Source organism: Megalops cyprinoides, chromosome 19 (genome assembly GCF_013368585.1).
Source record: "Megalops cyprinoides isolate fMegCyp1 chromosome 19, fMegCyp1.pri, whole genome shotgun sequence".
NCBI classification, from domain to species: Eukaryota; Metazoa; Chordata; class Actinopteri; order Elopiformes; family Megalopidae; genus Megalops; species Megalops cyprinoides.
In genome coordinates this window covers 16903756-16975844 of record NC_050601.1, presented here as the reverse complement: position 1 = coordinate 16975844, position 72089 = coordinate 16903756, and the positions used below count along the sequence as shown (strand labels likewise).

The following is a 72089-nucleotide window of genomic DNA, read 5'->3' as shown; positions in this document are numbered from 1 at the left end:
AAACTGTTCCTGGCATCACACACTAAGTATTGACGTTATTACGTCATCATTTGGTTGTTTGCAGTATATTAATGAAAAAATGGGAGACCATCTGTAGAAATGTCTCTTTGAGATTCCTGTAGATGACAGCATTCAAAAGCAGCTGATGGGCATCACAGTGAGGTGGCTAAAGTGCCTTGATATCATAAAATAGCAATTTCATAAATATTAAAAAGGACTATCATCTCTCCCTCTGGTTGTTTCTGTGAAAGCATGCTTATTGATTACCTTCTCCAGTTAGATGATTCTTGAGATGCTGCAGTGTAACTAGCTTACCTGCAGGCTAACCTGTTGAAGTGGTTATCAATGATTCTCTGCTTTGAAACCAGTTTCACAGCATCATAGATTTTCATCTTTCACTGAGCTGAGTCACCATTATTGATGGGTCAGTGGCCTGTTTATTGTCATGCATCTTGATTGTTGTGCCCCACTTGGCCAAACACTTTATAAAGACACTGGGCATGATGACGGGACATCTAAGCAAACACACCACGTACATCAATGTTCCCTGAATCCTGTCTGGGAAACTAAGCGTATGCAAAGGATTAGAGTGTCGCAGCTTTTATTGGCTGCCTTCCTCTCATCAGCTCCTGTTTTCACTCCTGAGATGTGAATGCTGTTCCTCTGGGACGGGATGGAGACCCACACGAAAGCGGTAGGATGACAACAAAGTGCAATGAAGCTGCTCTCAGGGCAAGCTGAGAGGTCTGGGGCTCAGTTTCCCACAGTACAAGCTAAACACTGGCTTTGCTCCTTTACATCATGTTACATATTACTTTAGCAGATGTTTGTAGTCATGCCAGCTCGGGGCACTAATGCAGTCTAGTGATTCAGGCACTGTGATCCACAAGATTGCAGGTTCGAATACAAGCTGGGCCGCCCTTGAGCTAAGCCTATAACCTGAATTGCTTTGGGAAATGGATTAGAGCCATTCTGGTGCTGCCTTAAATGCACTGTTATCGGTAATGTTTCCAGTGTAAGCTTTGTGACTTGTTCTGGATAAGGGTGTCTACCAAGCAAATAAAATACACAATAATACTTCGAACTGACTACATACTACACCTCACTCTCTAACCCCTTTCCATAACTGGATCATTGCATTCGCATAGGTGGATCATTACATTCCAAAAGAAGAAAGAGGTCCTTTTCGTACGTGATGTCTTCAAAAGAAGCTACCTAATGAAAAGCTGCAATGATCTAGAAATTGAAACTGATTATGGCTAAGACCAGCAGATGCAGTAACGGCCAGTCCACTGGGTTTGGAAGCTTCCTGGGTAACATAGCCATCTTCCTCTATGGCTGTATCTCTTATGAACCCACCTGCTTAGGCAACCATATATGTTGCACCAGGCATGACAAAACCAACACTGGCTAGGAAACCACATTTAGCACCGGGTTTAGACAGTTACACACCTGTGGCCCAACTGGGTGGGGTGGGGGGGTGCAGATATGACTACACAGATGCTTGGTTGATTTATCATGAGGTTCCTGGCATAGGGGAGTGTTTGAGCGCGCCGGGAAAGCGGAGGGCAGGGTGACAGTGCGCGTGCACGCAGACGCGGTGGCTGCGCAGCTGCTGCAAGCAATCACGACCGGGGCGTCGGGTTACAGCCGCGCGATGACTCCGCTCATTCCTGCTCCCCCCGCCGTACCCTCAGTCTCTCTCTCTCCCTCACATCGCGCCGATAAACAGGCCCTGCATTCCAACTCGGCTTACCAACTCCCACTCCACTTTCTATTTTACACAGGCACGGCTTCGGCTGTGCTTCCGCCTAGCCCCCCCCCAAACCCCCCCCCCCCCCCCCAACTCCCCTCCACCACCTGACTCTCCCCATCCCTCCCGCTCCCCCCCCTCCTCATCTCTCCAACATGTCACCTCCAGTTTATCTTTCACTGTTCCTGCCAGAGATGGACGTCTGCCGCTATCTTCCCACAACTATTAGGCTTCACCGTGCCATTCTAGTTGCCCATTCAGCAGACCCCCCCCCACCCGACCCCTTCCAGAAGGTGCACTCCTCTTCTTTCGAGACATGTCTAAAACGCAAACCCGTTTTCAATTCTGCAGAGCCAAGCCATAGTCGCCTACCCAATGTGCAGGCTTTTGGGGGGCCTGAGGTGGGTGTTACCTCACTGTATGATTTAGGGTTGAGTGAATCGTCCACTTTGCTGACTTGTTAACATACGTGTCTGTCGTTATGTTGTAAAGATGGAGCCTCGCTGTGCGGTTTGGATGTCAGAGCAGCCGACACAGGTGAGGAACATGTAGACGGGTGGCAGAAATATGAGTAAATGAAACTGGTTATCAGGGAGCCCAGACTAAAAGGTACAACACACACACAGTGCCGCAAACGGCATCAACTAATCCAGCATGATGCACCCAAAGCCCTGTTCAATAGCCTGTATTTCACCCTCGTTAAATTATGAAACATGCAACCGTCATGGAATTTTGTGGTCAACTTTTGATGAGCGGCCACTTTCTGGGCACCTACCGAAATCATCCTGGAGGATCACTGATGCAACTTTTCAAGGGCATTGCAGGGAGAGATTTCAGTGTCCACAGTTCATAAATCCATCGAGTCCATGTCTACAATTAAACCGAACTCAGCTGCAAAGAGCATTACTGATGCAATAGGAAACATTACTGCACAGATGTCGTTGCAGGATCAGTTCTTCATTGCATAGTTTGAATAAAAAAAATAGAGTGGCAGGCAGTTGGCTTAACTAAACTGGCAAACATTTTGGGGCAGTTTCTGATGATGTAGAGGTTTCCATTAGGACCAAGGATGGTCACATCACCTCCCCTGCTCATTGCTCATTTTAAAACTCATTGTAAGGCAGGAGGTGTACAATAATACAAGACCCATTACTCTTCATGACAAAATCTCTAATTACAAGTTCACAAGTCCCACATATCAAGAGAAGTAGGACCTTTATAGATTTTTTCCTATAGGATTTGATAACTTTACTATAGAATAGCAAATGTAATGTAGTAATGAGCACTGCTCAACATACATAATGTATATGTTTTTATTTGCATGAGTGGACTACGTTGCCTAGTTCTGTTTTGTGTTAACATAAACATATATGTTCTCTTATGAGATGATGTTGGAGAATTACCATTACCCCTGAAGGGCAGACAAAAGTATCATGAGGCATCATTTTTGTCACAGGTTTAAATTTTTGCTCCTCCTTTTTTAAAATTTTGTTTGTGTGTCTCATTATCACTGAACAAGCTGAAGGTCTGATCCATGGAAACAATACAAAAAAGGCCCTAAAACGTTAGCCAAGAAGGCCGAAGCCAGAGTAAAAGCTGGGAATTACAGTCACCTCACAGCATAAAGGGCCTGGGTTATCCCACGTCACCGGCTTCCAACGGGACAAGACTCAGGTCAGAGTCAGGAGGGGAGAGGTGCCGCCAAGATCGCTGCAGAGACAGCGCTGGATGTGCGTGCGGACGCGGGTGAACAGACCGCTCTGACACGGGATGTGTCGAGGGAGGATATAGAGACCCCAGTGTTACACTAACCAGCCACGGAATGTGAGTGCCGCAGTATTCCTGTCCGGAAACTGAGTTACACAGCTTTAGGCTTCTGGCAGCGGTGTAGAGAGACAACACGCAGACTTAGTACACTGGAAATACTTTAGGGAGGAGACCTTCAAGATGGCAGTGGCATAGTACTCGGCAATCTGAACGTAGCACTTGTAGAAATTTGCGGAAAGAAAGCTCTAAGATTCCATTTCAGAAGCAAAGGCTCAGAACACACATGAAAAATTTCCTGATGAAGTCAATCAAAAGTACCTAATGAAAATTTAAATTTCAATTTTAAATTGTTGCCTCTGTAAAACATGGCTTAGTATATATATTAATTTAAAGGGTGAAGGTGCAGAGAATGCGATGGGAAATAAATCCTGAAGTTTAAATCCTGCTGTCTTTTTTGCAGTATCTGGTATAGAAGTAGGAGACATTTCGCAGACCGAAAGGTCCTTAATTATAGTCCAAATACGGCGCGCCTGCTTATAAGAATCACATCTGTCCAGGATAATTTGGTTCTTGTACGTGGTTGATTCCTACAGGTGGAGTTCCGAATGAAGAGATAAAATGGACATTTAAGGTGTAAACATTTTCTCTTAAGTGAGAAATGTCCGAAATTCTAATATATTTCAAAAATTTCTAAATTCTTCAAACATCGAAAAAAAACGTATTTTAGATGTCTGTTATTTTTACACAATCTTTTATTTAATAAAACAAAATAATGATAATAACATTACCTGAAATTTTTGAATAACACCATGTGGTTGATTCCTGATCTTATAATAGCGAGCACTGCACATGTGGAGAATTTTACTACCAACAGTTAAGGAACGATTTATCAACAGTTGTTTTTTCAGTATGAAAAATGAATAATGAATGTATTGCACATATTGATGTAGTTTTGATTCATATATATTCAAATTAATCAAGTGTGATTCTCTCTGTTGTCTCTGATACAGGTCAGCACACTCAGTCTCTGCTATTAAATATTGACAAATAATATTTAAAACCCCTGACTTCATATTAGTGTAAGAAAACACTGAGACAGACCTTACAGTGTTCTACAAAAGCAATGGATTATGGGCTTATCATAGGTTCATTCATTGCTCTGATATGGGTGTGATGTAGTATGTCAAGACTGTGGTAATCTGCAGAAAGAAAAATGGTTCCTTCAGCTCTTCAGTGTAACACTGGAATGCCCTGTCCAGTTGTTTTCTCAGTAGGGTCATATCTCATATCTCTCCACATGCTGTTCAACACCCTGTCACTCATCATTCAACCCCACCAACCACCCCCCCCCCCCCTTAAAAAATGCTCCTTTTGCCCCTCCTGCTGACCCACTGTACATCACAGCTTTTTAGGAAGCAGCCATCAACTCACCGCCAAATTGTTCAAACTCTGTGCCCCTAATTCATGCAAGGCTGGGCATACTGCAGCCCAGCACCATTGGTGGATGACAAAAGCAGTAAAATTGTGCCCATGGGTAGCAGGATTGTAAATGAGATCTCAGTGATATTCACGTGGGATTGCAGGTAAGCAGATGATTCAGATGCAACAACATGCAAAACCAAAGACAAAGGCTTGGAGAACACACTGCTAAAAGCAATTTTCTCAATCCCAGTCAACAATAAGGCAAGGTTGCAATTTGGGGCTTTGTAGATCTCGGTGTCCTTCAAATGTATCTCTGCACCTTGAGAACAACTGGAGCTTAAGTGTGGAACACTTCCAAGCAAGAGCACAAGTGACATCAACACCGTTCGGCTAGAGTAATGAAGCAGGGGGATGGCATCTTACATGAAAAACAATCCAGTCTGACTCCTCCTATTGACTACAAACTGAATCCACATACAGGTATAGACTCAAAAATCACCATGTTTGTTTGTCAGAGGGAGATTAATTAGCTCCCTGCTGCACTCTGCAAATGGTGACAGACCGACATACAGCTAATATGCAACAACCATGGCCACAGAACGCCAAGCTAGGAGGGGTACGGTACTCATCATTTATAAAAATGAAAAATTATTTTAAAAAAAATGAATACAGATCTACTGACTTAATGTCAGGATCAGGCAAATACCACCAATGTGTGGAATGTCACAAAGTTAGCACACACAGGAAAAAGCCACCCTTCCAAAACCTGTGCGACCTTTTTTTTGCCAGCAACACAGCACAGCGATTTGGCTGTGCAAGGGGAAATTTCTCTTGGTCAAAACAGGGTGAGAAATTGCACAACGTCCATGGCCAGAGTCTTCTCTGGCCCATGCAACAAGGCCTCAACATAATGACGATCATTTTTCGACAGTCCCTTTCATCTGCAGCATTCTGCGCCACTGCCGCCAGTGGCGAAGCACCAGGGCTGCAGACAGGGGCGGAGAGCCAATCAGATCGCACCCAGGAGGGGTACTGCTGACATGGGCTAACACAAGGCAGGGGCTCCAACCTGATCTGCGTGTCTAATGAGAGCCCACGGGGAGCAGCACGCCTGACACGGACCCCTGCCCCTCTGATTTGCATTGGCTTTGGCGGAGCTTTGTGCAAGGCGTAATGGTACACAGCATCCCTGAGGTTCCACATGGAGCTCTGGGCTATAAATAACGCCACCCTCAGAGGGTCAGGTGAGAGTGGGGCCAAGCTAGGCAACAGGTGCAGACCGTCAGCCCTTCTCCTCTCACAGGTACACGGCTGGTGGAGACCCTCTGCTCTTCTTCCGCACAGGTATACAGCTGGTACAGACCCTCCACCCTGCTCTTTCACAGGTACACAGCAGGTGCAGGGTCCCCTTGCTCTTTTTTCACAGGTAATCATAGGCAGGTGGGCTTCTCCATCCTGTCAACTCCAGCCAACTCTAGGCCACTCAATAATTACGAACTGCACACCGTCAATTCCTCACTCTTTCTCACTCTCTCTCACATAAACAGAATCAAAAGCTGACATTTCCATATACACAAAAACACACTCCCTTTGGGAATTGAAGTGTAAATGTAACCATTGGGAATTAACAGGTTGTATCATTAGGTTGAATTTTCCAGAGGAAAATCCTTACACTGTCCTAGTCAAGTCTAATAATACTGCAAACCTCCATATTCAGTAATAACACCACCCGCTAACTATAAAGTAAATATTGCTGAGTCTGAGAGAAGCATGCTTTGACTGCTGAGGAAATACCTCAACATTGTTCCTCCACAAAGAAAGTGTAATTCTGAATTTTGAAGATTTCTGTTTTCTCTTCTTCCACTTTAATAAATTTAAACACACCAACAGTCAAGACTTTCTGGACAAACAGTCCTAACTTGAAATACAATACAATTAATTGTATTGTAATCATTAACTCTGATTTAATAAATAATTGGATTAGAAAATGCTGACCTGAATACAAAATATTTCAGCATATAATTCAATGTAAATTAAATTGAAAAATATCAATAAATCTACAACAAAACTGTAACTGGATTTTAAGTGGGGAGCACATGTTATACATGTCATTGTGGCACTATACTACTCATGATGTCAGTGTCTTTTGCATGCAAAGGAGCTGAACGAGCATTTCCTCACTGCTTAACATCATGGTATTCATGCTGCTTTACCATTCAATACGGGTCATGTCCCCCTGTGCGTGTCTACTTTCATTTTGACACCAAGAAGTGAGTCGACATTTGATCAAATGGAAGCTCTGGTTTCTATCTAAAACGATCTGAACAGAGGCGCAAAAGGAGTTCAGTTTATATTTCTACTGCTCTCTTTCTGAATAGTGATCTCAGAAACACCAAAATGGAAAACATTCATACCCATTGGTATGATCATCACATTTACTATTACTTACACGGCCAAAGTGTGTATTGAACAAACCATTCACCACTCAAAACCATTCAAAACGTCTCATAAAAGACAAAGAATAATCAACATCATGTAGCCAAGAGCTTGTTCGGTATGCTTGCGAAATGCCTGCCCCTCAGTTTACAAGATTACAAATTTAAATGCGGCTATCACATGTGTTGCAAGAGACTGACACATTTACCAGCATTTACCAGCAGTGCACTGGCTGGTCTGACACCTGTCTACACACATGCTTATACAGATGCATATTGCCATTCCCATCATCTTTCATCACAATGTCTATGCTGCGACAAATATATACAGCACACGAAGGGTGCCTGGTCCAGAATGGAGGGTCTCTCTGTTGGCATTGCCCTATAAATCTGAAATGAGATGGGTTTTGAAGACAACCCAACATACCATATCAATGAGTAGACAAGCTTATTCATCCATTGCTATAACTGTAGAACTTAAAAACGAATGTGTGTACACAGCATAAGCCTTTTCAAAGCACAATGATTGCCACTGTTGGAGCACATTTCAAGAGATAAAAAGAGACTCAAGACACTCAATACAGTGATAAGTAAAATATTGATCATATTGGTTACAACTGATTGAGGTTTTTGGAGTAAAGATGTTCCTATTAGGTAGCTGACACTGTTGTCACGTCTACCACAGTGTAAACATTGTAGCAAAATTACGTGAAGTTCAAACCCCTCAAGAGCAGACGTTCGTGGCTTCAAATATTCGAGCACACTCTCCCCCACACTGACGGCCGTTCATGCTATACGACCATCGCACCGCAAACAGGCAACGGAGCACTCGATGTCTTTTTACCTTGAACAGTTAAAAAAGTTATTTCCACAGTAACGGGGTTAAAGCCCGGCGGGTAGTCTTCCTTCAAGCTTTTCCTAAGACGTTCCCCCCTTCTCCAAGCCAGTCCACGCTGCAGGGCAGCTGTTGCTGACGCAGGGGTGTCTTGAATGAAACCTGAGAGCTGCTTCAGGTAGGATCATCACTTGGTCGAAACTTCTGACAGCCTTGTTCCTCGCACCGTGGGACGAGGAAAAGTCTGCAAATGAAACCTGTGAAAAGTCCCAATGAGAACTTCGGATCCGTATGGCACAAAAATAGATAAGGTGTTTATGGATTATGTGGCTTACTGACACATAGATGTTATGAAAATTGCTTAATACTAACGTGGATTTTTAAAGGCACGATAGAGTGATTGAGTGATCATCCAAGGGATTTAATCCTAACAAGACTATCAAATCGACTTAATTTTGACTTTTGAGTTTTAATTTTTATGCCTAAAGAATATGTAAACCGGTGCACAATGCAAAAATGCATTTTCGTTTTGTTGGCTGTGTCCCTTTCTCCAAAGGTGCACACTGCTTGTAGTTTGCCACATTTTTTTATTTGGGAAAAAAGGGTTTGTAGAACACTATTGTCCGCTATTCTTCCTAATTCCATGGATTTAAATGAATGACACGTTCATCCAAATAAGTACAGTTCGCGCTCTGTCTGAGGGCCGATCATTAGTTTAAATTTTTTGGACAGTTGAGCACACCATGCAATTGCATTTACTGTTTGCACAACACCACGTATTCTCTGCACAACTGTTAATTCCAGTTGTCTTTACGGGTCTGAGTGCACTTATCCTGCATGGTTTAAAGCCGCGTGCTAGGCGTCTGTGCGGTAAAGAGGTCCTCTGTCTGCATTTGTTGCGGTCGCGAATGTGAATTGTTTGCATGTGTAACTGACGCTGGTAAATACCACTCGGACATAAACGAAAATAACTGTTGTGAGGTGTGTGATCTGATGTAAGGGCAAATTGTCATTTCGGATCTCTTGGGAGCAATTCCCTGTATATATTAAATAATTACACACGCAAATAAACGACCCCATTCACAGCAATTCATTGTAGACATCATTGTAGGTTTATTTATACATTTATAAAACTAGTCTATATATATATATATATATATATATATATATATATATATATATATATATATATATATATATATATATATATATATTATTATTTTTTTTTTTTTACAAAATACTTACGTGCAGTTTGTGTTACTCCGAATGAAAATGTATTCAGCTGTTTGTAGAACTAATTCCGTCTTGTTTGGATTCAGTATATTTATGTAACATTTTCAAAAGCATGATATACTGTATGTTGCTCTAAAAGGTAATTAGTAAATAGAAAAGTAAAATGAAACATATGAATGAAATTTTATATATATATATATATATATATATATATATATATAAACTCCAGAATGCATAAATCAATAGGGCTTACTAATTCATATCTATTATATGTATTACTGTTCATTTTCAACCATTCTTTCCACGATAAGAGAAATGACTCAAGGAAACAATGAAATAAAAGAAAGTGCTTTTCTTTAAATCAGTCTGACAATCAAGGTAAAATCTAAGACATGAGTACTCATAACTTGAAATTACATCATAGTAACAATGACTAATATAATTCTACTGTAATAGTACTATTAAAGGGATATTTGGTTAAAAAAAATTAAAATAGTAATAATGATAATTAATATCATTATTGCTGCTGTTGTTATTATTGTACTTTATTACTGCTACCTGTATTGCTAATAATAATAATGTAGTGTTGTAAGCAGGAAAAAAGTATTTGCTGTTTTGGTGTCACCAAGGTTGTGGCAGGCAGAGCTATATCACTTGGTGATGACCAACCGCTTCCTTCATCTGTTTGAGGAAGTGGGAGTTACTACGCATCTGGATGGCATAGAAATGTAGAGGCAATTTTGTGGAAGAGCAATTTTCATAGTCTGTCCCAGGTTTTGCAAGCCAAAATTCTCTGCTCCCTTACATCATGAACGGACCGAGAACGTAGCCTCCTCCTGATGTAGGTAAAGCTGCTCAGCAGTAATACAATCCCAGCCCCGATAGCTCCCTCTGATAATGCTGCAATATTCTAACATAATGAGCACATACTTTCTTGAAAGTGATGAGCGGTCATGCAGGGTCAGTTGCTGACTCCCTCCCTCTCTTTTAGAGCCCAGAGCCAGTAGCTGAGGACAGAGGGTAGCATGCTCAAGAAGGAAGGCCATCCATGAGCAACATGAGGATGTGGCAGAAGCAACTGTCAAACAACTGGACAAGCCACTTACGTATCTTTTCAAGTAGATAACATACAATATTAGAGCTTTTACGCAACAACGTGATGAAACATATTTGAACATGGAATAAACCACATTCTGGGACAACAAAACCCATAAATACAGTCTGAAATACACACTTATTGTCACCGTAGTTTAAATTGGTGTCAGACATTTGAAATGTGCAGTAAGGTTATGCAGAAGAAAGTGCCTCATCTATTACGAAGACATCCATCAGATGATTGTCTACAAATATCCCACTAGCGCAATCTACTGGTGATACTGAGAAATGAAAGTGGTCTGAACTGGAAGTTTTCATTCCAGTGCATGTACTGTTTATCTTTGATTCGGCCAACATTTATTCTTATATGGAAATTGTATGTGATGAATGCATTAAAATTACGGGCAGCATGCTGAAACTCAACTGTGTTTGCAGGTTGTTCACTTATCTGTTTTTGGAGTCATGCCATTTTTTTTCTCATTATGGAATTTAAGAGAGAAAAGCTTAGCATAAATTTTGTTTCCCTTCCTGGTCTGTCCAAATTGCCTGTCAAGATAACCCAAAATTCTCAAAAGCTAAAAGCCATTTATTTTACACACAGAACTATAGTTATTATTCTGTTTTGAAAGATTTTTCTGTCAGCTGTAATTTTAACGATTGCCTTGTACTTTGCATTCATGTAAATAATATTTAAGACATTACAGTTGTTCAAGTTGGTATTCAAACACTATGGATCCCCTCTTAATTGCCACTCTCAATGTCACAAAATAATAATAATTCATATTATGTTATGGTTCAGTTCATTTTTCAAATGCTTTGTAAATGAAAAACTACATGATGAAAATGTATCATATCATACACACATTTGGAAGCTAAATGTGTCAATAAATTACAGAAAACATATAATAGAAAATGTATAGTTAGGAGGCTGGGACATGCATACTGACAGAGGCAGGACTATTGGTAAGAATTTATGTATCTTGTATTTGGCTAGCAAGAAAGATCTGACAAATGTGCATAACAATTGCCATCCTTTACCTCCATGTTTATGAGGCAGTGTAATAGTCCAACATTCCTACAATGAAAAAACATGACATTAAGAAGCAAGTTCTTCAGTTTTCACTATACACTGTTGTTGTAATATTGGTATGTGGGCAGTGTACAGCAGTGTGTCTGCTAGCCTCCAATCCTCTGACCACTGCCAGTATACTGACAGAGCTGCCAGGATTATTTGTTGTAAGGTGAACACGGAGCAGGCCCATCGTGGCAGACAGGCAGAGTGTGGGCCACCAGGAGACAAAGAGCAGATTCTGAAGACAGCAAAGGTTTGGATGGTCATGGGCAAGTAACTGAGTCTTGCAACATTGTTGCATTGTTTCAATGAGTGTTCTTGTTTCAGTTTATGTCCTTCTGGGATCAGTATAATTCCATGTTAGCTCAAACAAGGTGAACAGGGAAATCACCAGCACTCGGGTTGAGAGCTGGAAGGGTCCCAGGACGAGCCCATAGCAGGTCCTGGGCATGGGGCCCTGGAGCTCAGAGAAGGGTGCAGACACCATGGATTGCGCTCCAAACAGCGCAATCAGCAGCAGGGTGGATTTCGTCTGCCTCCTACACAGGGCAAAGGACACTGACACTTAATAAACAAACACACCAAGGACACAGAGGAGGTCTGCAGCAGACACACACTGTGTCCAGAAAACTGCTCGAAACTACAGCCCGCTCAGTTCAGTTAGTGGCATTTAGAGACAGTAGTCTGCTATGATGACTCAGGTGACATGTTTCTGTGACATGACTGGTATTTATTTTATTTATTTGTTTAAATAACATGTGCATTTCATCTATAAAAATACAGTTATTGTCAGTTTTTGATCAAATATGAAATGCAAAATATAAGGAAGAAATGTAGAAATATATGACAAAATGTACAGCTTTCAGTTCAAAATAAATGGTTCCCAGTTTCATACATACATTTATTTGGAATACATTTTAAAATATGTACTATTTCACAAGATATTCTATAATATTACACAAATGTGTGTTTGAAAATCGTATATGACAGTGTAAGTCATATGATCAAATGATTAAAGATATGTAGTAAAATATATCTAATTTTGATTTTGTATTGTAAAACTTACAGCATTATACATTCCTTGCTTTTGCACCCCTTCACATCTGGCACTTTTGTCTCCTGAGTGGTAATCCTGATAATGCTCAAGGTGCCCCAGGGCATCTCACAACATTACAAAGTCCTACTTCCTAAGCCTAATGTGTTACCTCACACCCTAGGCTTGACCCCTCAATTGAAGAAACATTCTCCTGACTTTCAGTAACAAACAGGGTTGAAACTCAACACTGCTATGGGGAGTATGGTAATGCCTTGAAAACAGACTATGACTTTTGAAAACTATGAGTGTGCGGTCAGTGTACCTGCCACATTATACGAGCTGGCTGTTGAGGGGTCATTGGAGTCATGTTTGACATACCGTACAGTTTTTTAAAATGTAATATGTGTCACCACCTCAGGGTATTCAGTAGCTGAGATTATTACTGCTAGTATTACTGAACTGAATTACAGCTGCAGGTGCTCACAGAAGCAACTACCATAGTTCAGAAATGCCCGAAACACTGCCATTTTTGTGGTTAGGCAATGTACGATTCAAAACGGTTAGGCAATGAACGATTCAGTATGTTGTTCAAAACTTAGGAAAGTCCAATATGTCTGAAACCCTTGCTGAGTTAAAACAAAAGTAAGTTAGTCTGTAGGGTATGATTTACATGAAAATCCAGAAGAGGGCCTTTTTTGCTGGCAAATGCTATAGCAGCTGCAAAATCTCCTTATATATACTTTTAGGCATTGCTAAACACATGGCATCTGCCTTTCTGTTAGATTTACTATCACACACTTGTGGTGCTTGGGACTCTGTTGCTGGGTTCTTTTTTTTGATAGTTACATCATCTTTCAAAAGAAAAGCAGACTGCCAGTGACTTCAGGCAGGAGAATTTGGAAGGAAGTGCCAACAGAGCAGAGTCAGTGCTGGAGAATGGAGTGGGATTAGCCATGGACATGGTTAGCATTACGTCACCAGTCTGCTAATAAAGAGGCTTAAATGGATGATAAGCCTCAACATTCACACCCCTTGAGTTTGTATACTAATAATACATTCACTGAAAACATTTTCCTGTGTCCAAAGGCCATTACATAAAAAGGGAATTTTGTTCTGGCATTCTGAAAAAGACCAAAGCATACATGAGATTTATTTTTCAGATGTTTATGACTGGACTTGAAACTTTAGTTGACAACTTTAGTTGATGTTTTGTCTGTGTTGTAAAGTTGCAAACCTTTCACAAGTACAATGATGAGTTATCATTAAGAGACACTTTTTATGTAGTTATCAATTTTATTTATTTATTTATTTATTCTTACCATGGTCGTGGTCTAGAGAGCCATTCCTCTCTTCAGCTGGCATAATACTACCTCTCATATACACTGCTTCCCCCTAGAGGAGTATAACAGGAAATACAGGTGATGGAGGGTCCCCGTTAAAAAAAATGACCAAGATTTCTGCAAAATATCATTGACAGAAGGGGCATACATTTGCAGTATATCGTTCAACCATCTTAACTTTTAAACAGTTTTTTATTTTTTTTATTTTGTTCTTTCAATGTTATTTCCAATGTTATCTTTCCACATTTATTATATGTTTTTTAATTAGGACTTTTATTACTTGTTATGTTTGCTCTAATATTTCTACCCCTTTCTCTGTTTTTTTTTTAAGTTTGAACTTTGTTCTATATAGTACATATAGTTTTAGTGATTCTGGCTCTGAACTAAATTCAGCATTGACCTGGTTTCTATGGCTGGTATTTATCTGCTATTTGCACTTTTTTATTGATCAGATATTGTGGGTTACAGGCACAGGGTGAAATTGACAGCACATTATTTAAGACTGAACCAAGATGAGCTATGAAAGACAAGGCAAGGCAAGGCAAAGACAACAGAGGAGCAGCTAGACAGGTTTTAAGGAGTGGAGTTTGGAGAAAATACAGGAAGTTGATTAACCTTTTCGCAATGGAAAAAAAACAGGATGTTGCTGTCCCATCACTCTCTCTGTATCTTCTGCAAGAGCAAATCATTATATTTCAAGTACAGATACCAATACTTATAGAGACACTGTTTCTTCAGGACAAGGAGTGAAGCCCACCAGTGGACAAATATAGTTCTCTGTTCAGACAACAGCATCCCTCTTCAGAAAAATGTTTTGTCCCACACTTTGCATCAGAGAAAAGGGGCGTTGTAGCTCTATATATATACATGGCTGTTCTCCAGGAGAGAGGCGGGACTTAGTAGGGGGTTGGGTTAGAATGCTGACACAGTCTTCTCTCTCTTATGCTGTAGCCAGGGAAAACAGCAGAGTTACTCAGTTCAGGTTCCACTCACACTAAATCAATTGCTTTGGTTATGAGAGAAAAAAAGTCAGTTTATCCTTTTAATTTAAAAAGAAATTAGTACTGTTGATCTGTACACTAGAGTATTAAGGATAGGTATAATTCCATAACAGACTGGTCCCAAGCTGGAAACATCATGGAAACCATTCACTGATAAAAGCTCAAAACAAAAATTTTGAACATTTAGCTGTGCTTTACAAGGGTTTGAAGGTGATCGTCAGAATTACCCTATGCACCTTAACACCTGAATGGACATTTTAGCATCTTTTGTACAAAAATCATTTCATAAGGACAAAGAGTTGAAACAGTGAGGAAAGGACAGTATTGAAATCACTGGAAATTATTTCCATATTAATACCAAAGTCAAAAACACGCTGGATCTCCTCATTAGAAGCAAATGGGTGAAAATGTAACGTACCCCCAAGCTGTGCATCCTGGAGGGGAAACATTTATGAAACGATTTTGCATTTCAAGTGGGTGAGCCTCCATTCACCATGTTTCTCCTCCTTCAGCAGATGTACAGTGCTGACAGCATCCCCGGCACAGTATCCCCAAAAGGGATCATTTTTCACTGATGAAGCCTAGCCAGGAGCCCTGAACAGCGTTTGAATAATCACGTGCATCAGGGAGAGGGGCTGTGGACTATTTCCATTCCTCACTTTACGAATCTAACAAACTGGAAACAAATCCTCACAGAAGCAACTTTGCAGTAATCTAACCTCATTGGATAAAGAGAGGGGGAAGTGGGATGTACCTCAATGGGAATTTCACATATTTAACTTGCCTTTTGTTCCAGCTCAGGTTTAATTTAATAAACCAGATGAGAAGAGTTCCATGTACAGTTTTGAGGATTCTGAAAATGTCAAGTCAAGGTAATTCAAACTGAGAAATATTATCATTTCAGGAGACTTGAGTGTGCTTCACTTTAACAGGCTTGAGGGCCATGCCAAGTTTTGAGTTGAGGCTAAGTGTCAGTGAATGTCCAACAGAGGGCAGTGTAGACCTCTGTGTATTCATCACGCTACCATTTCCTTTCACCCACATCACAAACTAAACTGAGTCCAAAACATCTGGGAAAACTGATTCTGTTTTGTGTTGGTCAATCACGATGCTTACTGGTATGAAGTTAGATGAAGATTAAGACAGAAGATTACATTCTAACATTGTGTGTTAAATGGCTACACATTTCAGAAATTGCCAGAAGACTTTTTGTTTGAACATTGCCCAGTTTAAGCCCTCCTTTGTCTTTAATCAAGTGACTGGCAGCTATGTGATTTAATTATGAGTTACTTAGTTTATCTATCTTAAATGTCTGTTGTACATTTACTTGAGGCATTTCAAGAAGAAAATGCCTACAAATACACTTCAGTTAATATGAAAGGGTATTTTTATGTACTAAAGTTGATCAGATATACTTTTTGAAAGTATATTTAATGGTAGAAAATGTTCATCTTTACAGGAGACCCTAACCAGACAACTTGCTGTGCATTGTATCTCCACAAAATGCTTTCAGTGTACAGAAATTATTCACACAAGCTTAGTAGCTATTCTCAGTCGGTGGAAACATTCGTAAAAATATATCTGCCATTAACAATGTTCATATCAAAATGAAGCCACACAAACTGGAGAAGCACTACAATGTCATATATGCCAACAATGCAAACCATCCCAATGTTTATTTAATCCTTTCATGCTATCAGTTAGAAGTAAACCATAGACAAGATTATTTGTTAGATAGCTGGTTGGAAACTTAATCAATTATTAGCCAGTTCATCCATTTTGATGTTGAGTTCATGTTGTGACCATCATTGCAGGAGGACTGGCAGAGCATGCTTGTAATGAGTCAGACCTCAGTGTCATTATAGTTATTTTTACAGGAAACCCCCAAAAGGGCCATACTCTCTATACTGCAAGCACTACAAAACAAGCACTTTGCTCAAGAATATAAGTGTCCCACAACAGATTCAAACCTGGCACCCTCCTCCTTTTGTGCTTGTCTTAGCTCACGTTTGGCACCGACACAATAGCCTGTGTCCGTATGGAATGGGGAAGGAGGATCTGTGCCAAGGACAGGCTGATAAATCAGGGGAAAAGTGAACAGAAGAAGGCAGCGCGTATCACAGGATTTTAACCCTGCGGAATCCTGATGACATGGGAACAGGATACAGCCTTGCCCCGAGTAGCTCAGGAACTCCAACGAGGGGAATGCGGTCCTCACATTGCTGAAATGAAAGTGTTTACCGTCCCGACAACAAATGCGTAAAGCCACAGAGATTTATTAGCCAAGGGAATTACTAAAGGAACCAATAGGATTAGGCAGAGTGGCCCTGCTTAGAGCAGCAGGCACCTGTGCATGGAAAGAAAAGTTGGGAACTGTGTATTGGTTGCACATGGAGGGGGTACGCATTTGCTGTAGGTGCATGAGAAACCTAGACTGTACACTGGGGGGCATGCTGTGTCCTGGGAAATGGAGAGAGCATGAATCAACATGGTGTCACTCGAGTGAGATCAGACACTCTGGCTCTTGTGCAGCTCTGTTTTCAGGGACGAGTATCTCTCAGGTAAAACGATGGGAACTAGAGCATCAGCAGAGCGTAAACAGAGTCCTGAAGTTGCTGGAAGAAGCTCCCCTGGGCCTGTATCGCTCAGGTGGGACTAATCAAAGCCCGCTAGATTTCCATATGAAATGACAGAACCTGAGGCGAAAATAAGGCCGTTTGAGACTTGCAGCAGGAGCACAGTCAAAAAAATCATGAGACTCTGGTATTACAGATAGCAGTTTGACAGTCTGACAAAGAAAAAGCACAGTAAGCACTGTATTTCACAGCCAGTACACAGGGGTGGATTCTGCCTCTGCTTATCCATCTTAATTTTCCTGGCACATTACATCATCGCCCTCTGGTACCCTTAATCACCCTCTCTCATGATCAGCCAATATCCATGTCTGTTTACTGTAACCAGTTAGAAGCTGAAGAAAAACTGTAGAAAGGCTCTGTTTATTTTCTGCCCATGAAAAAAGGTCTAAGATTATATTGCCCACCCAAAATTTTAACAATTTTTAACAAACTCTTAACCAACAATTTAGTGAAGAAATTTTATTGTGAATTGTAGGTTTCATTCTGATCCAGGACAACAATTTGGTTTTATATTTATGTATATGTAATTTATGTTATGTATATGTAATATAATGTAATATATTTCCATGTGAACAACCAACAGGAGTGTTGCTTTTTCAGCCAATGGAAGACCTAAAAAGAACATGGACAGTTGAGACTTGGAAGTGATGTATAAAGTTTTAATGGCTGAGATTGTTTTATATGCTTCATATGGCAACATAAGAAAAAAAAGGCAAAATACTTGAAATAAGAAAAACTGAGTGGCATTACTTTGAAATAATGTTTTTCTACTTTGTGTGACATAATGAGGGTGAAAGTGTTTAATGTTACTTGGCTTCTTTTCCATTACAGTAAAATCTGTTTTTTGCTGTCTTTTAGTGAGACTCTTTGCACATATGCGTAACCTTTTGTATGCTGAAATCAATAAATGAATGGCCAGAACCATCTGCAACTGAAGTCAAATGCCTTCCTCACACATGGGGAAATCGTAAGGGTCTTTAAGTAAAGCTCAGATTCCATCAAAGCAGCTACCTTCTGCATATTGAGCTATTACACAGCTCATTAAATCTGAAAGGTGCATTGTGCCTTATGGAACTGCTAAAAGAACATAAGCCAGATAGTCGCCCCACATCAGTAACTTGCTTTGATGTGGCTTGCTGAAAATTGCTCTGAAGTGCTAAAAGTTTCCATAAGTTCTTTTAGGTTGCTGGAGGACTTCAGCTGTGAGAAACGTCTGGAATGTCCTGTAAGGCTGCTGGAAGGTTGTGGCAGGTGCGTGCCGGATATTCTGGAAGTTGGTAGAGGCTCCTGGAAGGAGCTAGAACGTTTTCCCCCAGCAGGGAGCGAAACCACAATCAAATCAACAGGCGTGCAGGGGCCAGGCCAACAGCTGGCCCTCACCCTCTGATTAAACTGTTTTCACAGGCCCTTTAAATGGCGAGCAGCCTCTCCCCAGGGTGTTGAAGTGTGGAAGTGCCGGAGGCCAGGGTTAAAAAAGACTTGAAACGATGGCAGTTGCGCACTGTCTCTTAACGCTTGCCTACACTCTCACCCAGGCGGCGGACAAACAGGCAACAGCTTCACTCCCCTCTGTCTGTCTGTGAATGGTAGACAGGGGCATAAGAATATGTATAAAGTTACAAGAAGCATCTATACTATGCTATTCATTACTGAACACCCAATTACACCCCATTACGAGTTCCACAAATTCATTGGATAAAAGAGGAGGGCACTCTGTCCTTGAATGCCTTCTTTTTCGCCAGAGGCTTCTTCCTATCTCTGCCCCTTAGAGTCTGGCTGCTGAGGGTCTTGCTGTCATTTTCTGTCATTCAGGTGCATCCCATGCCACCTGTCAGCCCTGCTGCAACCATGGCCCCAAAGAGTGTATTTTCCACTCAGGTCCCGGGGGAAGTGATAGGCTAAGTAAGGACAGAGTAGGTCCAGATACTGTTTCTTGAAAGGAACGAGGAGTAGGAGGTTCTCCAGATGGCCCTATAAAAAGACCAAGTGCCCCCCTTCTCCTCCTCAGCATCCCCTTGTGTATTGTCTGGACTTCCCAATCAGAGCAATACCTTTTCTGTCAGCCACTGCCTCTCAGTTTATCATTCGCGCCCTCTACCAATATGGGAAGAATAAAGACATTAGGCCCCTCCGCCTTCCCCCAAGGGGGAGAGGGAGGGCGGTAAAAGAGGATGAGACGAACAGGCACTCGTCACAATAGGGGCCCTTAAGGAGAGGACACTTGGGGTTCATCTTTCTCTCCTTTTATAGTAAGTGGAGCCCACTCCTTAGTGCCTACTCCCCCCACCCCCTTTTTCTCTCTGGAGTAGGAGATGGGGGCCAGGGTATATAACTCCAGAAGAGGGGCATTGGCCCTCTGTCACCTTGATCCCCCTCACTCTCCGTCGCTCCTGAAGGCACACGCTTTACCCCCCTTGCTTGCCAATGGCCCCCAAAAAGCCTGAACCCAAGAAGGAGGCACCCAAGCCGGCCCCAGCCCCCGCCCCGGAGCCCGAGGCACCGAAGGAGCCTGAATTTGACCCCAAAAGCGTCACCGTGAGTGATTTCTATGTCAGCTTTCTCTAGGCTGCATGCTCTTACAGTGTGAGTCCACCTGCTTGCATCTGCCATACTCAGTTCAGAAATTTTCTTTCTTCTGTGGTATTCTTCATGCTTGGAAAGTATTTGGTTTTATTACATGTACATTCTCGACCTTCACTATTTGTGGTTTTAATATATGGCCCTTATAATTTTGTGTTATGCTTGCATGGTGATATGAACCATGTTTTGGGAAGGAAAAATCATAATAAAGTTGAGAGTAGAGGGCTGTTGCGCTTAACTTCCTCAGATCCACCCTGAGATGAACAAGCCGAGTCCAAATGACACCCCACTGTTTTTTAGACCTGCATGAATGACACTGTTCTCCTCACATGAGGATACTGTGTTGGCCCCTTATCAGGGGCTATAACATTAGTTTCGAGGTACTTAATGTCAAGTTCGGATCATCCTTACAATTATGTGCCTGTGCACTATCCACAGAACAGTACACGTTGGGGACAGTCATGCTCTAAGGTTAAGAAAAAGTTTAAACACCTTGAGATTCCAGAAGGATGCTCTTTGTCATTTTAAAGTTTTTTTTTTCAGCTGGCCACATTTTATGAATGGGTGCTGTCACTCTCACTGTGGGGTCGCAATAGCCAAGTATTTCTTCTAAATTAACGATGGTGGTAATGAACTGGTGCCATAAAACCCAGCGGGTCTCCACTGAGTTAAGATGGCAGTAAACGTGATTCCTCTGACTGTGGAAGTGTAAGACTTGAACAGTGCAAGGAATCTGGAAACTGCAAGCTGGCAGGAGGGTGGGCATTCCATTGGCAAGCTGAATTCTGCTGATTCTGATTTTGCTGATGAAGTGACCGGCACTCCCATCTGCCTCACATTCACTCCCTGCCTCTCCAGCAGGTCCCCAGCTGTGGCTTTACATTCCTATTGTCCTTAAATTAGCTTCACTTTTCCCGTCAGGGACGGCAGAGGGTGATACGGTTTCACTCTCTTTACGCACGAACACAGGGGACTCTTATTCTTAGGCTCTTAAATTGGGGAAGGGCCGGGACTGGACTGTTGCCCTGCTCTGCCCTTGATAACTCACCTTACAGTTACACCTTGCCCCTTGCTCTGCCATCTTGGCAGAAACACTGGCATCTTCCCTGAAACACTGCCGCAAAGCTAAGCTATTGCGGAGGAGTCGACATCCACTATCCCTAATGATTTTCATCTTTTGATTTCTTAAAAAGGTGGTGATTAATTATAATGCCTTGGAAGGCTGTGTGGTAGTCCTAGTTCCCATTTTATAGGTCTAGATTTGCTAAGGATGAAATGAATGCAAATGACTTTGGAGTTTCATGTGTCCTGTGTTAGTGTTTCTTTCTCAGATGAGTAAGATATAAGGGAAGAATATAGAATTTTGTTTTTGACATGTGCCAAAGTATGCAGCACTGCAAATGTAATAAGTATTGATCTGTTCATATGTGTAATTAAATTTAGTATATTGCTTATTTTAAAATAAGCACATATTGCTAGAATTGTAAAATATTGGGTGCATTTTAGATATATATATATATATATATATACCATATGACACATTTTGAAATATCAGACTAATGAATAATTTATCCTTTCATGTGGCATTGCATAAGGCATACCACTGCACTTGTCTCCACATTATTTTAACACATTATCAGCATTAGGAAAATTACTTTCATTAACATGGATGTTCATGATTGGTTGACACCTTACAACTTCCATAAATTAACATCAATTCCTTAAAATAAAAACAGTGAAACACTATCCACTTTCAACTGTTGAACATGAATTTCCCCTACATTTCCCCTATATTTTATTCATTCCTACTATAGCATGTACAGGTGGAATTGATAAAATATAGATCAGGAACATCATGACAAAGTAAGAAAAATATAACCTGTGGCTGGATAAACGCATGTCATGGTGTCTGTATTTTTTCCACCACTAATTCTGAAATTAAAAAAAAAATGTAAGAAAAAATTGGCTATATCAAAAAAAAAAATTGACCTGAACGTACATTTACAACAGTTTTGTCTTAAGGATTTGTTTAATCTATCAGGATCTTCCTTCAACCACTGACTGTAACACCCCTGGAAAAATCCCTGATTGGTCAGCATCTTGTCCTCTGTGTACTTCCCTTTCTACATGAGGTCATAGTCCACCACCATGTTTCCCCACAGCAGTTTTAGAGAGTGCCTTGATGCTTTATGAACTTTGCCTATTTTTTCCATTACAAAAGAGTTACACACAGTTATAGGAAGATTTTGAGTGCCCCCTATGTAGCTGTGCTCATCCTCATATAACCCTTAACTTTGACTCAATTCAATGCTAGTGTTGTTTATATAACAAACACAGCTGGCTGAGTTCAGAGATAGTCTGAATGAATGGAAAAATTATGTTTCCATAATTAAATTCCATAAAGCACTTGCATTTATTTCTTATCTGAAAGTGTGAGGTGAATGTTCATTGAATCCAAGGGATAGTATTTTTTTCCTTTACTCAAATCTCTTACTAATACAGTATTGTGAGAGTTTTATTACCTAACTTGTTTTCTGTCCATGTGTGTTTTTAAAAAAATGCAGAACAGCTGTCATAACTAAGTATTCCATTTTGTTTACAGATTGAATTCAACGCAGACCAGATTGAAGGTAATTCAATGACAAGACAATCACCGACCTCACCATGTCACAACTGTCTCCATTTCATTTTTAGATTAACTTTGTCTGATAATATTGCTCTTCGCAGTAATAAAGTGTGTCCTGGTGTAACTTCATCAACTGCATCAATTTCAACAATTTCAAAATCAAGCATTCTGATTAAATGGAATGTACTGTTTCTTGGTGGTCCCACCAAAGCAGCCATCTTATTTACTGCTGCAGACCACCATACTCACCTGTGCGTGTGTCCTTTGTCCATTCAGAGTTCAAGGAGGCCTTCATGCTGTTTGACAGGACACCCACTGCTGAGATGAAAATCTCCTACGCTCAGTGTGGGGATGTCATGCGGGCCCTGGGCCAGAACCCCACCAATGCAGAGGTCATGAAAGTTCTGGGGAAACCCAAACCTGAGGGTCAGTACCGAATGACATGGTACCCCTTAAAACTTCCTCGCTTCCTTTTGAGCTCTAAAGAGGGTGGGCACCAGTACAGAGCACAGAGCCCTTCTGAATCATTTTGCCTACAGACTCACAATGAGTCACAGCTGCTTATGTGTTTCAATCACAGCTAATGTATGTGGTGAAATGAACCCTCGTATGACCCCAGTTTGTCTTCAATAGGCATGCTTGCATGTTGAAGTCACGGTACTGTTCTCTTGCTCCCTGAACCGGTGCAGAGATGAACACTAAGCTGATGGACTTCGAGACCTTCCTGCCCATGTTTCAGCACATTTCCAAGTCCAAGGACCAGGGTACCACGGAGGACTTTGTGGAGGGGCTTCGCGTCTTTGACAAGGAGGGCAATGGCACGGTCATGGGGGCTGAGCTGCGCCACGTACTCGTCACATTGGGTGAGTTAATCTTTCTACCACACCCCTTTCAACCATGAACAATGAAAACCCAATCTCTGGCCTGGACAAAAGGGCTTTCTCTTCAGAAACTAGAGAAAAATCAAACAGGATATATGTTAATGTGCAGTTTGGTGCTGGGGGTATCAACATTATAATTTGGTTATTTCCTTGATCGGTGATGCCACATGTGATGGCAACGCACTCCCTTCAGTTTCCGAGTATTACCCGTGAATCACACCTGTAACACACCTGCCTGTTCTGCCTGCAGGTGAGAAGATGTTGGAGAAGGAGGTGGATCAGCTGCTGACGGGACAGGAAGATGGCAACGGCTGCATCAACTACGAGGGTGAGAGAGCAGAACGCAGCCCCTTTACCTGTCAGTGTTCAGCTCAGCACACATTCTGCAGACGGGCTCAAACACCTCAGCGTTTACCCTCTCCTCTCTCTGTTTCTCTTCCAGCTTTTGTCAAACACATCATGTCCGGCTGAACAAACAGGTGAGTGTCTTTTGTCCCAGGAATAAAAATGTGGGATCTGTATTTGTGAACAAAGTCATAAAAAGCTGAAACGTCTGTCTCTCTCTTCCAGGATCCTGGATGGCCCTGAGTTTATGGCTCCGATTTGCCCTGTAACTCCTAAGTTTACATCACCCCTTTATCAAGGCCCAGCCGGAAGCAACAACATCCACGTTCCTCTGTCCCTCTGTCCCGCGACACTCCGTAGCGCTCGACGTTCCATCTGTGTTTCTCACAACTTCCTTCCTTCTTCCTTCTGCCATCTGACAATGTATTTTTTAATTTATTGGCTTTTCATTTTGAGAAAATGAAATAAAGTCAGTATTTACATTTTAAAGCAGGTGCTTTGGCCTTCTGTTTATGAAACACTGAAGTCCACAAGTTTATTTAATCTTTTTCAAAACTAGAGTGGAAGTGAAACTTTTAGACCTGAACTGGTGTGTTAGAGGCAATAGAGCTCATTAAATGATTTTGTCAAAAGGATATACACTGTTGAATTCATGAGAACACGAATGTCTTTTCTTCTAACTTCAAATACACACAAGATTCTCGAGAGAGGGGCTTTAGATGGGCCTTAGATGTCACAAGTGAAGTGCAGTTATACCCCAGTGCTGTCATAGGGGTGTGTCAGGCCTGTATTTTTGGTTCAGCTTAATGTAATGAGTTTCACCCTTGTGAACAATGGTGAGAAAAATTGCCACGCTGTGACCCTCTATTAGCGTGCCAGAGGATTATAGATTAAATAGCGGCTTTACTGTAGTGGTGATAAATCCGCAGTAATGTAATGGATAAGGCCTGATCTGTTTAAAGTAATGTTATGGATCAGGTCCACTGCATAAACTGGGATGACGGATCATTAGACCTTCAGAGTGAGGACAGATACAATCACAGAGACACACACTCAGGGCCAAAATACACAATTCTCACTATGACAGCAAACCTCTTCTGCCCTGTGGACCCTACAGCTTCTTACATTGCAAACTTGAAAGTAAAGCTTTTAGTCCAGTGAAACCCAGCTGTGTCATGTACTGTTGTGTCACAGTTTTGTCTGATGCAAACCAAAATCTTCCAGCACGTCACCTGACCGAATAGTACACCAAAATCTGTTTTCTGCACTGAAGACCACGGATTGGTATCCATCATTGAGACTTCAAGTCACTTTTCAGCCATGTAAGATGAGAAGTGGATGTTCTTCATATTTTTAAGGGTAATTTTTTTTCATTTCTTCCATCTGTTGTTTTTCTTCCTGTTTTCTGAGTCCCAGTGACCTTATTGCTAACACAGTTCCAGCCAAATATTTAAGACCACAGCCTTGTGCTCAGTGTTTGCACCACACACAGCATATAGCAGCCCCTGGCACCCAAATAAAGCCCTTGTCTTCCCCTCATCACAACTAAGGAGGTTTCTCACTGTAGGCTGACCTCAAGACCAAAGTCTCATAACCAGCCATTTTGTGAACTCTGCCAGCTGTGGGAGACAAAAGATTCTGTCCCCACTCTCTTCTCTTGAAGGGGCTCTCTCTTAACCTCTAGCTATTACTAATTTCAGATTAAAGCTCTGGGCATGCATACAGGTTAATAAACAGCAAGGGTGGTGATTCAAAAATGTGGCAGTGTGCATCTGTCATTATTGACACTTGGAATTTTTTTTCCAAGACAGGACTTGGGACCCTTTCGAAATACAAACTTGTTTCTTGACCTTTTACATAGAAATGGTCACTGTAACACATAAAGCAATGGCAGTGCCCCACTGGACTAAACAGTGATTTAGAAATTCTGTGCAACATTACATATGCTGTAATCTTTTTAGAAGCATTGAAAGATCTCTGCAAATGTATGTTACCCTAGTTCAATGAGATAAGATTGTTTCCATATCTTTATGAGAGAAATTTATGAGAAATCATTTTACTCCTGAAAAACAGTTCATTTTCACTCACGATAATCCTCAGAATGCAGGGTTTTTCAGAACTGCCCTGTAGGGACTAAGTACCACAGCCTCACCCAGTGGTTGACAGCAGCAAATTTATAATTTAATGCATCATCTTGTGTAATCTCCTCCCACCCAGAGAAGCTGTGACCGCTATGAATCTAAAATGGACATTTTCAATGGGCTTTGCCATATCTTTGCCTATATGAAGTCAGTGAGCTTCAACTTTGATGATGTAAGAGGTAACAAATAGTGAAACAAGGCTGCCATCTTATGGCCATCAACCAGATGAACAGTGCCTGTGTTAAACAGTTTATTGGCCTCAGGTGAAAAACAACATCAACACACTCTGTGTAAGCAGAAAGCAGATTAATACATTAATACATTTTGTCACCTTATTACAGCAATAACTGTATCTGTCTGTGGAACTTGTCAGTGCACCTCTGTGCAAACTAAGCAAAACGGGTGATAAAAACTCCAAATACAAAAATTCACATTCTTTTAGCTAATTTATTATTTATTATCTAATTTATTAATATATAATTAAGCATATATATTTTTCCACTAAATACATTCCACTAAATACACAGGCCATGCAACAAATCTTGACCTTCCTCGTTTTCCGATAGTCCAGACTGAGCCTATCATGAGGACTTCAGTTCTGCAAGATCATAAAGCCTCTGGCACTAGTACTTATCGAAGCAATTTGTTCCATGCATTAATAATGGAACAACATTCCATGCATTACTTTGCAAAGGCACTACTTTGCAGCGCTGCCATGCAATTCACTCTGAACTAATTTCCGCTAATTTCAGATTTTACAGTTCATTATTGCAAATGCGCTCTTTGGCCGACATTGAGCCTGCTGGACATCCCCTGTTCTGCATGGGTATAACATGGCTGGGATGGAGATTGGCACCAGTGTACACAAGAACTGGGTCTGCTACCGCTGTATTAAACAAACTAACGACAAGCAGAGAGGATAACTGCATGTAGGAGCGGTCTGATATAAGCAAGGCAGGTGCTATATACAGGCATTGTGGTAGATAAGTCCAAGATAAGAGAATGAGGACTGCATGGGGAAAGCTTACACTCACTTAATTAATCTGTTAGTTTGATTATCCAGAGAACGTCAGTAACACTTGTGTAATTTAAATCATTAACAATATGAGCTCAAGCATGGATTTATTTGCTTCAGTTTAATTGCTTCAGCATAATTAATTGTTACTTACAATATATTATATGATCAAGTGAAAAAAACACCTTCCCACTCTGCAGCCTGTCAAGTGCATCCCCTCAAATGTATGATGTACAGTCTGACTGTCACAATGTACACTCAAAATATAGAGAACAATTCCCATTGAAACAATGCTGAAAACACTAAAAATGATTGTGCAATTTTACAATGCAGTACTGAAAACTGCAATTTCGACAGCGCATATGCCCAATGCGCAATCCTTATGATGGCCTCTCTTATTGAAGTAACAAACAAATAAAGAAAGTGTGTTAAGAGCAGATGGGAAACCTTCCATCTTCTTGGACTGGCACATTTCTCTGAACAGTGCACTATAGTGGGTACCTTTCACATATACTGTACGTTACTCTTAACTGTTTTGGGTTTTATGATAAATAATACAAATCTTACAATAAACAACAATAGGAATAAGAGAAGAAGAAAAAGAACCAGAAGTTGTCAGAACTGAATCCAAAACCAGGGCTTGGAAGAAGTACAGGCTTTGTGTCAGGAGAAAATACGGAGGGGTGCAATTGCAATCCACGTGAGTGCACAAAAAGTAAATACTATGTACACATAGGGATATAAGGGGACAACTGGGGGTACACTGAGGTCTGTTTGGGGGTGCAACGCACCCCCATAACACTGGGCCTGAAGAGGTAAAGCCTTTTTTCAAGTAATAAGTAATAGATTTATTGTATTTGACTACTGTGTGTTGAACACCATGGAGCTGAGAACGGCAACACTTGTGTTCAACTATTTTTCCATCCCTTCATATCAAACACTTTCAGTCTAAGCCCTGAACTACTGCAGTGAAAAAATGTTCAATGTTCAGCTCATCCAGCAAATCCGACTGCCCCCTACCGCTTACTCCCAGAGGTCCAGCCAATCAACTTATTAATGAAGCAATTAGAAGAATCAGGGCCCTCAAAAAAAGGAAGGTGACTGGTTCTGTGGGGTGTATTAAGATTCTGTTTTATTCAAAATACCGGAAAATCAGTGTTTCTTCTGTGTATAACAGGCATGTTTTTTTACATTTACATTTATGATTTTTGCCATTTAAAAATAATCACTGTCACCTCGGTTTTATAGATCTTTAAAGAAAATACAATAAATAAAATGCCTAAACGGGTAAGATAAGAAATAGAACCATTAGTTTTTGTGCTCCCATTTCATTAACTTTACCGTAAAATTAATGCCTTTTTTCAGCAAGGAAAGTGTACAAAGAAGGTGTATTAATTCACTCATTCATTTTCTGTAGCCTACATTTTGCATATCCTGTACTCTCTTTTAACGCGTTGCTTTTATTTAATAATATTAAATAAATATGTATACTAACATCTACATGTTTTCATGTCACATCGTAGTACCGTGGATCAAGTCCATCACACTTTCACTTTTTCCGTATTCTCTAGCGCCCTCATCCTACAGAGGACACCAAACGAACTGCACAGCTCTGTCGGTTGTTCAGTGAGTGAATGCAGCTGGAGAGACAATAACACTGTCTGCCACACAGGTAAATTAAACCAATTTCCTTATCATTAGCGAAATCTAAATCCGGATTAATTCCGTTCGACTATATCCTCACTTCCACCGCATTGCTTGGGGCAGCGACATGCCAAATATTTAGCCTCAGTGTTATTGCTTGAACATAAAATCGGCATTCATGCTTGTCATGATCCACAGCAAGCTTCAGTATTTTTTCCGTTGAGTGGGAGAGGCTGGGCCTGCGTCGCTAGCTTGCTAGCTTTCTGCATGACAGTTAAACTCGCACCGAGGGAAAAGACTTAAAGATCTTATCGAAATGGCTGGGGAAGGAATAAACATATTAGATCTGCGTAGCTAGCAAACAGTTATGTGTGTTACTTTTAATGCATTGCAAGTATTCGCTGTATTCCTGCTAGCTACCAAATGGGAGGGTAGTAATTTTTCAGACATGTCAGGTTTGAAAAGCCTGACATATTGAAACATGCCATTATGATTTTAATACATTTGGCGACTACTTGTGCATGTGGTGTCGCCACGTTGTTTAAATTCAAAAAGCTTTATTGCCTTACAGCGTGGAGCTGTTAAGATCTTGCCCAGTGACCGAACTGTGTCATTGGAGTTATGTATTTTGCATGGCAGGATTGACTCTTTGTCATAGAAGTACATTTATATGTACATACATTTGCATAATGCTACGAACATGCAATCTGCGTGAGGTGCTTCGAACACGTACAGTGTTGTTTGAAGATTAGAAACAAGACATTCCGCCACCATTTGCTTGTCTTTGTTGGGGCGACACTGGTAGAAGCCGAAACGCGTTTCCTTAACGTGATAACTATTTAACCAACATTGGCGGACCTTTCTCGGGTTTCGTATTGTGACTGCTTTTGGTTCTTTAGTTCAGACAGGAAGTGCATTCAACTTGCCTTTGTCCCTTTGTGTTTGGGTTCAGCCGCATGGCCGTGTTGCCTCTGGTTCAACATGGGTGTTAAAAATGAGTATTCTCTCCGAATTGCTTTCCGCGGAGAATGGTGCTGATGTGGACTACAGCTCCTCCTTGTAGCGTGTTAGCTACACCTTAGCTGCAGCCGCATGTGCGTTACTGAGACGACTCCCTTCTTTTTCGCTTTCATTCAAACGAGTTTTGTGGGTGTGTGTTGGTTATGTGCGACACATTTTTAAATAATTTGCGTTGCGTGTAATCCGAACTTGTATCACAAAGGGGGATTTTAATGATTCGGTTAATATGCCACAAACCGAAAAATACCTTTTATTTCTCACGAGACGTCTGTGCATTCCTCATTGGGGGCTAACAGATATTGCTTTGGGGCTGTTGCCATGATACACTAATCATATGCTTCACTGTTAGCTACATTGTTTAAGCATATCGTTGTGAGGGCTGCAACATGAAAGGGAAGAAAAAAGCATGTATCTTAGGTTGTAACTTGTGCGGAGGCATTGCGTAAAAAATCTCAGTAGCCCATCACCTTTGTATTTTTGCCAGATTTTTTTTTTATTTTATGTTTTGCATGATCTGCACTGTTAAAATCAATTTATGTGGGGGTTAAGATGAAAATTCATTTATTTGGGCAATTTCACGAAACAAGACAATGTATTCACTTCAGTTCGACTTTTAAAATATATTCTCAAGTGCCTTTTGTGATAAACATTACAAATAGTGTGTTGTATCTGTATGAATCTGATGGAATCATTGTCTGTCTTTTTCATGGATGCGGACACACCTCTTTTCCCGCGGTGTCTTAAAGGGGACCTGTTGTAGGGGTGTATGCCGTGCTGAGAAACGCATGCATATTTAGCCACACGGGTAAATGAGGCTGGATTGAAATTGAAAAGAAATTGTTTGTTGAATGACCTTCATTTCAAAACAAGCGTCTTTGCTGTAAAGCCGAAATCGTTATAAAACTAGGAATAACTGTGGCAAAAATGCTAGATGCACGCTGGATCCGAGGTTTCCTTCAACAATGTATCCCTCCCATTTCACTCCCACTCCTTAGACATACTGATAAACCGTGAACTCGTCATTTTCGAGATAAGAAGTACGGCATAATACTATAATGATAATAATGCTATACCCTAGATCAACGAATATGCATTATTACAGCGCTGGCGTTTATATTAGAGTATTTATTTACTGAAATATTTGTTGCCGGGCATTGGCGCAGGTGACCAGACAAAGGACAGCCACATGGCATAGGATTTTCACGAGGCATATAGAAGACGGCATTGTAAACGCCGTTTGCTGGATACAGCTTAATTGGATAGTGGTTTATTTTACTTCGCCAAAGTACTATTAGTATATCGCATTTCATAGGATTCATTTGGGAATATCGGATAGGGCGAGGTCGTCTGAGAGACAGTGAGGCTTTTATTTTACAGAGTGGTGACGGTCACTACGGTCAGTGATGGTGTACCAAATTAAACTTTAAATGAAGACTTATGTTTACTATATATGTGTGTGTGTGTATTTATATAGTGTTTCTTTATGTCTCAATCTCAGAGAGTATACTGATAACAGCTATGCTGGATTAAGTCTGTTTGTGGCATCCAGTGCCTAGTTTGCCATGATATAAAATTTGTGATGATGGTTTGTGCAATCCATGCTGCATTTCTTTGCATTTGGCCTTCAAATTGTCCATGCAAAATTGCAAAAACTCAGTTCATGCAAATTGTTCATTCAAACATGAAGTAGGTTGTCTTCATTTATCTGAGCAACGCAAGGCACCCCAAAATGACACCAAAATCTAATTGGATATTTTTGCTATGCCACGTGATACACTGCAATAGGATGTGATTCAATTAGTGGTCTAATTACATAATGATGTAATTATGTATTTTCATCCATGTTTTGAGTCCAGAGTGGTAGCAGTGCGGGGTAACATGAATTAATAAGCCTTGGAACACAAATGTGTTTTAAGAATTCATTAACCTCAATGTGGTCTCTGTAGTTAAATTTAGAATTTGTTACATATGAATGTAATTATGTACACAGCTACTCTGACTGATGAGGATATCAGGACTGTGACAGGAAAAGAAACCAAGTAGAGAGCTAGAAACATTTTATTGTATCATTTCACTTAGCTTCATGTACCATGTATCTCTTGGAGCAGGGCAAATACTCTAGGTATTGTGAAAATTCACTTTTACTTTGTCAGCACCTAATTGGCCTGTACTATCACAATATCACAATATCACAATATCACCTGAAATGCCAAGAAAGAAAACAGGATCAAAAGGAGTTTTTTTTTCTTTGCACAGAACACATATATATATATGCTTTTATATATAAAAGCCCACTATGTCACACTGAGCTAACTTAATTCCTCACATTCTGCCCTTAGGTATACCATGTGGTCCATGGAGTTTTCTGTTGTGTCTGATTCATTAGCTTCAGAGCTGCCAGAGATATGACAGAGGGTCTGGTGCTGTTACAGTACCTCACATGTGGTGAAGCCTGCAGTGGGAGGCCCATAGCACACATAATATGAACATGCATCTGCAGTGTTACAGGTCTCTACTGATCTGCACCAGAGCTTCATCTGCACCATGAACACAACTGCCCCCCAGAAAATATCATACCAGGCCTCTGTTTAAGGAATATTAAAAAATGCAACACTAAAAAGAGTAAACCAGGACTGGTAACCTAAATCTCTGGACCTTAATTATCTTATATTCTATAATTAGAGATCTCTGGGTCATCAGCATTCTCCCAATTCCATTTTCAGTGTGTTTTATTTTACATCTGAATTTTTCCCGCATATTTGAAGAAGGCTTGGTATTGTGCAGAAGACGCATGCGCATGTAACGCCCTGGTCTGCAGTGTTACCTCGCCAGTGTGAGGTAATGTAACAGCACCAAGCCCTCTGTCAGCTCTCTGGACTCATATTGCTGTGCTTTTCTCTTCTTTATTTAGCAGTCTGATGCAAACTGTTCATTTTGATTTGTGACTGAATGTTGCTGTTTGAGACATGCATTCTTCATTTCTGGTCCAGAAAGTTGCACCCCAAGGCAGAGATGAGGTAAAGGCTGTTGTGGGTTTCAAGGACAGACCAGGCAGCATTGCAGATACATGAAGGTCAAAGCACTGCAGCAGTGGGCCCAGGTGATTTTGACCTCCTTTTTCTTTAGATCTCATGCCAAACGAAATACCTGGCACTCTGTGTGAATGCACAACCCCCTAACGTTGTCAGGAAACAAACAGTGTGGACCACCACAGTGTGTGACTCAGTGAACTAGGAAGCGTACCTTGCTAGTAGATGGATGGTGTTTGCATGTGAAGCGTGGCACTCATTTGTCAGTAGCTGGTTTATGCTTGATGGGGTTTTGTTGAGGCTTCGGATGCAATCTCAACAGTCTGATTTGGTAGATAAAACAATATTTAGGGTCAAGCTTGGTGTCACGTTCAAGAGCACAAGTGATAATAGTGTTTTATTATCTCTGAATGGCTAAACTCAAAGGGATTAGCACACTCAAAAACCAGTGTTTAAAGTCTCACATGGACCTGTCTAGAAAATAGGCTACAACAGGCTATGTTCGCATCATTAAAGCAGGTTATTAAAGTTACAAAGGGTTGTCTGCTTAAAAACATCAGCAAACGACCTTAAGAATATCATTAATGGTGACATCATTAATAAAGATATAAAGCAATAATAAAGATATCATTGTAGCCTGAAGTTAATGTCACAGGAGAAAATCAGCACATCTTTGAGAATGAACTCCAGGGATAAGTATTTAGTTAGATATACTAAGAATACACCAAGACAATTGTCCATGCAAGGCAGATTCATTAATGCTCAGAGCAGCCAGTCAAACACTTTCCCTGGGTTTTATCTTCTCTTAGAGCCGTTCGAGGTACTCTCTAAACACCTGTGTGCACAGCCCTCTAATGCAGTGCTAAATGCAGTGATGCTGTACTGTCATCTCTTTCCTCAAAAGCCTGTTTTCAAACAGGCCTGCTATGTCGCTGTGCGTTCGGAGGGAATGCGGCGATCACGGCTATATCCATGCCATGATGTCTTGTGCATGTGTTTGGTGATGAAGTCATGTCTTAATGGCAGGACTAAGGAAACTGGGTCAGAGCCACAGCAGCAGTGAGCCATGATGAGACACACACACACACAGATCTGAGCTCCACACACGCACACACACACAGCTCTGCTTCACTACATGCTTTCTCTGCAGACTGGAAATAATCTGCGTTGTGACTCTGTTTCGTCATTACAACAGTCGGAGGCGTTAGAAAGCAAAAGCTGGGACTCTGTGTTATTTCACACATTCTTCACAGTCACGGAATCACTTTTGTCAGTCAATCCCTTGTAAGCGTTGCTGACTAACTCATATAATCGGAGGACTTCAGTGTCTCTTGTTTCTGACCAGTTTGTAAGTGATGCTAAATTATGGACCACTGTGCTTCTCTGTTGGCATTTAGACAATATTTTAAATGAAGCAAGAAACCAAAAGCACCCCCTCCCCATGTTTTGCTGGTCTGAAAGTGTCACATGTTCTGGACTGTCTAAAATGGTTTTGATATTTTTAAGAGAGGGGGGATGACTGCCTGGAAATAGATGGCTTAGACAGGCACCATGAACGGATCTTGAGTCATGGGTGAAATTATTTTTGATCTGGATTTTGAATTTTGCCCCAAGCTTCTTTGAGACATGACAATTTGTGGTGACAACATCCTCTTCAAGGCAATGAAGGGCTGTCCTTTGAGATTTGGCCAGTTACTTATCGTTTAACATGTGTACATGACTAGATCTTAAGATTTAATTTGTTTCAGTCAAGAAATGTAATAAGTAAATTAACATTCAGCCCTATGGAAAGTGAATACCTGGATGTACCAAGCATACACCTCATAAATGGGTCTTACAAAACTAATTTGGCATGTCCAAACAAACACTGTTCGGGGGGTTTATCTTCACAAAACCCCAAGAGCCTTTTAAACCGCAATGTTGAGTGATTTAGAGTGCTTTAAAGTGGTCCTGCTCCTATTAAAGAGAGCATGGTCATGGCTGTCTGTCTGGTGCATGCTCAGCATGCTTTAAGCTGCAGATGAAGAAAGCTCTTAGAAATGCAGCTCCTGCAATACCCAATCATGACTTCCTTCCTCCTGATGGCCTGTCTAGATTCAATGAAATATAAATGGAATATAGCAACAGAGCAACAAACAGCCACAGCCATATGAGCTAGCTTATAACAGGGAAGCGCTCTCTCAATTTTAAAGTCTCATTGTGGTGTGACTCCAGTGGTGGGCCTCTTAGCCTACTTTGCTATGAAATACTTTTTCTTTGTTTGACTTTGATTTCTTCATATCCTAAAATGTAGCAGAAAGCGCTGTGACAATTTGGCTTTAAGATGAAATGGTATAAGCTCATAACTACGCGCAGCTGACATCCAAGTTCTAGTGTGACACTGCTGTCAATGCAAAAAAAAAAGAACGCCTTCAATAAATAGTTGGGTTTACTGTCAACAGCATGCTGTATGTGTACATGAATCAGAGATCAGTGCAGTACCTGGAAAGTTCTGCCTGCTGAGGGGGTGTGAGATGGGTGTGTCATTGCCTGAGGGCTTTACCATATAATGTGCCGACTGACAACAATGTCTTTTTCTCCAGTCCTGATGATGTGACAGCATGTCTCCCAGGGAATGTTTTACAAAGGAAATTACTTATAGCCAGCTCAGAGACATTATCAGTGCACCAGCACATGAGGTGCTGCTGAAATTACGCTGTACCACAGCACTCATTAGCAGTAACCTTGCTAGGTGTTTAAGGGCTTAATCTGTGTAATGTCACCTTAGCATGGTCTCACTCAGTCTAACATGGCAAATCATTAACGGTGTGTAAAAATAATCCCATTGTCCTCTGATTTTGCTGGCAGTCAGGGACGAGGCAGTTACCTTTATTTCCTGCTTTAAACTGGTAAGGTGAAGCTGGCTTCCCGATGCTGAGGCCTTCTTGATGAGACGCAGCCTGGCCTCTCTGCGCGTCGTCAGTGCTGAAGAGGTTAAAGGGACGCTGAATGCAGGCGCTGTGCTGTTGCATGCGTAGTGACGTTTTCCGCACTGGGCCCCGAGCCCCCCCCTAAAGCGCCATAAAGGGGGGCCTGCCATCGCTGGGTCATGGATAATGAGGGCCATCTGACTGGGGATCTCACAGCGGCATCTGGTTTTCTGTTGTTGTTTTTTACATTCATCCTACAAAAAAGAGATCTGACTAGAGCCAAATGGAGGGACTAGGAGCGCAAGACAAAACCTGACTGCATCTTCAGAAGAAGGCTGTGTTTCATCTACAAAGAGCAATGTAGGATTTTTTTTGTCATGAGCTACGGTGGGGAAACAGGCATTTCAAGGTAAATCAATATAAAGTAAGACTGCCCCAACCTGCTGGCTATGTTTGATTTGTTCACCGCACACACTGTTTTGTGTAATACTATCTGAAAGAGGCATACAGGACATGCCAGGATACTCATACTTTAGGTTTGGGATCTTTAGAGACAGCTGATTAATAATACTATTTGCTCTGACTATTGAACTGTTGAATAGTATCCATACTTTAGAGCTGTCTCCCCAAAGGTTTGTAGTGAACAATGGGTTACTTAACTTTTAGATGGGAAACACAGACCTAAGAAAATAATGTCACTGCTTATAGTTGTGTTAGCAAGCACAACTGGGGACAAAGTGGGAAATTATTGTCTCAGAGGAGTTGTAGGGACTCTATACTGGAAGAGTTTTTATATTTTGAATATGACATTAAACAAAGGTCCTAACGCGCTTTGATGAATGAACCCATGGCAGATTTTGTAGAGTAGGCATGTTACCCTATTGTCCTGGCCGAATTCCTAATCTGACCATTTCAGTATGGTATACTAATTAACAGTCTAATTGGCTTATTAAAATCCCTGCCATTTCTTCCCAGCCGATGTGGCGAGCTGTCTGGTACAAAATGGCTGCCAGGCATCACGTGAGGGTGTGCCACACGCTGGTGCTGGATAAAATCGCTCAAACCTGCTTTCATCTTTAGATGAAAGAATCTATTTAAATTTCAGGCACTATAAATTGAATATTTTTGGAGACATTGTCCTATGGGACTTAAATGCCAGCTATGTACAGCTATACTATGCAGCGGTATTTAACGACATTAGGCTTATGGTGTTTACATTCAGTTTCAGCCTGTTCACACCTGAACTACACAACTGCAGCACAGAATGACATTTTTTCTCCATGTCAGGATTATGTCTTGTTATTCATTGTCACTTTATTGTACATAATATCACATGGTGCTGTCACAGACTAGTGCGGTTTGGCTCCTACTCGGCCATATTTACTGCAAATGAAGCATGCTTGTTTGACGTCAGATCAATTTCCATTGTGATGATCAGAGGTGCTGATGTGGGCGATTCAGGCGAGGTTTAGGTGCTATGATAAATCAGCTGAATGGAAAGAAGAACACTCCCCTTGGTTATAATGCTCAATGGAACTCTATTGATGTCAGCAGCACGTGGCCCAGTCTGAACAAGATGCTGCCGCAGAGTAACATTTTCAAGAGATTTGACTGTCAGAAAAAAAAATGTAACTGATTGATACAACACTGGTATTTCATTGGTCTTGAGGGAAAAAAAATAAATGCACATACTCTTTAGAGGTTCATGTGAAAGTGCTATCTGACTGCATTTTGAACATGTTTAATGTCACGGGATAGAAAAAGATCTGCAGTTTTGGCGGCTGAAGTGTGCCTTCATCTTCGCATTAAAAATATGCACTGAATGAAGTTTTGCAGGCAAGCTTCAGCTGAAGGATCTTTGTGCTTAACGCAGCGTCCCACGCTGATTTCAGCATCCCAGAGCCAGTCCCTCACATTCCAAAGTAACCCACAGCTTTGAGTGAGGAGACACTGAATAGTCTCAGTAGCTGCTCGTTGCTTTCAGAGAAAGCAACAACACCCTACATTTCAAAACAGATCCCTCCAGAACAGAGGCCTATATACATAGACCTCACTGTCGCAAAGGTATGATGTGGACAGACCCTGGACTTCACATGCTGGTTTAAAGGGCAGTGAGGGTTCTGGAGTGGCTCACAGGCGGTTGTCTTACTGCAGCTATTCTGAGGCCTTGATTATGCAGGGGGGGAGGGGGGGGGCAGGCAAGAGCAGAGGTGTAAGGGACCAGATGGTGGTTTATCCTACTGACTGAGTCCTGGAGACAGGTCACTTTGCCTGGCATTGATCTGGCATGTTGAGGCCAGACAGTGCTTCCCATTTGCGCTTCCTGGTGCCTCAGCTGCTGCAGATCTTTACACCCCTTCCCTCCTGATGATTGTGTGTGCGTGTGTGTGGTGGAGGTCATAGCCAGAGCGCTTGAGTTGTCTTTAGTTATGTTTTTCACTGCAGCCGTCTGTCAGATCTTTTTAGCTTCCCATTCGCTGTTCCTGACAAACATTTAAATATGTGAGACATCCTGAGATCTGGCATTCCCTCACTGAGGGGGAGGAGAATTAATCTGCAATCACAAATGAGCGGAATGATGGCAAAAAAAATGCTGGTCTGCTGATTTCCTCAGCCCTCTAAAAAGGGGTGGGGAGGATGTACTGACCGAGCAGGAAACCAGAGGACATGCCCTCTCTCCGCGGGAATCTGCCGCATCACGGTGCTACACGGGGCCCGCGGCCCCCGCCTCTGAGCATGCGCAAGTCGTCCGCGAGGGCCGGGGGAAGCACGCTCTCTCCTTTCTCTCTCCTCCCCTTGCCCTCCCTCCCTCCCTCCTCTCTCTCTCTGGCGCTGAGGCGGAGGGACAAATCGGGGCCTGCATCGGCGTGCGAGCAGAGCCCATCCCTTCCCGGCTGCCTCCCTCCCTCCCTCGCTCGCTCCGCTCGCTGCAGAAACGGCTCTTGAATATTAAGAGGGCAGCGCCTGCCTTTCTGCTTGTGTGTGCGTCTCGGGGGCCTCGGGCGGCAGCTCCTTTTCACTGGCCTGATTGATGGCCGTGCTGCGGTACAGCAGCCCCATTCACTGGACTCTACAGGTCGGCGAGGCCTGCAGATCAAACCTATACGCTCCGCTCCTCTTAAACGTTACAGAGAGCGTCGGTCTTCGCAAAAGGAAGAGCGCAAGAGCCGATCTGCCTTTCTGGTTTTGCTGAAAATGGTATCGAGGTGATGAGGCCTGTGTTTGTCGTGCTGACAGCGGATTGATGAATAGGCTCGTCAGCAAACTTTGCAGTCACTGGCAGGGCAGCCAGTCCAAACATGTGCAATAATCCTGACACCCAATGTGGGCACTACCCCAGCTACCAAATCACACAGCAGTGTGTGAAGTCTTCCCCATCAGCTGCACTGGGGACCTAATCCACATTCAGGTCAAACCGCTCTCCCAGCATTTAGACAGAATTTAGGGCCTATAATCCGTAAGGCCGTGCTGTAATGTAGAGCTGTCTGACTGGTGTATGAAATGCCTCTGTGCGGACTGAGCGAGCCAGAAATGGACAGCGGGTCAGAACGAACATCCTTAGCCTCTGGGATTTCCCCTCATGCCCATGCGCAGTACATCCCCCCCCTCTGCAATCACCTGAGACAAAGGAGCGAGGGAGACAGAGAGAGAGAGAGAGAGAGAGAGAGAGAGAGAGAGAGTGGATTGCGAAATGTCTTTGGCCGAAAACGCTGTTGATGCATCCGCCGGTCGCAGACGGATGACTGCGGTTTAATCAAGTGCGTAATCCTCTTTGTACGAGATTCCCCGGCATTTACTTTCCCCTGCGCTCCGTGCTGATCACACCCTGATGCCAAAACCTTTACCATGTGTCCCACAAGCACAGCAACATGACTGTCATGCCCCCCACACAACTGAGGCCTGCAAAAGGGCAGAAGACACTTCCTCAGACTGGCAAGTTAAAATCAGTCCCTGGAAGATTTAATTGTGGCGTCTTGCTTCTCCTCTTAGCAATAGACGAGCTGGCAGCCGCAAAGCTACACAGACAGAGACTGGGCTGGCAGCAGACCATGCTCGCCCGGAGCTAGATGAGCTCAAGTTAAATCAAGGGACCAGTCATCAGAACAGAGCACTCAAATATCCCTGTCTCTGTAGCGCATTATGATTTCCACAGTCGTCCCGATTCCCGGAGAGAAGCTTGGCTTTGCGCATCGAACGCGCGGTTGTGATTGACGGGTTTCTGACCTGTGAGGAATTCCAAACACCGCCGTGCTCTGGAAGGGTGTGCCGCGGTGTCACCTCAGCCAGGGCGGCTCTGCAGAGACTTGCGTGTTGGAAGACGCCGTGTACTTTTGCATTCGCGGTATCTCTGAGGACTGGGGTGTGGAGATAAGGAGACGAGTTTGACTGCTCAGGGGACGTCTCAGATCTCGCAAAGCTTGGCTGGTCGAAATATGCCCCTTTGGGTTCGTTCAAATGGCTTCTCTTCCATGGATCTCGCAAATCAAAAGAGACATCTAATAATGCTATTAGACATCTCTTTTGATTTGAATGTCAACAAAAGACATTCACAGTTGGGCTGTTATTGCACAGATGTCACACACTGCAGTGCGTGACTTTCAGATGTCCCAAAATAATATCCCAAGTTTATTAAAGGAGAACCCTGATGAACAATGATAGTAACATAGTGACATACTGAGAACAGTTTTGGTCCTGGAATTCTGGGTTCTGAGACACGAAAGAAGTCAGGGGTATGAATACCAATTATATTACAGAGAAGGTACAGCATACCAAAGTTGGAGTTTTCAGTCATCACAGGTTCAGCACTGACTACACATTCCTCCACTGAACATGGGTCTAACTATGATGTAGGCTAATTGTCTGTTAATGAGACCTTTCCTCTAGAGAGGAGGTGTCTGCAGAGGGTTATAGATGGTGCTGTGGACAGCACATCATTCTGCAAAATAAAACAAATTGTGCCACGGTGCAGGCTTAATGCCACATGTCTGAGCAGGGTCCGCTATTGCACATGCCATCAGCAAGTTGAAACTCAGCCGCCTCTTCAGGTCTTTTCAGAGGATGTGGCATCAGATGAATAACTCTTTTATTGCAGCATGGAGGGCATGGTTCTCTGCCTTGGCTTGGATGTACACACACACACGCGCACACACACACACACACACATACACACACACACACACACACACACACACACACATACAAAGTCATGCACCGACCTAAATTAAGCCAACCTTGAAGCCCCTGTTAAAAAAAGGAACAGGTATGGTACACACAAACGTGAGCACCAAAGCAACACCCCAGATGTTCGGGTGTTCAGACTAAAACAGGATGTGCACGTTGCCCGTGATGGGTATTTTCAGAAGAGCTGCTTCCCTTTGACAAGCCCAGAGGAAATCCCCTGTCATTAATCCGGCAGTTGCTACCAGATCTGGTCCCTCGGTCGCCGAAAGTGACACAGCCCGTTAACAGCAGCTCTTGGCAGGGATCCACGGTCGGAGCATTTGTGCAGTATCAGGAATGTTAATGCTCTGTTTGGTACCAAAGAGGGGCGTTTACAGGAGCCTCCCTCGCTTCTGTCACAATGGCATACTGTACATCTCATGCGTCGTGGTTATGGATGAATGAGAAGAACATTTCTCGCTGTACAGGAAGTGCTGCTTGTCTGGGGACGGGAAACCACTCAAACCGGGCTATTTTTGCTGCTAGGCGTGCAGCTAGCTCAAAGACAAATGTCTCTGAGTATAAACAAGTTGTCATGAGCATACATTTATATTAGCTGAACAGCTGCTTGGTTTGTTGATTTGGTTCAGGAAGGACCCCTTCCCTCTGAAATATAATTATTTTGTTAATTATAGAAATGCTAATATTACTGCTAATGAGGTAACACACATAACATTAGTTGGGAGTGAAGTGCAATGCCCTAAAGAATTCTTTTAATTTTGGATGGTCTTTGTGGTCTTTGTGAAAGGGTGATCAATGCATCATGCAACAAATGTGCAGGATTTTCAAAAGGAAGCATTTTTCAACTCTCTGCTATCTACAAAGGTTGTTCTTCAGTGCAAACATTGCTATGGAGGAATGTGTGAATATGGCTGTACAGAAGCATAACAGAACTGGTTTTGATATATCAGCTTACATTAGTTCCACTTCCATTAGAGCTTGAGGAAAGCATTTGGCAGCTGATTTGAGTTTGTTAACATTATTCCATATTAACCAGAATAATAAACCAGAATAAGCATTTTGGTACACGTTAATGATTAAGGACTTTTTGACTGGTGGGGAGTGTTTAGGCTTTTTTCCAAAAGTATTTTAGCTATTGCACAGCAAAGTGTGTCTATGTTAGTGAGACAGACACCATCATTTCAGCTCCAGTGACTTCAGATTACATAAAGCTTATATAAAGGGGAGAGACAATGCCTGTCCTGTGCTTATGTTGGGGTGACATACTGTAGATGTGACCGATTCTGCTCAGCACCGTTCAGACAGAAGCTGGAATCGGTGACTCATTCCTCTATTCATTTGTGCGATGTGTGGGTCGTATGGCCTTTCACATCGGCTCTGCAGCCTCAGCCAAAAGACTTCAAATGTCACAAAGCCTTGGAATTCTCATAGATACTGTGCATGCAGCTGTAGCCGAGGAAAAGTCAGAAGTGTTGAAAGCGTTTCTGATGGCATGTTTTGTTTTTTTTTCCCTCCTTCAGTCCACTCCATCGGCTTTTCGCTGTCGCCTTTTAATGTTCAAACCCCCTTGTTTTTGAGTACCCCTGTTTCTTCCTCGGTTAACATTCAGCCCTATGCTGCCTCTTATCATCGCCTCCATATTTCTGTATTTCTCTGTTCTCCTATCTCAATCTTTATTTGTTATACAAGTTTCAAATGTGTTGTCTAATTGTGTTATCCTATAGTATCCTGCTATCCTTCCAGTTCTGTTGCACTTTCTGTTTTTAAACTGCAGTGTCCTTCATTTTGTGTATGTGGTTTTGTTTAGTCAGACAAAAACATTCCTTTCTTGTATTTCATTGTTTAAGTTTTATTGTAGCTTTTCTTTATAAATATATTCATAATAATTGTGGAAAAGGCTTCCCTTAGAAGAAAAAATCTAATTACTAAAGGCAGGATTGCTAAATATGCATTGTCAGTGTTGAGGTCTCACTACCATAAAACTGCAGACAGAGCGTATTAAAATCAATTTGCAAAAGGCTGATTAGGTCACCCCAGCCAACGCCTTCGGGTCCATTTATGTGGTTTCCGCTCCCGATCTCTCGCAGCCTGAAGCCGTCTCACTATGGATCAGCAGCAGGACTTCATGAACTTGAGCCCCGAGGGCCACGCCCTGCAGTGCAGCTCCGCGGAGACCGTGGCCTCGGCCATGGCCGACATGTCCATCGGGGACCTGGACCAGACGCCCTTCGGAGTGGAGATAAAGAAGAACGGGGGGCCGCCGGCGCACGTGGGACCAGACGACAGCCTGACGAAAGGTCAGTGATCACTGTGAGCTGGCTGTTCTTCGGTGCAATGGATGAGAACTACAGTCTGCAATGTAAAATCCATTTCTTTTAGAGCGGCGAGAAGCACAGTCACAATGCCAAAAGACAGAACTGTAACTCTTACTCCCTTTATGAGATTGGGAAAAAAACGAAACCTTTGTGTTAATTTCTGTGGAAAAAAGCTGATTGGCTGCGTGTAGCTCAAGCAGATGAAAATGGTAGCAGCGTGGCATTATTTGCAGTGTTTGGCTGTAATCCGTTTTAGCTGTTTACATGGGAAAATGACCCAGGGCTGCTGGTGTGGCATTCTGTCATGATTGCAGCTGCGCTCCCTCTAATCCAGGCATCTGGGTCAGCTCCTCAAAATGCTGCTGCCGTCGAAAGACAATCATCATTAAGCTGCTGTACTGTCTCCTCCCAAGCACTCCTCTTAATAGGTCATTAGCCTTTGAAAACAACTTCGATAATAAGGGCAAGGGGCTTCTGAACTCAAACATAAAAGAACAGCTGTGAGCAAAAACATACGTAAACACAGGCATTATAGTAGTTCTACTACTACTAATACTAGTACTACTTTTTATTTTTATTTTTGTGAAGAGGACTGTAGAGTAATGACAGTAAAGGCAAAGTAGACATGTTAACATGTCTCTCCCCATCTCTCACAGGTCTTTCCATTATCATCCTTTGTAAAATCAAGCATATCACAGCAGAGATTTGAAGTACCCTGACTCAATGCCACATTAAAAGCATGCTCACACTGTAATAATAATAGTAATTTAAAATATAGTAGTGATGATTAGCAGTTGTATTTATCATAGTAATATACAAAAAATATGAGCTACTGTATTATTTGCATCTTTCCAAAACTGAACCATATAGCCCTTCACACTAGATAGTGGTTGTCTGATATGAGAGTACACTATGTAGAGCATTAATTACTACATCTCTCCCTCAAGAGAGGGCTTTGATTATAGCATGTTCTTTTACATAAACATGTTTATGAATTAAGAGGTCACTCTCCCTTTGGATCTATGTGTTCAGATGCCAAAACATTTGCTTTCCAGGGCTACATGATGCAACAGCACTGTAAGTGGTATATATTGTTGACAGACAAGCAGACACACCACTTTTAAGCAGTTTCAGTTCCATGTGAAACAAAACAAACAAAAAAAAAACGTTTTGCTCTCTTCACACATGTCACAGCTTTCTCTTGTGTGAAACAAAGATCCATGTTATTTCTTATGAGTGCAGTATTTGGCAGCAGTCGAGAGATGGAATACACGTATACAATAGAGACAGCATTTATCACAGCACTTCAGGGATAAAACAAATAGTTGTGCTTCCACATTACCAATCGTATTTCTCTCAAATTGGCTAGTCCAAAAGGACTGACATTTATGAATATGTCATGACACTGGAATGCCACACCATGTCCTAGAACTCTGGAAATTATGCTTCACAGCTGTACTAATGGACAAAGAACAGGAACTAATCTTAATCCATCTGTGTGCAATTGGCCGCTGCAGCAGGATTCACACAACAGACACTGTGTTTCTAAAGAGCAATGGGAAGCGCTGTTTCACAGCTGCTCTGCCATTATAAAGGAGGAAAACATATGCCAAAGCATGCCATCTGTTAAGACACCACTAGTGCAAAATTGCCAGTGAGGTAGCATGGTGGTCAGGGAAGTGGACTTGTAACCAAAAGGCTGCAGGTTTGACCACTGTTGGGACCTTTGCTGTTCTACGCTTGACCTAGATACTTAATCTGAACCACTTCAGTAGACACAAATGGATAATATGCAACTTGTAAGCTGTGCAAATCACTCTGGACAGGAGTGTCTGCAAGGCAAGTAAATAATTAAATGCAACAAGCACAGCAACAGTCTTTTCAGAATCCGTATGGTGAAACCAGGGTTTGTATTTGATTTTTCAAATACGCTTTATCATACAATCACACAGTGATTGACTGCATGATAAAGTTAATGTGTCTTACAATATGTTTACTGGTCACAGTTAATCAGAGACTTCCATAAACTTCCTGTACTGACTGCAGTATTAAAGGTTAAGCGTGTGGTAAAAAGCATTATTCAGCAGCAGTCAGGTAAATACAAATTTCAAACACTAACCTCTGACATAATCTTTTCCACTGTAATCATGCAATGTTACTGTATTTTAAACGTTGTTCACAATCACCTGCACCGATGAGCAGGGTACTGCAATAAATGCACTTGATGCTGAAATGTTAACTCTCTCTGATAGACCTGTGTGCATGCGCAACAGGCTGGTGACCTAGAGGATTTGTTCTTCAGAGTGAACACTGAAATAACAGTCAAGTGACTCTTCATTGAACTAGGCTTTTTACAAGGCTGGCCACATTAGGCAGGAATCAAGCATATTTATTAGGTCACTCATGTTCAAATTTACAGCAAGCGCTGTCTGTGTCACCATGTTTTCTCATTGCAGAAAGCTGATGTACAGCATGATTCAGTAGAGGATGTTGAGAGGGGTTTAGAATCAACACCATTATGTGCCACACTAAATAAACCTGTTTGTTTGTGAACTACCACTGTGTACCACTTACTGCTACTACCACCAATCCCATGGCGCATCAACCATCGAGGTGCAACTGGGTACGCCCCACTTTGTAACAGCTTCGCGTTACATTCACGCTGAGAGCCGGTGTTTGTATTTTATAGCCAGAGGGTACTTGAGCTATTCTTGTCTAATTCTTTTGTTCCTCCTAGCGTATATGCATGCCTGCTTTTGTTTGTTATATTTTTCAGTTTGTTGCCAGTGTTGCTTCAAGAAGCCTTTTATTTCCAGCCATTTTCAGCCATTTACGTTTTCCGGCAGCACCTCTACTTTCCAGTTTCTGGAGTCTTCCATTTCTCCACCATAAACTGAGCTTTCTTTCTCAGTGTAGTTAAAAAGCACCTAGGATGGTTCTATAAACAAAACACCCAGGGAGTTTGTTGGATCGGACACACCAAGCGTTGTAATTTCAGCCTCGTAAGTGCCACTGACCTGGTATGTATGCTTGGCATGTTAAATGTTGCCTAAAGCTAATTTGCATTTACTGGGCAAACTAAAAGCTAAAAGGCGTGTCAGATCATGACTGGAAACTATATTTCACTGAGCCATCCTGGGTGCCCTCCATGTTTGCATAATCACCATCTGTAACCACAGCTCTCTCTGTATTTATTTTATGTTCTTGACTTCTGCTTGTCATATTTCTTTTGCCTCATAAATGATATCAATAACGCAGTAACCCAGCTCTTCTGCCATGGCTTCTGGATTCAGATGTGAACATTTCCTGCATTGCATTAAATTACACTGTCATGCTGATCCATTTTCTTCTCCCTGTACTCTGTCTGAGTGTCTTGTGTGGTCCTCTTTTTTACCACATTGTATTGCTTTATTATTCATTGAAGGGAAAATGCAAATTTTAGAAAAAAAACTGCTACTACTCTACACTTGGTGATTTCAGTTTCTACAGGAATTTTCTGTGCTTTCGGGCTATTCGCCTTTGCATCGGAGTAATGGAAGGCTTTGAAAAAAAAAAGAGTGTGAACGCCACTTTGAAGGCTGGTACCTCCCAGTGATGGGAAGGGGAGGGTGTGATCAAGTGTGACGCAGCAATAACCTTTCTCTGATCTAGCGATCACACAGCAGCTTCTCCTATAAGCGGGCACAGTGTGCAGGACAGCTTGAATAGAGGAGGACGTATACAGCAAGCAGCCTGGGCCTGCCGGTCTCCCAGCTGTCTGCTTTGCCCTTCTCATTGACGCTCTCAGAGTGTGTGGCTGCTTGGCTAAAAGGTGCATGTCATCCACTTAACAGATGCCGTGGCCTTGGTCATGGTGGCGGACGCCACAGTAACAGAAACCAGCAGTGAAACGCAAGATGGAACGACAGGTCAGGAGGGGTGTTCTCTGCACAAGGGGGTCCCAGAACACCCTGTGTACTAAAACTGGCACTGGCTGAATCCAACCTGCTGCTTCTCTATGAACTGCATGTCAGGACCCCACAGCAGCTGTACGCACTATTCATCCACTACGGCGGGGTGATTAGCAGCTGTGTCGATGTGCTGAAGTGGGCTTCAGCTAACATCCTCTCAGGTTTCCCCCTAAACCACAGGCACTTAGAAGACAGTGATTACTGCATTATGAATAAACTGCTTTGAAAATCAATGCAAACAGGGCTTTAACAATAGGGCATTTCCTACTCATAAAACATGCGCTTACCTGTTCATTCAACTCCCAAATGATGCTGCCAAAATTCTGCCATTGCATTTCTAAGGACACGGTATTCAGCTATTGGGGAACGGGTTCAAAAGAAAAGAGATTTTGTACACAATTCTTTTGAGCTCATCACCAATGGCAATATATGACCACAATTAACTTAAATGAACTTAAATTCAAAACCCTTACATTTGACCAGAATATTTGAAACTTTTAAATGTGACTGATATGTTATTAAATGTTGAACACAATGCTTTTTATGCTAAATTAATATTTCATTAGCATATACATCATGCTGACACTTGCTGGCCAAGATGCAAAGGTCTAATACATTACGAATTGACATGGAACATATACAGTCTCATATCCTGAAACATAAGGGCCTCCCAAAGATAAACATTTAAAAGCCTTTCATATTCAGTACCCATGTCTCCCTTCAACATGGTAGTTATATTACAGTCCGTCTGATCAACTCAGCAATATTCTGATACTTCTTGATGAAAGAACATCCCAGAGGGTCTTTCTGCCCAAGGTAGATTTAATGAGGTCTGAGCTGCAGCTTTTGGCTTACCTGCTTTTCAGACCAGTGACATGAACTGCAGTCGCCGATTGCACCGTGGGTTGTGTAGCCAATTATCTTGCTGGCTTGTGCTCTCGTCTGCAGTCATTGCGCTTTTCTGCCATTCATTCTCCCATTCTGTGGGTCTAATAGAGTGATTCCCCCCTGCCCTCCCCATCTCTTTTTCTCTCTCCCTCTCTCCCTCTCTACTTGACTAGGGTCGACAGGACCTGAGAATGACGCAGCCCCCTCCGCCGTGGTGACAGGTCAAGGTATGACAGGAAGATCACCATGCATCCTCCACAGGGAGTCCCACCCTGGACTCTGTGGAGAAGCGTTTCAGAAGAATAAACCTACATCAGCACTCTCCACTCCATTTTCAGTCTTTCATTTTAAGTCCCCTACTGTAGATTGTTATAGCAAACCGAGGATTAGACTTTGGTTGGCCACAGGCAGTGAAAGCACAATATCGCGAGAATTTCAAATAGAACTTCATGGCGTTAGTTGGTATCACATGCTCACTTTTAGACCAGAGATCCTACCAGGTTGCACAGATGAACATTATGTATATGCACATTAAATATGTATACATTCATATATTCAAGTGTATATTGAAAATGATCTCTTAGTGTAATGTGATTGAATTACACACTATAAATTCCAATTAGTCATGTAGAGGAAAATGCTGAGAGCAGATCCTTCTCAGGACTAGTCAGCACAAATTTTGAGACAGACTCTTTCCACCTGCACAGAAACGGAACTCCTGCCGTCAACATAGCAAAGATATTTCTTAAGGGAATGACCCTTACAAATGTGCACCTCCACCAGACTGCTTTAGCTGCTGACCTTTCAGACAAAAAGAGAAAAATATGATCTGTGACTTGAAAAACAGTGAAATGTTATTTCTCTGCTCAGAAAAAACAAAACAAATTAGCAAATGGAAAAGCCAGCATAGCCTCAATTCATTGCCATCACAATTCATTTTTGCATTGCTTCTGAATCCAAGATTTAAGACAATTGGCCCACTGTTTGTGAGAACTTTGTCAAATAAGCAGTTTTTGTTCTGTATTTTTTGTATTGTTTTCCTTTTGTGTTACTTTACGATGTAACCTTGGTTTTCTTTGATGTTACTATTATGAGCTGTAACGCACATTTATAAGCTAAAGACATATGCAAATTTGCTGAAATGTGCATTTGCTATTCTCAAAAATACACAGGGGAGCTGAGTTCATTACATGAAACAGTACCTCTTATAAAAGTGTCTACAGCTTACTATTGTTTGTATGTTTTCTAAACTAAATTTCTTTAGTTATTCTGTTCTGTATTTATTTAACGCGTCACCGTGTCCTTATGATGGCCAGCAAATAATTTTGTTGTTTGCCCCTTGTGTTGTGATCCGCTCCTTATGTGTTTTTTTGAGTCGGTTTGCTTTCTGTTCTCCTTTTGATTTTTTTTTGGTACTGCTTTTAATGTGGAGAAGGGAAGTGAGTGCTGCTAACCCACAGTTCCGCTGTGGATATTATTATCATTCTGCTTTTCAAAAACTAGAGGAGCGTGTGGCCGGGAACCTCGGCCCCATGGAACACACTAGTGGGTCTGGCTTTGCCGAAGACGCAAGTGAAGACGGGGAGGAAGGGGAGCCCGAAAGCCCACGTGGGACACTCTGGAGTCCCGGGGGTGTCGACCCTGTTGGGAAGGACAAGCCTACACCTCTGTCCCCAGAAGAGTTTGGATCTGAGAAGCCTGTGAAGGAAACTTCAGTTGTTAAGATCCCAGGAGGCCACAGCCTGAGCAGTTCGGAAGAGGAGGAAGACGTTGTTGAAACCAGGGGGGCTACGAAGTCAGACCATGAAGAGGACTTGCGGGGCACAGTCAGCCCCGACGAGCCCGCCAGTCCGTACGAGGGCGCAGGGGAGCCGACGCCGGGCCAGCTCCGCAGCTCTGTCGCTGCCGACCTCTCAGCCCTGGGCGAGAAGAGCCCGGAGGGCGAGGACGGAGGCCTGCTGCCCCTCGATCACCTGTCACCTGACGAAGCCAAAAAAAGAGGGCTTTCTTTTGATTACACCGAGCCCCGGGTCCAGTCTGTTCAGGGATTCCTTGCAGGACAGGAGAACGGAGAGGACAAGATGCCAGCAGAGAGCAGGAGCCCGGATTCCTGCAGGGCAGATCCTGGGTCTCCTTTCTCTCCAGGTGCAGTGCTAGACCAGGAGGCATCACTCAGCGCTGAAGATCAGACCGAGATCCAGGAAGAGGAGGAGGACGAGAAAGAAGTTCCCTCGGCTGCTGTTGAAGAAGCTGGATCTGTGCCCGAGGTTCAGAAAACGCAGCCGGAAGAACCGGCAGAGCCCGCGGACGCCGTGCACGCGACCCCAGAGAAGTACCTGGAGTCCACAGATGAAGACCTCATCGCGGCTGTGAAGGCCGCGCAAATCGCGCAACCGGTGATGGCAGAGGCCGTCGCCGATGCTAAACCGCACATCGTGCCCAAGGATGAGAGTGGCGCCGCTGTATCCAAGGCACCAGCGGCCCCAGGCAGGAAAGCTCAGAGAGTTGCCCCCACTGCTACCGCTGCTCCTCCCCCCAAGGCCGACGCTAAATTTCCAAAAGCTCCCCCAAAAGGGGCTCCCCCGGGCCGAAAACCAAATGTTCCAGGTGCTCAAAACAAAGGTCTGTTTTCCGTTCTGTTCATCAGTCCCCTCTCTGCCTCTCTCTTTTCTTTTGCAGATATATAATATATTTTTTTTTTTCTAAAGCCAACAGCACTAGGCTAAGCAGCACTTCTGAAAAGCACGCTCTGCCGATAAACGTGTCCGACTGAGGAAACGGACTGCTTGCAGCTGCCGATTTCCTTTTGGGTCTAGTTTTCCCATGTTCTCGCCCTCTCACTTTGTCTGTCGTCTGCCTTCCAGACTTTGTTTCTGTGACTAACCCTTTGCCAAAATTGTTTTTGCTGGCAGTGTTATCAGGATCACCATTTGCATGTTGCTGTGCATGTTTTTGAGTGCTCCGTATAGCCAATATTGTGATGTGTGGTTTACTGGATCACCACTTGCTGCCTAAACACACACGCACTCTGGCTACAGAACCGTGCCCAACACACACTTACCATGAGAGCCTCAGCACTGCGCTGTCAGGTGGAGCTCCTTAGCTGAAGGAATCCTCGAACAACATCCTCCACTTCTCTGTGTTAGAAACCTATGGGTTCATTCTGCCCCCAACAATTTCTCCAGCCCCAGTCCAAACAATATTTGTGTAAGAAAATCTGAAACTGATCCTGGGTCAGCACTTGGGGACAGAATATATATCTACCTCATATTACATGTAAACTACTTAGCTGTTTGTCATCAAAGTAGTGATTTTACTGCTGAAAACAAATATCTCGTAAGGTCATAGGAACTTTAACTATTTAGGCACAACATTCTTGGCAGTAATTCAACATTTTTTGCGGAAACGAATCCAACTTGCCATTTGTTAATACTGTGATCCATTATCACGAACTGTCATGTGTGCGTAGTTTTCCTCGTTTTCATTGAGGGAAAAAAGTACAGGTTTTGTAAACAGATTTGTTCAAAAATAATATTCTGATGGGTAGAGTATTGTTTAAAAAAAATGTTTAAACGATCATATTTCATTCAATCCAAGGTTACTGAATGTCAGGATTGTTTAATCTCTTCAGTGTTCAGCAGATGCGCAATTTATTACATCATAAAACAACCAGTGACATTCTGTTGGTGTTACTCTTAATAACCCACAGATGATTTCAATAATAATAATATAAAATATGGTTTGGCATTTAAAACAGACCAATGAGAAAACTACTGTATATATTAATTATTAAGACTGCAGATGGATTAAAAGATGAGCTTGTTTCCAGCAATAAAGCCATGTCACTCCAGGCAGACTGAATGGGGATGCATGGACAGTTCCATTGATGGTGGGTTCTGCAATGTATTCCCATAGTCACTTAAGGAGTGGAGCCAAGACTTGATTTATTTTTTTGCAGAAATACAGTACATTTTTACTAGCAGTAGAAAACCAGTTTGAAGACTGCCATCTATAGCAGGGTAGTCCTTCTGAGTAGGAATAATTTCACCTACAAATTGTGCACGTAAATGGGCTGTCAAGCCTCTAATTGCTTTAATGAAAAAAATAATGCAAAATTGGCACTTTTTTTTTTTGAACAATCCCATGTTTTACAAAGTACAGTTTATGCTTAAATTAATTAGAAGACTGTTTCTAAAAAGAACCTGAACCTACCTAACAAAACCACAACCTGACCAAAGTACAGAACTCAGAGAGTCTGACACACATTGTAATAAATGTCTGGGGTTTGAAGCCTTCATCTCTCACACGTTGCACAGGTAACCACAACATACAAGTGCTAACAGGCTGCAAAATAACTCTTTATTGGAATATGCATTCCACTTGGCTCATTTAAATACTGTAAATATAGTTCATACATCTTTGAAATTGAACTTTGAATATTCAGATATTTTGTCTCATAGGCACCTGCATTACAACCACTCTTTGGTATTGGAAAACATAGCAAAAAATTGTGTACATTGTCTCAAAATTGAGGAGGGGGCTTATACAATATTAGCACTAACCTCTATTCTTACGCCTCCCTCCAACAGCTAAGGCCCCTGCTGGAGCAGAGAAAGAGGCTGCCGATAAGAATGCTAAGGTAGGTGATTACTTCTGAATGGCAGAAATCTCAAGGGTGCGCTCACTTTGATGACCTCCCAGTTAACCTGTGACATGCTGAGAGTCAAGTCCAGTATTCCTATATTGGCCCCAGTCTAATGAGCTCGGTGGGAGGTCTCTAGCGGTGTTGGCTGAGGTGATTCAGTTCTTAAGCTTAACAATCAAAATCATGCTGATATGATGTGAATGTGCCAAAGGGGACAGTATGTGTGTCAGTTTGTTTTGATACATATTCAGTTCATTTCTAAAATATCATCCGTATATATAGAAGATCAATACAAATACTCTTTGTATGAAAAAAAAAAACTCCTTCCCATCTGTGCTTTAAATTCAACTGAATACCCCTAAACCCCTAAACTATTGACCGAACAGACATTAATGGCAAACTTCTGTGACATTTATTTTGTGTTACTTTGAATTTCACATATTTTTCAGTTTGGTTTCTGCTTTAAAATACATTTTTTTTATTCACAAAATTGTTTCCTTGCAAGGTCAGATAATGGAGATTGTTTTTTAATTAATGCAAACCATGACCTTGCGTCATTCTATACCAAACACTGCAAACCCCATCCACCCTTCAGAGCATTCAGTGGTGTGAGATGCATGCTGTTTGCTTGAGTTCTGCTGTCTTCATTTGTTTTGAACACTGTTTTCAGTTTTCTGGTGCTTTCGTTTTACGTTGCGTTTTTGTTCCCTTTGACGCAAAGACAACTAAAACAACTACACCAGCCAAAGCTAGACCCACCTCTACCCCCAACCGACCCTCTTCTGTCACAACCGCCCCCTCGAAAAAACCCTCGGCTTCCTCCACACCTGCGTCCTCCACTAGCAGGCCTACCTCAATGTCCACTAAACCCAGCGGTGCGGGAGCCAGAGAGCCCAGGCCGGGGGTGAGTACAGTATGACATGGGCCTGACCTCCACCGCTCCGGAAAGTTCTGCCCCCGTGCATCGGTCCCCTCTGCATTCACTAAACCACTAATGCTTTACTCCTGCCCGTGCTCCCCTCCCACTGACTCTCCAGCTCCACTTATGTTTAGCACCTCCAGAGACTCCCAGGGTGAGGCAAAGACTTCACTGGTGAAGTGTAGAGATCTAGGTCAGGTCTTCTAATACTCTATTAGGCTGCTCAGGATCTATAGGTAATCCTACTACCTGTCCTGTCTGTTCGTACACCTGCATTCCTGCCTCTCTTTGCTTTACTCAGACTCAAGTGAGACAGCTTTTTCCACAAGTAACCTCCTGTATTTGCTTCTGTAATATTTCTGAAAAACTGTCTTCGTGGTTTAAAACATGGTTAAAGAAAAGTTTTTTTAGCTGTTGTTATTGCATGTGGTGATAGTCAGAGTTCTGTGGCGGTGTGTCAGGGTTTCTATATGCAATTTAATGTGAATTACATGTATCTGCAGCCAAAATGGTACTTGGCAGCCATTTATTCTATCATCATTTAGTTGACTAATGTGTAGCAATGTAAGTTTGTTATAATTAATAGTTGTACATTGCTATCATGCAGGAATGTTTGGTTTCATGAATCACTGAAAATGGATACACTAAATTATAAAACCATTGTTGGTGAAAGGGTTAGTTAGCATGTAGGCTGGGTAGCTAACTGCAACAGTATTATTATGGTATTTATATCACATAAATTGGTGAAAAACACTGATGGAAGGAAAGAATATAACTTCACAGAGATGCTAAGCTAAGTGTTATGAAAATGCGAACATAAAATGGTAAAAACATTTACTAACTAAAAAGCTATTGTGCATGAATGTCTTCATTTTACAGTTTGGTATTGCAATACATTTCCAAAGTCAGTCAAATCTGTCAGTAAAATGTAGAAAAACATTTTGAACAATTGCCCCTACTATCATAGATGGCCCTGAAATAAAAGCCTAATACTACATTGACTCCAGATTGGAGTGTCTTTAATTGATTTTGTGAAATGCAGCACATGTTTAAGCACACATAAACATGCCATTGCAATTGGTTGCTTGCAGCTGAAACCAAACAACCATAGGACCAGGTGGCATGCAGACTGGTGGTAGCTATGGCAGAATACCAGTAACAGTGTTTTCCATTTTCAGACCGGGGATGGCAAGACTACCCACCCCAAGGCACCAGGTGGCACTAAACCCCAGGCAAAGGCTGTTGGGAAGACACCCCCTCCTGGGGCACAGACAGGTGTGACCCTGCCTGACATAATTCACTCTGGATTCATTGCTGCATTGTCAGCATGCTGTCGTCATCCGCTGCAAGTGTCTGAATTGTTTCTTTCCCTGATTTCCAACACAGCTGCTTCAAAGGCAGAGCACAGGAAACCTGGACCTGCAAAAACTGACAAAGGTAAAGGGTTCTCTGAGGGGTCTGTGACTGTGGCTACAGTCAACCCACAGCTTTGCTATTCATACTGGCCATTTCAAATATTGTTTTTCATCTTTACCTTACACCTGTAATTAACTGAAGGTTCTTGGTTCAACTGTATCTGTCAACAGGATCTGTTGTTGCACTAATTCTTCCTGTTTTATTTGTCTTTTACTTTTCGTCTAAACTTAATTTATCTAGGATAGTCAACTGAGACGTCATTCATCATTTACAGTTATGTCCTGCCGATTATAAACATGGTAGCGCGAAGGATCAAGCTCATCAAGTGCAGGGAGGGTTATTAGGATGTTCGATCAAGAGCCAGGGTGAATTTGGCCACAAAGTGTCAGGTCTGACTCAGCGGCACCGCCAGCTTTCAAAGCAATTGCTCACTCTTCCCGTCCCGTCCAATCAGATTCTCCCAAGACGCCCGACCGCAGCGGGTACAGCAGCCCCAGCACGCCCAAGTCTCCCTCCAGTCGCGCCAGCGCCCCCGGGCAGCCGCAGGCCAAGGAGGTGAAGAAGGTGGCGGTGGTGCGCACCCCGCCCAAATCCCCGGGCTCCCTGAAGAGTCGTCCACCTGTGCCTTTGGCCCCCATGCCAGACCTGAAGAATGTCAGGTCAAAGATTGGCTCCATCGACAACATCAAGCATCAGCCTGGAGGAGGAAAGGTAGGACAACCTGAAGGCAGTCTGACCGTGCTGTGCCACACTAACAGTCTCCCCTTCTCCTGACCTGGTCCTGTTTGCTCTGCTGGCCACGTTCCTCTCTTACAGTCTCTCACACAGAGCAGGTAGATGGCGTATCTTTATATTAGTGCACACGTTTAAATGTTACATTGCAATGACGGTAGTATTATGGGCTGTTCAGATGGTGTGGGAGTTACATGTTACCTCAGAGTGCATGCAAAAATCAAGGCTGTGGGGACACTATAAATAAAACATTGATTATTAAGTATTGCTATCAATATTAAAATTTAAATCTCAAATCTCAAAAGGAAAATCCATTTAAATCTCAAAAATGCCCTAATAAACATGTTAAACCATAAACCATTTTTGAAATTTTTGCTTGTTTAAAAATGTAGCAGCTGTTATCAAGACCATTAATAACTGCAGAATTGTGAATAGCTGACTAGCTAGGTAAAGCACAGACAACATGCTTTTCAGAAAGCTGAAATAGCATTTCTAAGCTATCCAACGCTGACTATGCTTGCTAGGCTTGCATAACTCGCAATAAAATAAAAATAAAACATTAAAATAAAAGGTATCAGCAAGCCTTCTTTGTTATTCTTGAGAGAGCTAACAATATGATTGATTAGCAAGATAGCTACAACTCAGTTTTATATACATTTTTTTATATAAGTCTTGTTGTTTCATGTTGTTATGCTAACTGGGCAGTTCTGCCTGTTTATTGGCATTCTTCCACAAATGGCTTTTAGTTGAAATATCTAACTACTTACTGCACAACTAGCTATTCTGGGAAGTCCACTGCATTGTTGCCTATTCCTCCATTCTGTGGAAATTACTCAACATTCCAATGATAAAAGGTGAACCTTGAATTCTCGCACTGCCAGCAGCGGTGTTTTCGCCCTGTGCCTCCTAACTGGAAAAACAAACGCGAATGTTTACTGCTTCTAACGTTTGCACTTGCCGGGTAATACAAACACACAAAGTCTGTATCAATAGCTTTCATCCTGGATGGTGCATTTAGGATTGCCCTTGTATGTTGCCTGAAGCATTAAGTATTAAGCATTAAGCTTAAGTACCTTGATGTATTTTGGATTCTATGTACTAGGGACTGTTTTATTGTAGTATACTTGGCTTGCGTCAGATTGGACAAGTTAATTTGTGGTAGGGCTCGAATAGTGTTATGCTCTCACTCACTGGTTGGCAGTGTTGTTAGCCTGGTCTGACACTGTTGCTTGTTTAAATTGAATGGATTCACTTATGTTCTATTGTCCTGGAAGTCGCTCTGGATAAGAGCGTCTGCTAAACGTGTGTAATGTAATGTAATGCATAGACTGTAATTAAAGGCTTAACCATGGGCTTTGCTATGCAGTCTTATATTTAGGGTTTGGTTGGGTCATCTTTGTGGCGTGTACTTGGTAACTCCACTTCAGCACATTCAAAGGCATTAAAATACATTCAAATACTAATTGATGATTTCCAGAAATTAAAATGAAATTCAATGGCAATTAAGAATTTTGATTGAATGAATGGAGAGCACAAAGAATTACGAATTTAATGCCGTAGAAAGCAGGGTCTCTGTTGCAGCGTGGCTGCATTTGGCTGCTGGAAGAATAACGTTCTCACCCCCTGTCTTTTCCTCTTTCAGGTGCAAATACTCGATAAGAAGGTTGACTTCAGTAACGTTCAGTCTAAGTGTGGCTCCAAAGCCAATATCAAGCATACCCCTGGGGGCGGCAATGTGAGTAGCCTATCTCATCGATGAATGGCTATGAGTGAGGTCTCAAGTCTTCCAGCAATTTCTGGAAGATCTCTGACCAGAACTGTAAACATCCTAGGCTAATTCCTGCACCTTCCCCACATAAGCAGGATTATATAGCAACCTACCATCACCTGAAAGACAGCTATTTTGACTAATAGAAAATTTCTTTAATTTTGCACTAAACGACAGAAACATTTTCCTGAAGAAAATTTATAAATAATTTTAATAGGTGAATTATAATGAGGTCCTTAAACATAGGGAGGTTTTTTTCCGAAGTTATATGATACCACGGTCTGGCATCCAAAATAAAGTGAGACTATTCACTACTAGGTTCACTGTCCAGTGTGGGCAGTGACATTCCTCCGTGTTTTTCCCCTGTAGTGGCAGTGAACTCAAAACCAGTTACAGTTCAGTTTTCCGCCTCCTTAATCAGCGCGGTCCTCACTGCAGCCCTCCTGCCCTGAAAGATAACACTCTCTCACCTCTCCTCTGCCTCTTCCAGGTGCAAATTCCTAATAAGAAGATCGACTTGTCTAATGTTCAGTCTAGGTGTGGCTCCAAAGACAATATCAAGCATGTCCCTGGAGGTGGTAATGTGAGTAACTTGGGGATGAACTCATCACTTGGTCGTGAGTCTTCCTACAGTTATGATCTGACTCAGCCCTGGCCAAAACTTTAAGGATACTTGGTCCGTTCCCCAGCTCCATACCAGCTTAAGAGTTTCAGTGAAATCCCAGAGGAAATGTGGAGTTTTAAAAAGGTTAGCACATCGGCAGATAATCACATATCAGTTGTAAAATGTATCTATTTATTTCATGCTTACCACCAAAGCTGATGGATTGTTCTTTTCCGGACAAAGCTCTGTCTAGATCAAGGGTGTCAAATTCTTGCAGGGGTGTGTGTATGGTGGTTTTTGGTCCAGTCTTTTCTCTTAAGTATTTTATTAATCTAGGCATTTATTCAATTTAACTACTTCCTATTTAGATTTCCACAAATAATGGAAATCACAGCTAAATAATCACAGCTAAATGTACTTTTGTAATTTATTTTGGGAAATGCACAGGTGTGAATGTATGCTGACAAATAATTGGACCAATTCAGCCAGGGAGACTGGGTTAGAACAAAGCCCACTGTACACACAGCCATCCAGGAACAAAGCTGAACACTCTTGGCCTAGATGAATGGTCATTTTTCAATTACAGGCACAAAATGGCTGAATTCTGAGGTAATTTGTAATGACTCATTTCTCCTCATTTACTTTTTTTCAAAAGAAGACTTCTCTCAGGGATTCATGTCTTTGAGTAAATGGTAAATAAATAAGTAAATTTAGGGATTTAAACAATTTTTTTTTTTTTTCACAAAATGGGGAACTAAAGCATAAGCAAATTTTCTAATAACTTTCCTTCTGGGATTAAATGTGACCCACTTAAACTGGTGGTTGATGCAACTATCAAACACGCTATTCATACTATAATATGATTTTCTGATATAGCTGTTAAATATGTATAGTTCTTTTGGGTAGAATATCCTTACAGTTTTGGCCACAGCTGTCCGATCCATCCAGAGGTCCAACCAAGTATTTTAAAGCATTCAAATGCAACTATCATGTTTAAAGCAAAAGATATAAATTCTTTATGCTATTGCAGATGAATTCCATGCAAGGTCTGTAGGCAAATTATAGTTACATTATCAGTTGCCTTGAGAGAAAAAACGTTATGAGCTATACACTAAGGTACTTAAATGCCCCCACCTCTAATATCTATTACTCTAATAGTGTTGGTGTTGATCAATCAGAACCCACTTACCCACCCTTTCTTCAGTTACCTCCCTCCACCCCACAGTCAGACGCATTGTAGAGTACAGCTAATGTCAGCGAAGTCATTTGTATAGTCAGCAGCTGTTCGTCAAGGCTTTTTTTTTACTTGAACAAACCACTCTTTTGTAACAGGCGCACTCGCTGGGCAGGCTGTAAGTAAAGATTGATCAAAGTATATTTTGCAAAAGTGGGGAACTTAAGGAGGATGGAAGCTCAGAGACACAGTATTTGATATATTGTGAGGGCCAGTCTAAACTAAGACATTCCACACCTACAGTACCAGTCAAAAGTCTGGACACACCAACTCATAGCTTTTCTTTATTTTTACTATTTTCCACATTTTAGAATAATAGTAAAGAGATCAAAACTATGAAATAACACAAATGGAATTATGCAGTGACCAAAAAAGTGTTAAACAAATCAACAAATCTTAAATTTTAGCTTCTTCAAAGTAGCCCAAAAATATTTTCTAAAATATTTTTTTTTTGGAATGAAATTCGTACATAGCCATCAATGTCACTATTTATATTTGTCTAAGAAACAAAGGACAAGTCTTTAGATCAAAATGTTTTTGAATGCATGTTTCCCATTATCTTAATCAGGTGTGTCCAAACTTTTGACTGGTACTGTAAATCTCTCCTTAGGTTTAGGGGGCTACATTTATAGTGCATCCTGATATTTTACTGTTTGAAGTCAGGAAGGCTGACTCACAGCTGTAAAAAGCAGCAAATTCTGCAAATGATCTGCATATCATCCCAGTTACTTTGAATGCTTTAATTTGGAAATCTCCCCAGAGGACCCAGATCCAGGTAAAGGCAGGTTAGGGAACTGATGCACTGTGGAACCAGGGGCCTGATGCATTGGAACCCTGATACTCTGCTGCATGAGCGCCTATCTTACAGGGAGAAGAGTATCCCTGGAGATATCTCTCCTCTGGGTGTGTGTTCGGTCTATATGTTTAACAGCTTAGAACTGTGAAAATGCCCATCTATGACACCCCAAATGGTTTCCATGCCCCTGTGATGTGGTTACGATCCAGTGTCTGGTTACTAAACACACAAAAATGTTCATTGTGCTACTCCTTGTGTTGCATGGTGTGACTGGTGCAAGTAGTTTGAGTAGAATAGAACCCCCATTTCATTGTCAGTGTTTCTATTGGCTGAAGTCAGTGGCAGGGTTCTTCCAATTGGGAATTGCCATGTATTGTAGACCAGCCAGGCTAAAGCTATATTCCACTGGGCTGGTCTACATGTCCTGGTAATTACTTGTCCTTGTACCCTGTCTGCTGATGTAACTTTCCATTTTGGCCCCTACCCCAACTCTACCATCACCCTCTTGAAAAACATTGTGAAGTGACATTCAACCTCAGTAAAACTACTGATTATTTTTATTGTCAGAGAAGATACCCCTGCAGTGGTATACCAGTGTGTAGTGAGCAGCCCCTCCCCCTAATCTAGCGAGGCTGGATGTGATTAGTGGTTAGCTGTTGGATTCGGGAGGGGTTGCTGACCTCACTCACAGAAACACAGAGAGCTGTTGTGTTGTGCTGTGTGTTTTGAGGCCCGTCCCCAAACTCCTGACCCCTGGCCACTGGGGAAGGGTAATGGGATTAAAGCAGCGGGATGACGCTTTGTTCAGCTGTGCTGGTGTCAGGTTTCCACACTGATGCAGGTGTGTGTGTGTGTGTGTCTGTGCGTGAGCGGTGGATGGCTTCCTCTCAGTTCTTGAGGTGACTGTGCATGCTGGACAGTGACACTGAGACCTAAGTTTTAGTCCATATAATATATGTATGTGTATATGTACAATGAATAGAATGCGCTGATGCTTTTCATGGCAAAAGATTGCTGTTAGGAGTAGGTTTCTCCTCCTCAGTTCCTAAATGGTATAGGTATCGTTATGATGATGGGAGAAGTGAAACACTGAAACAAAACAGAATCCTATCTTCTGTCTCAGTGTAAAACACAAAACCACATCCTACCAAAGGAAGACCTTGATGTGAGTATCCTACTTCAGGGCTGAAGGAGAGCAAGCTTTACCTGAACACCACTCATCTGTAACAGATAGCACTTGTGGGCTAAAGCAGGCGAAGGCAGCCTGCCACACAGCAAAAAGTTAATGCTTTGATTAATGGAAGTTTCAGGCAGTAATACTGTTTAACTTGTGCAATAAAAATAACAGGGTGGCTGACAAGATGTGTCATGGGGAAAGTATTTCCTGAATGGAGCTTGAATATTGTCTCCTGAATAATTTCTAATTGAAGTTTCAGAAACTAGCTTTGATTTGAGTTTTGCCCTGTGAGGGATGATGCTCTATTGCAGCTGAGGGGTTGTGTCAGCCTTCAGTGCGTGATGAGACTGGGCATTCAGAAAGAACAGCTTTTGATTCAGAACTAGCCTGAATGCCACTCAAGAATGTGGCCAAGGTGCTCTCAATCTGTCATATGCAACAAACATAATTTCTTACTGTGACATAGCTTTGTATGAGCCCAAAATGTGGGATGCCTGTCTGCTTTGTACAGATTAATTGAATGTATTTTGCTTTAAATTGCACTATGTACTACAGAGACAAGTTTTGTCCATATGTTATTTCATTGAGCACCAATTACAGGCAGTTTGGTTTCATGTACGGAAGCTGTTGGGTGCTTATTTGCGAGTGCTCACATAGTGTAAGCCAGTATAAAGACAGTAAGACAGTGTAAGAATGGGGAGAGTCAAAGTAAACTTTGCAGAAGACAGCAGCATTATGTTTTGCTTTTTGATATATTTTGAACTTTAATTAACCCTATCAAGGGAATAGCCTTTAACATTTTAATTGTAAGTTCTTTTTCAATTTTAGCTGCTTATAATGCCAGTGAAGTGTCAGATGTATGTTAGAGCAGGCTTACAAATATGGTCATATATAAAGGCAACCTTTTTGCATTTCTTCTGTATTTAACTGTATATTACTGATATTGTTCACTGATTACTTTTATGTGTTTACCAGGAGCAGGTGTTTGATTTTTCAAATGTCACTTCCTTCCTCCATCACTGATTTCGCTGATCACTGGGTACCTTGTTTCTTGTCACTGCAAATCAGAAGGGAGAGTAATCATCTTCCAAAGACAAATTCCTCAGGGAAAGGGAGTGAAAAGAAATCTAAAGATGCTGAGATCCAGAGAGTCCAACTGTCTCTCTGACTGTCTCGCTATGGCGGGGTGGAGGGGGGAGGGGGCTTGCGTTTATGCCTTTGAGAACCATCTTTGGCGGTCTGTATCGATTTGTTTGAATTACTCAGAATAATCCTATTAAGATTACGCAAACCTGTTAATGGAGATCTTAACTGCGGCAATGGTGGTTTTAAATTTTTGTAAATTGTCCTCATTTAATTCTGATTTCTGCAAGAGCACTGCTGTGAATCACTATGTGCTACAAAATGCTGGCATAAAATGGCTTTCTTTTGGCTCCATGGGAATTTGTCATGGTGGTTGCACTAATCTGTGATTTTGCCCCCTCACAACCTACAATAAAACTTAACAGGCAAATGCAGGAAGCAAGTCCTGGTGCCCTCGCATGTGTCTTGCCTGCTCATTGGAGAAACCGGGGTGTTCAGTCACTCATACAAGAACAATCCGTCAGTAATTCTCTCCTTTTTTTTTCTCCCGTCCTTTTCCTGTTTCTTCCCAGGTTCAAATTGTTCACAAAAAGATTGATTTGAGCAATGTGCAATCCAAATGTGGCTCTAAGGATAACATTCACCATAAACCTGGTAAGTGAACTGCCTTGTTTGTGCCACAGTGGCCAAAATAGTGCTTATCATAGTTGAGGGCAGAGGTATGTTTCTTACTAACGGCAGATAGCGTAGTATATACCGTTTGATTATTTTCATTGTAGCTAGATATATTGTAAAAAATGTATGTAATTTTGAGAAATTCTGTATAACTGCTGATATACTCTTTAGGTACTGCATGATAATAATCAAAAGTGACATTGTGGTCAAGCACACTGTATGAAGACAGTGGAGTTGAGCAATGAATTGCCATATACAGTAAAACATGCTTAATGCATTTAAGTAGGTTTTATATCTGTATGTTCACATTTGTGGTGTAAATGGGAGTCACATTTACTGTATGTTCTCTTTCCTTTCCCTCACCAGGTGGAGGCAACATTGAGATCAAAAATGAGAAGCTGGATTTCAAGGTGCAGTCTAAGATCGGCTCCCTTGACAACATCGGACATGTTGCCGGCGGTGGCAACAGGAAGGTAAACAGCTGGGAAATTTCCGTTAACTGCAGACCCAGACAGCATTACACCATGTGCAGGGACTTATTTTAATAAAGTGTACACCTCTATCATCTGTTGTATTGGGACCAAACCTGTAACTCTGTTGATGACTGAATTCCCACTCAGTGAGCTTTTGGAAAGACGACTTTCCCAAACTCAGTTATGGTTTTCTCCAATATCAGATTTAATGGCTTTCCAACTGTGGCAATTCTCCAATTCTGGTTTCATGGCACAGCTCTTCTTGCTTGGCTGTCACTGTCACGCTGCTGCAACAGTTTTACCCAAAGGTAGTGCAATTAATACCTGACATTTATTTGATACATTGATAAGACATGACATTTAGTAAACATTTAGTACAACCCTTCCATTACTCAATATTTTTTCCTATAAAATGGATTAATCAACTTGTAATTCAAGTAATTATTGAAAATAGTTGTTTTGTGTTGCTTTTATGAATAATACAAGTTGACCCTCAGATGAGGACATGCCCTGTGTACGTTGAATAGGCACTTTGCATGCACAGTTAGGTATGAGTCAGTCAAGATTTTAAACCCTGCTTTTTCCCCACTGTCATTCATTTGTACTTGAAGTCATGATTACATCCATTGTTAGACACCTCCCTGAATTCTCAGAGTGAGAACTGTCACAATCAACTGTGACCACATGCACACACACACACAATCAGACCTGAGGTGCACCTGCAGCAAAACTCAAAGCAGAGAGAAAAAGACAGTAGTTCCCTTAGCAATAGCAACACTGGCTGCCAGACTCCCTGCCTTCCTTCTCCTTCTCTTTTTCCTGCCTGGCACATTTGGTTATTAATCTTTCATACTGTCTAATTTTCCATTTTTGATTTTTGCTGGCTTCCCGCTTTTCTTGCACCTTACTCTGAGCCACAGCAGTGAATTCTGGGGTTGTGGAGGGGGTCATGCTTGAAGGTTTGAGAGAACAGATCTACAGCTCCTTGTGTAGATACCCTTACTAATGTGGGATTAATGGTCCATGCTGTACATGACAGGTATCTACAGCAGGTATACCTTTCCTGGGTGGTTTCCACGTTTATGCACTAAATGATTCAGGCATTTGTTTAACCTCATGCCCACAATCTGACCTGTGGCTCCAGTAAGTGCAGATTCCACCTCCTCTGCCTCACGCAGATTTCATTTCATTTATTTCATTCATTCATTAGATGACTCTGCTCTTGTTGAAGCCATTCCATTTTGTTCTTTCGTTTTTTCGTGTATTGATGACCCAAGTTTTCTGCTCACACCATGCTGGGTGTTCATCCTTAGAAAGAGAAGGGGAATGAAGCGGCGGGGGGTGCCACAGACCCCGCCCTAAACGGGGGTGGTCTCAGCGCAGCCCACACTGACAGCTCGCAGCAGTCACCTCTAACCCCTCCCTCTGAACCCATCCTACCTGGGGAGCCCCCCCTCACAAATCAGGTCTCCAGTAAGTACACCACCAGCACTACGACCAACGCCCCCCCACCCATGAATCAGAGAACACAAGAGTGCAATAAAGAGAAAGGATCTAAACTTGGCAGAACAGCGTACAGTCGTTATTCATTAGTTCTTTGCTCATTTGCAAATTTGACTTAATTAGTTGATTGATCGCTGACCCAGAGACCATGGTAATTGGCAATACCTCAGGGACACTTGGCAGGTTCTGTAATTATTTGCAGGTGCCATTCTGTTTTGAGCTTGAAAGGAGAATGTACTTGTTCCTGCCATTTCAAGATGTTTTTAAGATCTATTATAAAAAAATGAATGGTAAAAATTTCCTGTTTTTGATATTTTTTGAACCGTTGTGTATGTGTAGCAAGTTTTCCTACCCCGAATTGACACAAACAGTATGTTTTACAGTGGATATGATGGAACTGTATGTTTTTAACTAATAATAGACTTAGAGAACTAGCACATCTTGAATGACTCCCATCCGAGGCAACCGTGCAGTAATGCCTGCTTGCAAATACAACACAGACGCCCCTGTACATATTCTGCTTGGCCTCCATTATCTGAAACCAGGCCAGGGCAGTACATAGATTTTATATCTTGCTTGCCGGTCATGTCCAGAATCACAAGAGGGAGCCCTCAGTCTGCAGAGTTCAGAGCATCTGCGGACTCTGCAGCAGGTTCCCGTTTCCCAGCTTATGTGTGTACATGTGGTGAATTCCTGGCATGCATACGATCTTACCAAGGCTATCAGCTGAGACCAAAGCTACTTCCCAGCAAAATGTTGGTTTAGTGAAACCCGAATCCATGAATCACTGAACCGAGTCTTTTAAGGTGAAACATCTTCAAAGATCATTAAAGCTCTTGTTGAGCATATGTTTATCCTCATGAAAAAAAATAGTCTGTAAATATATAAAATTTAAAATATAAGGAACACATCTCAGAATATATGGAATTTATTAGAATATGTCAGTTATTGCCACTTTCCTTGTGTTCATGTAGAATTTGCTAATTGCACAATGTATATTTTTTATTTACATATTCATTGTATTAGATTTTTTGCTAAACATATATTACAGGGGAAATTATATTAAACTGAGGAATTGTAGGTTGCAGATGCATCATTAGAACCAGCGCTGTTTTCCATGTTCCTCCGCAGTAAGTCATTAATTCCTCTCCGCTCCCACCCCCCCAGATTGAGTCGCATAAGCTGAGTTTCCGCGAGCAGGCAAAAGCCCGCACCGACCACGGAGCAGAGATCGTCTGCAAGTCCCCCACCATTTCAGCGGACGGCTCGCCCCGTCGCCTCAGCAACGTGTCCTCCTCTGGCAGCATCAACATGACAGATTCTCCGCAGCTCTCCACGCTAGCGGACCAAGTCTCCGCCTCCCTCGCCAAACAGGGCCTGTGATCCCCTGTTCCCGATAGGATTCCTACTGAGTGAACAACAGAACAAAAAAAAAAAGAAGAAAAAAAACACCCCCCCCTCTCTCTCTGTCTTTCTTTCTCTCTCTCTCTCCCTCCTTCCTTTCAATTAAGCCGGATTTTCTAACTGGGCTATCAGAGCAGTCCTCCCTTTTTATGCTCTCACCGATCAATTTCTAGGGCATGACAATTAGAACCCGATTTTAAAATGTCCATTGCAGTAAATACGTTAGTAATGCTACTCTGTTTGATACCCTGTATGAATATGTTAGGGTGCATTGATCCTCCAAATTTACAGTTCAGTGTCGGTACTGCACAGACTCCTCCAATAGCTCCTTGCATAGTGTTAGTCTCAACATCAGTCTGAGGTTGCTGGTCATCATATTATGACTGTTATTTACAACTCTGGTTTTGTATATGTTGCAAAAACAATTAACTCTCAAAAGTAATTTAAGTCATATTACAATGCTAAATGAGTATGACCAAGCTCGAGCGACAACCTGAGGTAGGAATCATTAAACTAATTCATCACTGAAAAGCACTAAACGGCCTGTGAAGAGAAGAATGATAACTATTCCAGTCAGTGCGAAAATATAATCAGAAATTAGAAAGAAAATCATGCCTAGATGCATATGACAAAAAAAGGGCAGTTATAGCCATTGACAATGGCGCTTGTAAGTTACCGTACTGAAGAAGGTTTTACTTTTGCTTGTCGCTACATTTTCAAGCCTAATTGAGTGAGGTGTCAAACGTGTCTTACATGAATAAATAATTAATTATTTAGTATTGACCCAACATCACAATGATTCTCGAACTATACCAAGTTCTCTATTAATTAACGCCTTTAAAAAGAAACCAATTTGATCTCAAAATGGGCCCTAACTTAATGTTTTCTTCTTAATCCTGGTCATCATGAACATCAACAGTGCCGTTAATGTCAGATTTGGTGTTGAGAGTGCCAAATAACCCTCTGCAGTTTCACTTTGGGGATCTGATCTGAATCTAGAAAAAAAATCATGAAGATATGTAGGGAGGAAGTTTTACCAATATGATGATCACAACAGAAGATATTTTCCAACTAGGAGCTGATAACAGGGTTCTTTCCTCTGGCTTTTTTACATAGCTTGGACGCTTGCCAGGACAGTGGCATCTCGTTCCCTTATTTTAAATAGAGGCATATGGACAGGGGTCTGTTATCTAACCGTGATTCAGAGAAGTGAATGTTGGAACGCTCCTGGCAAGATGTTTCCAGAACAGATTGGCTGTATTTAATGGAATTAACAGTGGGGAAAGCAAGTGCACAATTTGTATCAACCTCTTAAACAGATAAGCAGAATGCTATGTGGATTTTCTATAATGCAAGTCACTTGTCCCCAGAAAACTGTCCATTGAAAAGCTGGCAAGGCTGTAAAGCTCAATTAGCGGGAAAGCCTCCTGCATTTATACTTTTATAGTTGAAGGCTGCATGTCAGCTCAGAATTCGGAGCCTGTGTCCCTCGGAGAGCAGGTTTGCTGTGCAAGTGCCGTGTCTGTGTCTATACACAGAAACACACTTTGGGCAGCATTTTGGAAATCTGTCAGCACAGAGCATAACAAATTCTTATGCTTACTTCCACCTGTAGTCTGCTGTAGTGATCTGAGTATTTAATACTCTCCCACCCATTTTTAGATTTTTGTCAAAGCCCATATAAATGCTATGTAATGATATGTACACTGATTAATGACATGGGATTGGAAAAAGTTGGTGTATTGTATAGAAATATAGCTAGAATACAGTTAGGAAGCTTGCTACCTTGCACATAGCTAGCTAGCAGGCAATAATGAGGTATGCTTCGAGTGCCGTCTACCTAGGTACTCTGTGCTACCTTTATTATGGGCCTTTTCACCGATCTAGCTAGCTTGCTAACATCATGCAGCATGGGTATCAGACAACGAAAAAACAAGATGATTTTCATTAAATTGATAACATTGATTCTATGTAGCTAGCTGGATTAATCTAGATCTAATGTGACAGTTCATTTAGCTTAAAAAAGTTTTAGCTAACAATTGCAATAGCTGACCCACTGACAGACTGTAAAAAGTAAATAATTGAGGTAAAATGCTAATTTATGGTAAAATACATAAGTATATTTTTAACAAGCAACACAAAATTTTAGAAATTCACTTCAAAATGATTTAATTCGGTTTATCTCCCCTTCAAATGTGTTTAGAAAATTACTTATTCACTAGCTACTACTGCCGCATTCTGTTTGACATGCATAAAATTGCAATGGTCTGCCGTGCTTTTGTGGTTTCAGTTTATCATTTCACATCATTTAATTAATGGGATTCAAGGATCATGGGGTTAGAAAGAAAAATGTGTGGTTACCATCAAGGGTCTGGGTGTAGTCAGAAGTGTACCACAGTTATGAATCCCATATTTTGAAATCGAATTGTTGTTTCACTGTAGAAAAGGGAAAGATGGTCACTAAGTTAGTAGAATTAGACACGCTGTGAATTGTATCAGTTTTTTTTAACCAGTTAGAAAGTACGTAGCTGTCCATCGGCGACTTATTGCAATATTAGGACAAAAAATGTGTGTTGTGGGTTATTAACTTTGACATTAAATGGCAGTTGAAAGTTATATTTTCCTGATAATATCGATTTGTCACCATTAAGTCATTGTGTGGGATATGGATATTTGGTGGCATCTGTTCATGAGGAGGCAACTGTTGCAAAACCCAATTTATAAGATGCATACAGTAAGACAGTCTGCATTTAATAATTATGAAATCCAACAAATTTTACATGATATCAGTGAAAAAGAACAAGGGGCTTGACAGAGCAAAGCAAAAGGAACTAAGGAAGTTGAGTAATTTGTTGTGAAGATTTGACTTTTAAAGAAAGCAAAGATGTTATTATAAGTACAAGGACATTTCCATCACTAATGGTTTTCATGGGACGCTATGGGACATGCCAGTGACTTTACCTTTACCAAAAAAAAAACCCTCAAACCCCTTCCCTGACAGTTCTTAACAAGGAAATTAATATTCTAAACAATCAAAGGAAATATGAAAAACAGTTAGGGCTTAAAATTCAGCTTATGTTGTGCACCTTTTTTGCCTAATAGTATTCTGTGGATGTGAGATGTTACTGATATTAACACTTGATTCTAATTGTGCCTGCAGGCAATCTTCTTAAATTATTTTATTTCCATCAGCGCTCTTCTGTATATTCCTTTTTAAGGTGATTAGTCCACACACAGGACTCTTTTCAAATATCTGACAAGTCTTGACATCTAGAAAGGACAAACTATCTACATTTTCTTCTCTCTTCTCTAACATGAACAAGGACATAAGTGTGTTAAATTGTAATATACTTGAAAGAAAGACGTGCTACATGAAGGACTGGATTAATAAGAAGTGTATGTGTCAGTCAGCTGAACAATTGAGTAAATGATGAATTAGTGTGCCATTGCCAATTCTGCACCGTTAAAGAGACTTCCTCTAGGACACAGTATTCGGTAATGTCCAACCCCTTTTTAGAAAGATGACAGCCTTCAGCGTTAATGGCGGATCTGAATCCCAAGTCATTACTGTCCTCTGGACCTGCTGTGCTCTCCACCCAAAAGCGCCGAGATGCATAGCACTGCTCCACGGCTCTTCTGTCAGGAACTCCCCTCTAAAATGGCACAATAATACACATGATCTCACCCAGATTCATGGGACACACAACACCAGGCTCAGGTCCAAGCAAAGTCAAAAGGAAAAGCCTATAAGTCTTTCCGTAACTTTCTTCAGAAAGCCCAATGGCTGTGCAGTGCGATTTCTTTGAGTATGACGAGAACTTTTTTTTGGTAGAAATCACTGCGCTTGTAGCAAGGACTAAATAGTCATGCTAATGTTAGTTGCATGCATACAAGGTAAATTATAGTGTATACTGCCTTCTCTTCCCCTGATACTTTCAGTGTATCCTGTAATCTTGATGCCGCTAGGATATCTATGTAAAAGTAAATGCGGATAGGAGTAAAACCTGAATGGCAACCCGTTGCCTTCTTGGCATAGATGGTAACATTTGGGACTTGTTAATGAAACTTGCCTAGGGTGTATCTGATTGAAATGGCAAAATAAGCTTGGGAATGAAGACAATGTTTTAAGCATGCAACACATCCATTAGCATGTTAGCCCTTTTTTCTTTTCACCAGTTTCACCAAAATCTCAACATCTTGATCTGTTACTGTCTGCAGTCTGTACATTACTGAATCAGATGGGTGTTAATATAGCTAGAAAAAGAACGTGGACTGTGTGTTGAGAAGCTGTATGTTAAAGGACAGGGTATGGGAATGTTTCAGTCTTAAACAGTCAAAGAAAAACTGGTATGGGAAGTCAGCTCTGTCAAGCTTTTCAGTGTTGTACATTTTATTTTTCGCTTTTACCTCTTGGAAGTTTAGAAAAGGTACTGCAGTTCTGATCTCATTGACTTTTTAGTTGTAATTTCCTGTTTTTATTGCGATTCTTCATTCTAGCTTGGCAATTGTGATTGTCCATATCGTAATTGTGCGTTTTATTAACTGGTTTACACTGATACTCGTTGCTGTAAACGTGCATTTGCAAATAAAGTCGGTATTACACACTTTCTCTTGGCTCCTTTTTCGGACTGAGAGCGTTGAACAGAGGTGACATACAGAACACTACAGGGTGTAAACCTATTCCAAATGTAAATGTGTTACTGTACATCCACCATAAATCACTTGCAGTTTGGGAGCCGTTTGTCCTTCACTTGAAGTGACAACTTACAGCAACTTAATTTCTACCCACCTTTCATAATGAGCTTTAAGCACACTTAAAGAAAAGTCTAATTATTGAGATAAGAAAAACCCTCTCCAGAAAAAAGGAATCAAAGTCTCACATGAAAACACCAGACAAAAACAAGAGAACACGTGTTACAATATAATTCATTTTTAATTTGAGAAGCAATGTTGCTTGCCCATAAGATTTGCCGATCATTCATAAACATTTTTGCCTCTGCATAAAGAAAAGTGTTAAATATTATGTACGCGTGTCTTCTCCCTATACAATCAGGACAGCTACAGCCTGAACATCAAATACAGTTAAGAATCAAACAAGGTATTTACAAAATATACTTTTTGTACAAACTAATACATGCTAAAGGATGTACCACTTTCATCTGCTCCCTTTCATCACATTGGAAATTAGAAGTATGAAAATAACCCCCCACAACACAATACCATCTTTTCAACACTAATCAAACCCCTATACATCTGATGGCATCTGTCTAGCAGTAGGTCTTCTGATTTCATTTGCCAAAGGGCGATCTTAAATGGACTAATGGAGAACAACATAGAGGCATGGCCATTGATGGTCCCTGGATAATTTCCACAAGCGCAAACAAATTTGACATCTGTCTCTTCGCCCTCTCCACCTTAAATATTTCATTGAGACTATAGGTTGAGGTTGGGTGAAAAATCACTGGACACTGATTTCCCAGAAAACTATACCCCCTCCTTTCCCCAGTAAAA

At 41.7% G+C, this 72089-nt stretch overlaps 2 protein-coding genes across 7 annotated transcripts; both read left to right on the top strand.

Moving 5' to 3' along the window:
• Nucleotides 1-20002: 20002 nt before the first annotated feature.
• myl4 (myosin, light chain 4, alkali; atrial, embryonic) lies at nt 20003-24464 on the top strand. The gene is made up of 7 exons (XM_036552371.1): nt 20003-20160; nt 22808-22835; nt 23108-23257; nt 23521-23694; nt 23963-24040; nt 24155-24191; nt 24283-24464. The coding sequence occupies exons 1-6, from the start codon at nt 20050-20052 to the stop codon at nt 24181-24183; spliced, it is 570 nt and encodes a 189-aa protein (XP_036408264.1). The 5' UTR covers nt 20003-20049; the 3' UTR covers nt 24184-24191; nt 24283-24464.
• Nucleotides 24465-28806: 4342 nt separating this feature from the next.
• Nucleotides 28807-71177, top strand: maptb (microtubule-associated protein tau b). Of its 6 annotated transcripts, XM_036553506.1 has the most exons (15): nt 28807-28885; nt 43084-43293; nt 48323-48376; nt 49653-50771; nt 52739-52788; nt 53516-53698; nt 54892-54988; nt 55100-55150; nt 55584-55840; nt 57504-57596; nt 58120-58212; nt 63096-63177; nt 63565-63671; nt 64985-65144; nt 66342-66417. In XM_036553506.1, the coding sequence occupies exons 2-15, from the start codon at nt 43101-43103 to the stop codon at nt 66344-66346; spliced, it is 2544 nt and encodes an 847-aa protein (XP_036409399.1). In that variant the 5' UTR covers nt 28807-28885; nt 43084-43100; the 3' UTR covers nt 66347-66417. The 6 variants fall into 6 exon arrangements, with proteins under 6 accessions (XP_036409399.1, XP_036409398.1, XP_036409402.1 ...); XM_036553505.1 differs by lacking the exon at nt 64985-65144 and having other exon boundaries at nt 66342-71177; XM_036553509.1 differs by lacking the exons at nt 53516-53698; nt 64985-65144 and having other exon boundaries at nt 66342-71177.
• Nucleotides 71178-72089: the final 912 nt, after the last annotated feature.

What these genes read in the sequence shown, in the direction of transcription:
- myl4 (XM_036552371.1), top strand. Translation starts at nt 20,050, where the DNA reads ATGGCCCCCAAAAAGCCTGAACCCAAGAAGGAGGCACCCAAGCCGGCC. An exon ending in TTGACCCCAAAAGCGTCACC is followed by an intron (nt 20,161 to 22,807) that starts GTGAGTGATTTC and finishes TTTTGTTTACAG; the next exon opens with ATTGAATTCAACGCAGACCA. An exon ending in GGGGAAACCCAAACCTGAGG is followed by an intron (nt 23,258 to 23,520) that starts GTCAGTACCGAA and finishes GAACCGGTGCAG; the next exon opens with AGATGAACACTAAGCTGATG.
- maptb (XM_036553505.1), top strand. Translation starts at nt 43,101, where the DNA reads ATGGATCAGCAGCAGGACTTCATGAACTTGAGCCCCGAGGGCCACGCC. An exon ending in TCCAGGTGCTCAAAACAAAG is followed by an intron (nt 50,772 to 52,738) that starts GTCTGTTTTCCG and finishes TCCCTCCAACAG; the next exon opens with CTAAGGCCCCTGCTGGAGCA. An exon ending in ACCTGCAAAAACTGACAAAG is followed by an intron (nt 55,151 to 55,583) that starts GTAAAGGGTTCT and finishes CCGTCCAATCAG; the next exon opens with ATTCTCCCAAGACGCCCGAC.